Raw genomic sequence first — 72,089 nt, forward strand, 5'->3', positions numbered from 1 at the left:
TCCTTAATATTTTTTTTGTTGCAAAATAAGTAATTTTTGGTTTTGTACTCAGTCAACACTTATAAATGATTTCTTTAGGTTTTTCTCACATATTAAGTAGGATAACCATATGGTGGTGAGATAGATTGATGTGGCCCTTCTATATGTTGTAGGCGAAGATACCTGGTGTGGATCGGTTGTAAGCTGCAGGCATGGAGGCTCGAGAAGAGCAGTTGCGTTAAGGCGATATTCCGATAACCTGTGGGTATTCTAGTCCGATGACTGATTGGACCTGTTGTGTGTTGGCATTGCAGTCGGATGACTGATTGAGCCAAGGTATTCCAATCTGATGAGTGTGGGTTCGTTATGTATGATAATACGTTTGTTGTATCGGGTATTTTGTGGGAAACTTACTAAACCTTATGCTTACCTAGTTGTTTATGTTTTCAGACTCTATCATTGATCATGAGAATGCAAAGGCATGACTGTACAGACTCATCAACAATATTAAGGATTCCGCGTTTCTTATATTATTCTGATTTTCGATAAATTTTGGAATAAACGTTTTTTCTTAATAATGGATTATAGTTAGGGAGTTTTTCCTTATTTAAAAATAAAATTTTTTGGTTGTGAAAATGAGACGTTACACATAAACATCAACAGTTGCACACACTTCATTAACGATTGTCCCACGTAAGATGTCGTGAGAAAAATCTAAAGAAATCATTCATAACTACTGAGTACAAAAACAAAAAGGCCTTCTTTTTAAACAAAAAAATATTAAGGATTAAATGTGTACAAAAATATTAAAGCTAAATGTGTACAAAATGAAGAATATATATATATATATATATATATATATATATATATATATATATATATATATATATATATATATATATATATTACCTTATTAAGTCATTTTCTCACTTAACCTGAAGTAACCAGTCATAAGGACTGAATGCGTATAATTTAATAAGTTGAAGTGGTAAATATCGACGAAAAAAAATCAGTGACTAAATATGTAAAAATCAAAAAATATATTATTTTTTTAAATCATTATCTCTAAAAAAAATATCATAACACTTTGTAGGAATATCATCAGTTTGATGAAGAGACTCAACTTTAACAATTTTAATTACCCTTTTTAAAACTTTAACCCAAATTATATGTTTAGTTCTCTCATATAAAATATGATTTCCAAAAATTAAAATAGCTAATGCATTATTACAAAACATATTAAGAGGTAGTTTATATTGCAAACCTAAATCTTTCAAAAAAAATTAAAACCCATTTTCACAAGTTGTAAACTTGTAATTACAAGTGCACATTACTTCGCATCTATAGAAGACCTTGAAATAATAGACTGATTCTCAAGTATTTTTCCACGAAATCAATGAATTTTAAGAAAAAAAAGAAAAACAATATCCAGTTACAGACCATCTAGAAGTAACACATATGCCCCGGTCAACATATGTCAATGCTCACAAGTAAAGACAGTCACTTTAAGAATTCAAAACACTATTTCATGGACATAATTTTAGATAACGCAAAACCCTAATTCATGTTATAGATTAGGACTTTCAAGGACATTACATAAACTAGCTAAGAGTCTGAAAAAAATGTTTGGATCATGTATTAGTCAAATATAAAAGTTTTCCCATTAGTTTTTGACGTTTAGTTATATTTACCAAAACATAATCATTTTTTCCTCACCTTCGCTACTAAGTACAACATTTAAATCAATGGCTGAATTAATAGGTTTTAAGGACAAGAGACCGTATTTAAACAATAACTCCAATTAATATTTCATTGACAAATCATAAACCATTTAATGTATCAAGAATTTCTATGACTAAAAACTATTTTAAGATACCCAAATCTTTTATTAGAAATTCTGCTTTCAAATATAACTTTACGTTTTTTATTTCGAAAATACTATTTTCAGTTAAAGTTATCTCTTCTACATATATAAGTAATATTAAAAACACGCTTTCACATTTTAAAATATAAAGAGAAAAAAAAATCTACTTTGCTGGAAACCTCATTCTTCAAGGGATTTAGTTAATTTTTCATTTTATTTTCTTGGTGATTGTCTATGTCCATAAAGTGACTTTAATAAGCCGGCATACTTTATTATCATTTTTGTAAAATACCTTTGACGAAGAGACATATACATTTCTTCTTCAATGGAACCATAAAGAAAAACATTACTAATATCCATTTGATATAATTTCTAGTTCACATTCATATCTATCTTTAACACACCTTTTTTTAACATCAAAATTGTGTATAAAAACTAGTGAAAAGCTAAGGATTAAAGAGCATTGCATTATTCAGACTTAGTATTACAATATCATTAATTTGTCCCGGTCTATAAACAAACCTCTCTTCTCTTTCTTTGGTCATAGAACATCCAATAAACAAATGGTCTTCCGTTTTAGGGCTAGTATGCAAAGAGGTCAGAGGACTGAATTGATGTTTAGTCCAAATTTTTGAAGATTTATCTGGATGGCAAGTTTTTATTGTCTTGTTCTCTACATAAGAATATTTGCTTTTCCTTGGGATATACTATTCCAAAAAGTTTGTTGTGGGCTACTAAGTAAAAACTTATCACTAATTGTCTTTCGTAAGGAAGAGACACTATAACACCCCTCATCATTTGCATTCCATCCAAGTATAATATCATAACAAGTGAAAAGGAAGTTTAGATCGATATTATACTTGTTGAGCTCTACATGAATGTAAGTAATTGTACCCAAAGTGTTTTCCCGATAATAGATCGATCTACTAGGGCCAATACCATCATCTGTACCATGAAGCGATTGTACAAAATCCTTCCATAGAGTCTCATTCTCATTTTTAATCCTCCACCACCATTTATCAAGTAAAGCAAGGTTCAAATAACGAAGACTTCCAATGCCTAGGCCTCCATTTTTCTTGTTGTTTATGGTCTTTTTTTTCAAGCTATCCATGTGACTTTATTGTTCCCCACACCACCACCCTAAAAGGAGTTATGTATACTGTCGAGTCTCTTGGTAATGGTCTTAGGAGATTCATAAAGAGAGAATAAATAAATCCCGAGGCTACCAAGGACAACTTTGTAACACCTAAGTTTCCCACTATACGACAAACAGTCTACTTTGAAAATTTTCAATAAGAGGTGTCTAATTACTCGTCTCGGTCATCCTAGCTCCCATTAGGATGCCAAGATAACTGCACAGGAAGGATCCTTGACTATAATTCAAATAACATTCCATACTTGCAATTTCCTCGTCACCCACTCCAACACCAAACACCTTGCTCTTGGTAAGGTTGACTTTGAGACCAGAAGCAAAAGAGAGTCATCTATGCACTCTCATGAGATTTATTACGTTCTCTTTAGACCAATGCTCAATAAATGTAACATCATCCGCATACTGGAATATAGAAAGTTTTGGGCCATTATTAGGAAGATCCATACCTTTGTAAATATTTTTGTCAATAGCTTCCACTATTGTAGCCCTAGGGTCTTCTGTGTCAATAATGAAAAGGAAGGATGAGAGAGTGTCTCCTCGATGAACACCTCTCCCAAGATGAAACTCTTTGTAGCATTACCATTAACTAGGATATACTTTAGCTGAAAATATGCAAGCATTGATCCAAGAAGTCCAATTTTCGCAAAAACCCGTCAACCACATTGTATTCATTAAGAAAGACAAACATAGGCCATCAAAGGCCTTATTGAAATCTACTTTGAAGATAATAATTTTTTTTCTTTCTTTTCTTCGCCCATGAAATACGTTTGTTCACTACAAGTGGGGTATCAACGATGTTTCTCCCCTGTAAACATGCAGATTGCTCCTTTCTTATTACGAGCCCAATAGTTTTTTTTCAATCGTTCCACAAGCAACTTGGAAATAATTTTATAGACGCAACCAATAAGGTTGACCGGTCTGGAGTCAACAAGATTGATCGGGTCTTTCACTTTCAGAAGCAATATGTTGAAAGATGCATTGGAATCAATATTAATATAGGAGTGATCTTGAACGAAATTCAGCGCATTACAACTATCACAACTAATCGTGCCTAGTGCAAAGGTGAAACCATCGGGTCGTAGGGCTTTTTCATTGCCACAAGCTCACACTGTCGGTTCGATCTCCTTAATATCAAACTTATCAATTAGGAAATTATTGTCGTCCTCCGATATTTTTCAATGCTTTTCACTTGAGAAGGAAGGCATGTTTTCAGTTAGTTCTTTGAATTTATTTTTAAACAATAGGTAAATCTCATTTTTTACTCAATTGGGACAGTCCACCCACGAATTGATGCGTAGGTGGGTGAGAATTGGATAAAAGAAAATGGATAGGACAAGTAACCTGATTAAATCAAGGATTAGTATGTAAACACCACCAAGATTAATGAAATTAGAAAATGTTTATGTTAATTTTTGATAGAACAATAACACCACACTAACAACAATCAAGACTAAACTCCTTTTGTGAATGAACACTAAAAATCAGACTTATAAGACATTATTGTTTTTTATTATTCAAAAGATGCTTTCCTGCTACAACTTAGAGCTCCTTATATAGGGCTCGAAAACTAAAAGAAACATAACTCTAGGAAAATGAGAAGTCTATAAAAAGACAAGAAGTTGGATTACAATTAAAAGACACATAAAGAAGCATTAAAAACATTAATATGGATGATTAGGAAGAATCTTCAATTTTATTGGGCTATAAGAAAATTACACTTCTCCTTTTAACTATTTTGAACCCAAAATAAGAATTTGATTCAAGCCCAAGGTGAGTTGGAGACATGAAATGGGTTGCTCTAGAATTAGCTGAAAAATGATGTGGATACCTCTATATCAACCATAAACTTTCTTTTGTTGAGTTTGCATATAATCAATGTCTAACATATGCCAGTGGATGCACACCATTAAAAGTGAACTATGGAGTGAATCCTCTCACCCCTAATGGTCTAATAGAACTACCTAAGGGTAGTGAAGTTCACTTTGATGCAACCAATTGAACCAAAGAAATGTAGAAAATTCATGAACAAGTCAACAAAAAGATTAAGCATCTGAATGAACTGTACAAAAAAAAAAAGGCAAGAGCACATTCCAATAAGTCTCTTTTTGAACCTGGAGATCTCATATGGTTGCATTTATGGAAGGAAAGATTTCCTTCAATGAGGAAGAATAAGTTAATGACAATACGAGATGGACCATTTAAGGTGCAAAAAAGGATTGGAGATAAATCTAACAAACTGGAGGAACTGAGGGACACAAATATATCGACAACTTTCAATGTTGGGGGATCTTTCTTCATATCTTGAAGATTGTCCATTGGAAAATTTTAGGAAAAATCCTTCCCAACCAAAGGAGGTTGATGCGTAGGTATCCTTGCCATTTTCATCAAAATCTAGAGCAACTTGTTTCATGTCTCCAACTCACCTTTAGCTTGAATCAAATTCTTATTTTGGGTTCAAAACAGTTAAAGGGGTGCAATAATAGTGCTGAAATTCTTGACAAACCATCTGTAAAATGAAGCAAGTCCATGAAAACTCCTTACCTCTTTTGGATTCATGGGTACTAGCCATGATTTAATTGTTGCCACATTTGATTCATCCACCAACGTTTTATCTTTCGATACAAAATAACCCAGAGATATCACCTTAAAAGAAAACAAATCACACTTCTCAAACTACCCATACAGTTTATGACTTCTCAACACTTCAAATACTCTTTTCAGATGATGATTGTGATCTCAACACCTTTGATGTAAAAAGGTATATCAACAAAGTATGCAACAACAAATTCACAAAGAAAAGGTCAAAGAACCTCATTCATCAACAACATAAAAGTATTAGGAGCATTGAAATTCCAAATGGAATTACCAAAAATTCATATAACCATATTTTGTTTTAATATGGTTTTCCATTCATCTCCTTCATGCATTCTGATATGGTGATATCCACTTTGAAGATCAATTTTAGAGAACAATTGGCGCCATGAAGTTCATTTAGCATATCATCTAATCTTTTAATAGGATTAAGATATTTGAATGTGATGTTATTGATGGATCTACTATCAACACACATTATCACGGACCTATCTTTTTTTGGAACCAACAAAATGGGGATATGACAAGGACTCATACTTTCATGCATGTATCCATGTTCAATAAGTTCTTGGACTTAACGTTGTAGTTCTCAAGTCTTTTTAGGGTCACATCGTTAAGACATTTTGTTAGGAAGTAGTGCTCCTCGGATTAGGTCGATATAATTCTCAATACCTGTTAGTGTGGGTAATTCTTGAGGTAAATTAGAAGGAAATACATCTTTGAACTCTTCCAGATGTTGACAGACAAAAACATAGAAAGGAACATCATCAAATATTTTTCAACTAGAAACAAAACATAAACATATTTACATTTGTAAATATATCTCTCCATTAGTGCTTCATTGATAACTAAATTCTTCTCCACTGGAGTTACCAGTCCCAGTTCTTTCTTTTGCAGCAAGGTAGATGGTAGCGGTTTGAGGATTACCTTTTCTTTTTCATGAAAAAAGACTAGGTCATGCCAAAAATGTATATCATATTTCCAAGGCCCCCAAGAAAAATATGGCATGCATCGATAGGTATAATATCACAAAGAATATAATCTTGATATGACTTACCAATAGAATATGAGAGTACGACCTGTTTGGTTTCCTTCACGTCAGTTCCCTGATTTAACCATTGAAGCTTGTATGGATTAAGGTGAGATGCAGTTTGAATGTTTAGTTCATTGATAAGAACTATGGATGCAACATTAGTACAACTACAACTATCAATAATAAGGTTGCATACCTTCTCCTTGACCATGCACCTTGAATGGAATATTTTCTCTTTTTGTTCATCATTAGGATCCACCTCTTTTGCATGGAGAGCTCTATGTATCACAACAATCTCCCATTGATTAGGTTTAGCTCTCTCTTCAATGTAACATTCCTCATCATAGATTGGCATCTCGTATTCTCCCTCTTCGATAATTTTAACCTCTTCAACCTCTTTCAATGTTATGACTCATCGATTAGGACATTCAACTTGAAAGTGTCCTAAACCCTAACATTTGAAGCACTTTTTCTTTGGTGCATCAACGAAACCTTTACCGTTTTCTTGCATTGATATTTCACCTTCTGAAAGGTTTTCTTTGTAGAAAGGATTCTAGAAAGAACGATTATACCTTGGAAATGACTTGGGGGCTTCCCTTTCTATCTTCTTATTCTTGGCACGATTCTCAATCCTAGAAGCTAACTTACAAACCTCCTCACCAGAAAGGTTTCAATTCATGTTTTTCAACAATATCATGGTTTAGTCCTCCAACATAACGAGCCATAGTTTGTTCTGGTTTCTCATGAATTCCACTTCATAACACAAGTTGTTCAAATTCAATAGTGTAATCATCAATACCAAGATTACCTTGTTTAAAGTTGGTCATCTTCACGTAGAGATCGTGCTTGTAATAATTTGGAAGGAATCTCTCCTTAGTAGTTTCTAGAGCTTTCCCCAAGACCAGATCTTAGACTTTCCACTTTGTTCTCATTTAACTTTTAAGTTCTCCCACTAAAACAAGGTATACTTCTTAAGTTTCAAAACAACAACTTTGAAGGTTTTTTTCATCAAAATACCGCTTGACATCGAAAAGGTTCTCGATATCATTCAACCGTATCATTTCGGTTTGATCCTCCATGGAATACCGAAGCATCTACATTGAAATCCCTAAGATCACCTCTAAAACTTCTTCTATAATTGGAAGTTTGACCATATTCATCTGAAATAGAATCATCATGGCCGACTGAGTCACCACTTGCATAATCATCTTGATGCTTCTGATTGACTTTTCTTTGGTTTTCATCCAACGATATTGCAAGCTGTTAAGTTATAATTTTGGTAGTCCTTTGGAGTTCTTCAAGCAGTCTATCGTGTTTCATATTCGTAGCTTCTTTTACACTAATACCATGAGGTAGTGCCATTGTAACACCTATAAAAATCATGAAAAATTTAAACTTTTCAAACCAAACCAAAACCATAAATTGTTAACAACATAGTTTTCGAGCATGTTCCATATCAAAGTTTCCAAAAATCATAAAATCAAAACACAAGGGTGTGTACGGTCACGCCTTTGACTTCTCGCGTGAAGTACCTGAAACATAACCCAAAACTGTAAGCCCAAAGCTTAATGAGATCCCTAAAGTACCAACACATAAAAAGATGAACAAATACAATAACAACATACTATGGGTCCAATCAACAATCAGGTTGGAATACCCCATGCCCCTCAATCATCGGGATGGAATGCCAATACACTATGGGTCCAATCATCCTCAGGATGGAATACCCTTGGACCCATTCAACCAGTTAAACAGATCTATATATCACTAAAGCATAACAACATACCAACAATCTAAGGAATGCATAACTATATGAACCCAGAGGTGAGATGGACACCTGAACAGACAATCCTAATCTCAAGCCACATCCAAACAAGGAAAAGGAATGAAACCTAGATCAAGTATCCTCAGTCTATCCTACATGATTACATATAGTCCCTAAGGCATCCCTCTACTAACAAAATTATACATGCATAACAGGATATCAATCCAATGTGCTAGCCTTGGTGCCTTCGACCCATAAGTATAGTGAGGAAAACTCCCCTCGCAAACTAAACCGAAGCCGATAAGCTCCCGACTCCGAATTCTAGCTCTCTAATCACGCTTACTCTCACCCAATGACTAATTCCATCAAAATCCCAAAATACTCTCAACGTCAAACTTGGTTAAAGTCAAAGTCAATTGGTCAAACCCACTAAGTTAACTGAGTCAACCCAGCTGAGTCAACACAACAAGGCTGACCCATTGCAAGTATGCAGGGCGTACTCTAGACTTACGAATAGCGTACATGAAGCCTCGTAGCTGACCACCATCGAGGTGGTTGACAGGGTACGTAGGTACCCTCACAACCTTCAAAATCCATTAAGAGCTTAATGCATTAAGCACTTAAGTCCATATTTCAGATCTAAGGTCCAAATACATGCTGGAGTCATAAAGTTTCCAACTTTATGACTTTACAAGTCCAAAGTGCTTAAGTCAAGGTCATAATCCATTAAGACCTTCTACAAGATGCATGAAGCAATTCTAACAAATGGGACCTGGTTTTTATGGCTTAGGACCCCTCCTAGGGTTTGAAAGGACAACTTAAATTGACAAGAACAAATCATTCAGAAGATGAGACTTTTAGGACCAAAAAGTAACATAAAAATAAAAATGAGATCTAGCAAACAAGTCATCAAGGTATGAACTTTATACCTTGAAATGACGAAGAATGGTGCAAAACTTCCAGATCCAAGATGCTTCACTCCTCCAAGTTGAGCTTAACCTTCTTCCTTCTTTTAATCACGAAAGAGAAGGTGGAGGTTGTTAAGGTGAAGAGAAATGAGGCCATAAGGATGCTTAAATACCACCCAATCCCTAAAAATTAGGGTTTCCTTCTTTAGCTAGTATGCTGCGCATACATAAGTGTATGCCTAGCATACTAGGGCGTACCCTATTACGCTCTGCATACACACTTGTACGCATGGCATACTTCTCTTTCTGAATTTAAGAGAATGCCACTCGGGGTTCAAAGCATATTCTATTGGACTTAGGGTCCAAAATCTCATATAATAAAATTATAGGGATGAATTCCGAAGTACCTTAACATTGGGATGTTACAGTCATGATGTTTGGGAGGAGAGAAGCCAATAAATTGATAAGAACAAAACCACGGATAACGTAGGTTTGCTCTGATAACCATTGATGTGTAAGTGGGTAAGGATTGGATAAAAAATGATAGGACAAGCAATCTAATTAGATCAAGGATAAACTACTTAAAAACCATCAAGATTAACCACTTTGGTGAAGGTTGATGTTAATTAGTGATAAAGCAACAACACTATACTAACGACAATCAAGAATCAACGCCTTTCATGAATGAACACTCAAAATCAGCCGCACAAGCTATTGCGGTTTTTTTTATTATTCAAAAGATGCTTTCCTTCTAAAAGTCAGAGCTCCTTATATATGCATGTAAAACTAAAAGAAACATAACTCTAGAAAAATGAAAAGTTTAGAGAACACCAAAAGTTGGAATGCAATTAAAAGGCAAATAAAGAAGCATTAAAAACATTAATGTGGATGATTAGGAAGACTCTTCAGTTTTATTAGGGTACGGAGAAAATTATACTTCTCTATTTAACTGTTTTGGACCCAAAATAAGAAATTGATTCAAGCCCAATGTGAGTTAGAGACACGAAATCGGCTGCTCTAGAATTAGCTAAAAATGACATGGATGCCCGTATATCATGAACCATTGACATTAATGCCATTTATTATGGAGTTCCTTAAGTTGGAGTTAAGGATCCAATGAAAAAAATTTGAATCTAGATTTCTCTAATATCCATCGATGCCATGATTTGTGTTTGAGATTGAGAATGTGGGTAACATCATATTATTGTAATTTAATTAAGTAGTTCTCTCTGTCAGCAAGCATATGGTCATCCATCTGTTTTAATTCACCCAAATTATCTATTTCAACAATCTTGGTTTTCAGGCCTTCATTCTTGGCTCGTTTTTCTAATTTTTTTTTTTTGTTTTTCCAGATCTTGATCGCAACTTTAATACGCCTTAATTTCCTATACAAAATTTCAATTTCACAAAGATTGTCCTCGCCATCCAAAGGTTTCAACCATTCGTTTCTCACCAATGATTCAAGATCACTCTCACAAAGCCATGAGTTAAAGAATCTAAATGGAATAAGTCCATATTCATGGTTGTTTGTGTTAAAAAGCGAAGGACAGTGATCCGAATAAAGCTTAGCCATGGTAATGAAATTCGAGTTTGGCCAAAGACTCAAGAAATTAACAAACAAGATAAATTTGTCTAACTTGCTAAAATTTGAAACATCCGGACTCATTTATATGTATCTCTCCCCACAAATGTTGAGGTCGATCAGTCCAGTGAAATCAATGAATTTTTTTTAAAAGAAGTGACCTTCTAGCGTTAAAGGTATAACCTTTCTTTTCATCAGAATTTTTGACTTCGTTGAAGTCCCCGCTCACTAGCTATGCTTTTTCAGAATCGGAAGAAATCAATTCACGAGTATTGTTCCACAACTCCGATTTGTGATAGAGATCTTGTGGAGCGTATATATTCATGAAACCATATTTTTGTTTGCTCGTTTTCCATGTTCCCATAACAACAATATAGTTCCTATCTATCTTGACATCCTCCAACTCGAAACAATTTGGGTCCCAAATAGTGCCCAGACCACCAAACTTGCCAACACCATCAGAGGTGGTGTAATTACATCCCCTATTCCTCCAACATGAATGAACAAATATTTATTTCAAGTTACCAGTTCTAGATTCATGTACACACAAAACATTCGCATGATTTTTTAGCACCATCACTTTGATCCACTATCGTTTGTAGTTTTTTCCCTAACCCATTGATATTGACATAAAGACATTTTAATGTTGATTGATTAGTTCTCCTTCTCTGGATACCACCTCTTCTACAAGATTCCTATGTTCCTCTAGGTTGAATCCAATGTTAGTTCCAATTTGGACTGTGTATTTCACTTCGAGTGAAGATGATGATGTGTCATTGGAGAACATGCTGCAGCTTCAGTGAATTGTGTTGATTTCATCCTGGAATTTAACCTTATAATTTTAGTTTCAAAAGCAGATCTCCCTTTTCCATCATGTCGTACAACAATTGAACATTCCTTAATGTTCCCGGACATCAAATCGTGTCGACATGGTTTTCCTTTCTTCTTATTTTTCGTATACTTGCAAGGGCTATGGATCCCTTTCATCTTAAGAATGCTTTTTTTTTTCTTTATTCTACTACCTTGGATTTTCAGATCATAACTACTGCATAGTATCATTCTTCATCTTTCTCAGATGTGTAATCTTCAAATGTATGATGGTCATCTCCAATTTCTACTCAATCAATATCATCACCATTGCTCACCATAAGTTGATTTCGAACAAAATCTTTTTCCTTGTTCAAATTAGGGAAAGTAAATCCGTTTGTAACCTCCCAAAAATCACGGTAAAATTTTCATTTTTAAAATAGAATAAACACCCATTTTTATTAAAGTTATATTCAAGTAAAATCACTTTTTTATAAACCAAAATCAGAGTTATAAGAAGACAATGCAGAATCTTGAATCATAAAACAGTTGAAGCGTGTGTACAGTCATGCCTTCATAATCCAATAGCACCTGAAAAACATTTTAATCTACAACTGTAAACACAAAACTTTGTGAGTTCACCAAAACACCAAACACAACACACACACACACACACACACACACATATATATATATATATATATATATATATATATATATATATATATATATATATATATATATATATATATATATATAACAACACGTAGTTGTATGCAGATCCATAACAACCCCGTGTCCGTATCAAACCCGAGTCCATATTGACTACAAGTACAGATCGACCCCATCGGGTACGTATCAACCACGAGTCCGTAATAACTCTGAGCCCAAATCGGTTCCACGCATACAACATACAAGCATATCACCAAGAGTCACAAAGGTAACATGCACAATTGACACGTAGTGTCCTATAATATAATGAGAAGACTCACCTCGAAGATAGCAGCAAAACACAACCGCTCTCATACAGTTCAGACTGATACAGACTGATATTGTGTAATAATTAATCAGCAATAAAGAAGTACCCACTCAGTCGACAACCTAAAACCTCTAGATTGACCGAACGTGCACCATGGTTAAAGTCAACGGTCAAAGTCAACATCAACCGATCATCATATCGGGGCCACCCATTGGGCATGTCGTGCCAATGGTAAGACAAAACATTCACGAAGCTGCCTTGTAACATCTCAAACATGATAACAATTTAAAACTTTCAAAAACAACCCATAGTTATAAAAATGTTTACAAAATTAATGTTTTACAATTGTTTATAGAATATCAAAGTATCCTAAAAATCACAATGTCATAAAACAGAAGGATTTGTACAGTCATGTCTTCGCCTTTGGACGATCTTCAAAAGTACCTAAAACCATAAACTAAAACCGTGAGCTAAAGCTTAGTGAGTTCCCCCAAAGTATCAAATCACAAAAAGATAACATATACAACAGCATGTCGAGTCCAATCAACCATTGGGTTAGAATACCCCAGGCCTAGTCATTCTCGGGATGGAATACCCCTGGTTGAAATGCTAATATATAACAGGTCTAGTCATCCTTGGGTAGAATACCATCGGGCCAATCAACCGTCGGGTTGGAATTCCCCTCATCTAATGGCTCATGCACAAAGAAGTAAAGCCTCAACCACAACTCAAAATATGTCGACATATACACTACAAATAAACATATAATCAGCCAACAGAAAAACAGGCAGATCTAAAGATCACTACCGCATAGCAACACCCTAGAAACTAGGATATAGATCTAACAGTTAACTACCACATAGCAACATGTGGTAAGTCAGGATATCAATCCAATGGGCCGGCCTTGGTGATTTCGATGAATAGAACACATCTCCGAATGCAGATCAATGAAATATATTCATCAAATAATGACCACTCTAAAAAAACAGCTCAAAATACCCAAAATACCCCTAGGTCAAACTTAGTCAAATCCTCGTTATGGTGAAAGTCAAAACGAACCCAACCCCTCATGTTGTGTTTTGAAAAAGTCCAAGGGTCACGTCGTGATATGAAAAAGTCCAAATTAGTCGATGATCGGCATCCTCATGTCATGACACCCCAACCCCTCACGTTGTGAAGACGCCCAGATCAGAAGTTCTTAATGAAACTCTGGATCCTTTAAGACAAGCAACAAAGCCTTCCATATAGTCTTGTTCACTCCAAAATATCATAAAAATCATGGCTTCTTGGACATACATGTCCAATACATGTCCCAACACCAACTAGGGCATAAATTGGGAAATATGACATCAAATCTCATGTAAGAGTCATAAAACTCCACCAAACTATAGATCTAGCAACTAGAACACTCAAGGGACCCAGGAGATCCATAAAATTGGCAAACTTATGGATTCCAGTCACTACATAAACTTGAATATAGAGAAATAAGCACAAAAACCTAGATCTAAGCTTAAGGACTCATAAAGCAAGGAACTTGGAACTCACAACAGGTCTAGAAGGTGCCAAAGTGGATGATGGTGAGGCTTGAATGCAAGAATGATAAACTAGATGTTCTTCCTTTTCTTCTTCTTCTTGGATGAAAACACCACAAATGAGCTCAAAGACTAACAATAGATGCTAGGGTTTCAAAAGGCAAGGTAAGGAGGTGATGGGGTTGAGGGTGTGCTAACCCTAACCCTCACTTCCTTTAAATACATAGTGAAACCCTCAAAAGTAGGGTTTTCCACACAGAGAAACCTCACATCATGAGCTATCCATGGCTCACGTCGTGAGCATTGAAATGGAATACACAATCAATTAATTACACATACACATGACTCGACAAGAAACCTCATGTCATGAGAGGAGTTAGAATTCAAATTTCAACTTCATCAAAATAATAAAATGTGTACCTCAGCCGAGAGTTAAAATTCTCCCCTACTTGAATTAGACTTCATCCTCGAATTCCACTGCAGTGAATAACCCAGGATAATGCTCCCATATCTCAACATCTATCTACCAGGTCCACTCGGAGCCTCTCCGATGTTTCTACTAAATCTATACCAAAGGTATCTCCTTGTTACGCTAGACCTTCATCTTTCTTTCCAAAATAGCCACCGGTCTCTCGATATAATTCAGTCACTCATCAACCTGAATATCATCCAAAGAAACCACCATCTCACCGTCCAACACACACTTTTACAACTGTGAGACTTGAAAAGTGTTGTGGATCTGACTGATCTCACTTGGGAAATCTAACCTTTAAGCCACCCTGACTACCTTGGCGATTACACAGAAAGGTCCAATATATCGGGGACCCAATATCCCCCTCTTCCTGAAGTGTATCACACCATTCTCGGGCAAGACCTTGATGAGCACCATATTGCCGACCTAAAACTTTAACTTTGATCGGTGTCGGTTGGTATAACTCTTCTGCTGACTCTGAGTGGTTTGTAGTCTCTGCCCTATCTGTTGTATAAGCTCCATGGTTGGAAGGACTACTTCGGTCCTTCCCATGACTGTATAACCAACCTATCCCCAACATATCGGGGTATGACATCTCCGACCATACAAAAGCTTAAAAGATGGGGCACCAATGATAGAGTGATAACTGTTGTTGTAGGAAAACTTTGCCAGAGGTAGGTACGAATCCCAACTCCCAACGAAATTAATAACATAGGCCCGTAACATATCCTCAAGGGTCTGGATGGTCCACTCACTCCAATCATCGGTATGCGGATGATAATCAGTGCTGAAATGTAACCTTGTGCCCAGTTCCTCGTGGAACTTCTACAAGAACGGGGAAGTGAACCGAACATCTCGGTGTAAAGTCCAAAAATTCGAGTCTAAAAATTTTGTAACAGCCCGAAATTTCCAAGTATTTATTATTGGTGTATTTTTGGAAAAATTGTGAGTGGACTCGGCGAGTTGGAGCTCAAACTCGCCAAGTAGGATCGCGATTCTTGATGCGGGTTCGCGTCTGTGTAATGAAACCCTAATTCCCAGGGTTTGAGACCTATTTAAAGGGGCTTATGGCCATCATTTGCGGCCACCAACCCCTAGAGAGAAACCCTAAAGAGATTTGAGCGTTTTGGGAGAGAAAAGAGGCCATTATTGACCTTTGGAGCTTGGTTTGGCAAGGCAAAGGAGATTCTAGCTAAGAAGAGGCAAGGGAAGTGGACATTCTGCGATTTTGGAGCTCAGAGCATCATCTTGGAGGTATATCTTGGCTTCCTTTTTCGTTTTTATGATGAATATGGGGGTTTAGGGTTTCTTGACCCCTTTGTTGGCTAGATTTGATGTCCATTTCGTCCCTAATCATGATAAAGCTTGAGAGGAGATCCATAGAGGTCAAGAAGAGCTGTATTCCTTAAGCTTTATGAGTGTTCATGAGAGTATTGGCCTAGAGTTATGAGATATGGGGCTAAACATCATTTATGAGCAAATAGTTGTTCTTTGAGCCCCAAGGTTTGGACTTTACGTGATTATCATGCTTAGGGAGGCCAGATCTATGAATGTATGGAACAGATCTGACCTCAGGAGTGAGTATGAGTCATTGCATGGCATGGACTCGCCGAGTCCGAAGAACAGACTCGGCGAGTAACATGAAGATTGCCCAGCACCACTCAGCGAGTGGTCTTGCCGAGTTGAGGGATTGACTCAGTGAGTCAGGGAGAGTCAGAGTGGGTTGACAGATGGACTGAGTCAAGCTGGGTCTCGCTGAGTTGTTCTTGAGACTCGATAAGTTGAGTCGTGGAGGTCCCAGAACTCATGCTAGGTGGAACTCGTCGAGCTAGGAGAATACTCGTCGTGTCAAGAGAGGATCCCAGGGAAATCAGTGTATGCGCATAGACTCACCGAGTCGCTATAGTGCACTCGCCGAGTTCGGTCAAAGTTGACCGTTGACCATTGACCAGTGTTGACCTATGTTGACTTGTTAAGGGATAGTCAACCTTAGTTGTGAAGTGTTATTTAGAGATGTATTGTATTATAGGAGGACTATAGATCGGGAGATCGAGCACGAGTGATTTCAGGGACTTGCGAGTTACCGAGATACGTGAGGTGAGTCTTCTCACTATACATACCTTAAGTGGGTAACTTGAGTTATGTGATACAGTGCTTGTATGCTATATTTGTGTTATGTGTTGCGCTGCATTATTCTTTGTGATTTATGTTGTGCATGTTTACAGAGTTAGAATCTGAGGGTTCACAGAGTTTGGGTGCACGGGCCCACATAGTTATAACCTCGAGTGGCTAATATGTGTTATATGTGGTATTTTAGGGAACTCACTAAGCTTTGTGCTTACAATGTTTGGTGTTATTTGTTTCAGGTAGTAGTGACGACCGTGGGAAGGCGCCGGCTTGATCAGTACACACGCATGGGATTTATGATTTTGAGATCTTGGGATTTTTGTATTACTTGGATTGAATTTCAATATGGTTGTTTTATGAATATTAAGTGAATTATGTTTTATAAAATTTGAAAATTTTGTTTTGAAATTTACGGTGTTACAAGTTGGTATCAGAGCCTTGGTTTGAGGGATTCGAGTACAATTTCGGGAGTATTTGAACTCAAACTGAGGATTTGGAAAATATTAAAAAACAAAAACAAAAAAGAAACAAATTTTCTAAAAGTATAAGATTTCTAGAGAAATTCAGAGGAGAAACGTGTGTACGATCAGTCAGCGCCCGACCGGTGATTTCCCAAAATACCCTTATATTATATGTTTATGAGATTGTTATGATGTATTCTCTTGCTAAAGTAGGCTAGGTATTCCTATTAGGACTAGAGTGCCCTGATTTGTGATGCCTTAGCCTAGGGAGAGGTGAGCTGCTATGAGATGCTTGAGAGTGAATAGGTAGCAGCAAGGAGATTATGAGAGATATGTTAGAAAGTGATAGAGTACTTGGAAATTGGGATTCGAAGAGGAGGACTTGGGGTGTATACTGAAACGGTGTGGACAGTAGTATTGGGCCCGTACTACTGAAAGCACCGGGGCGGTGTACGGTCCGAGTAAGAATCTTCGGAATGCCAAGGATCAAGGAAGGGATGAGTTGTCGAGTGTGAGTATGCTCGAACGGATTCTAATTTATCATATGTTGTATTTCAGAGGTTGATCATGGTGAGGACACGTCATATGCCGGAGGGTGTCGGGGCTAGTGATGAGGAGATCCGTCAGATCATTCACGAGGAGGTGGCTGCGGTCATCAGGGCAGAGATACCAGAGATGTTCAGGTCTATTAAGACTGCACTGATTGAGACTTTCGATGAGCGTTATGATGCTCTTTCTGAGGCTGCTGTTGCGGCGGCTACCGTAGCTGTTGCTGCTGCAAGGCCGTAGGGTGGTGATGCGTTGTTGTTCCGGGAGTTCAGCAACACGAAACCACTAGAGTTTGATGGGACCCATGACCTGGTGGTGGCTATGAGATGGATTTCTGACATGGAGGGGTGTTTCTTCACTTGCTCATCTCCTGAGCATTTGAGAGTACGGTTCGCGCTGAACCAGCTTCGCTTGGGAGCGAAGGACTGGTGGAAGTTTGTGACAACGCACTTTTCGCCTGCTGAGCTTGCGGCGGTGACCTGGGAGAGGTTCACTGCCATGTTATGAGATGAGTACGTTCCCCAGGTGGAGAGGGAGCGATTGGCCCAGGAGTTTCTGACCCTCAAGCAGGGCACTGAGTCTGTTACGGTGATTACCAGGATGTTCCACGAGAGGCTGATGTTCTGCCCTGAGCACGTGTCCACTGAGCAGGCACGTATGAGTTGGTATTTGAGTATCTTGAGGCGAGACATTCGGGAGTTCGTGTCGAACTCCTCATACCGGACATTTGCTGAGCTTCAAGCAAATGCCTGGAAGAGGGAGATTGAGCTGGAGACTCAAGTTAGGGAGGAGGCTGAGTCTCAGGGGGAGGGATCGGCGACCGGCACAATTCCAGACGGCAGCCAAGCGGGCCAAGCCCATTGATCCCAAATTAGGGAGCCAAAAGGGCCTCACTTTTGGAAAGTGCGGTAAAGGTCATGATGGAGTATGTAGAGCTGGATCTTGCTACAAATGTGGCAAGGAGGGGCATATGGCTAAGGACTGCCCCAAGGGGTTTGCAGTGTGTCTTCACTGCAACCAGACCGGACACCGGAAGGCGGAATGTCCGCAGTTGTGGGGATCAGCTCAGGGAGCACTTCAGGGATCTACCCGTGCCGCCATCAGAGCTACCGAGAGTCGGCTAGTGAAGGCCGAGGCGCCAAGGGCATGTGGGAGAGCGTTTCAGTTGACCGCGGAGGAGGTCCACGCAGCGCCTGATGTCGTGGCTGGTATGTATTCTTTCATGTATTTATTGTAATGTTGAGATATTATGCTTATATTATGTTATGCGTAGGTACTTTTCTTGTGAATTCTGTACTTGCCTTGGTATTATTTGACTCGGGTGCAAGTCGGTCTTTTGTATCTTTAGCTTTTAGTCAGCACATCAGTGTTAGTCGCGAGGCGCTGAGTCGGCCTCTGAGAGTTTCCATAGCTGACGAGAAGGTGATATATGCCACGGAGGTGGTCCGTGGGTGCGTACTCGAGATTTTCGGTGTTGAGTTCCCAATTGATTTGGTTCCTATTTCCATGGGGGATGTCTGTGTCATTGTGGGCATGGACTGGTTGAGCAGGTTTGGTGCGGTTATCGACTGCGAGCGACAGCTAGTGACCATAAGAGACCCTAGTGGGGGAGTTCTTACAGTGTACGGCGAGGGTACCCGTTCTAGATCAGCATTTTGTTCGGCCGCTAGGGTGAGGCAGTGTCTACAGCAGGCCTGTAAGGGTTTTGTGGCATACATGTCGGATATGGGGGTTGATTCCATGAGGTCGAGGTCGGTGGAGGAGGTTCCTGTAGTGCGTGAGTTGCTGGATGTCATTCCACAGGAGTTGCCGGGTGTGCCTCCCGTGAGACAAGTAGAGTTCGGTATTGATTTGGTCCCGAGGGTCGCGCCTATTGCTAAGGTGCCTTATCGTCTTGCACCTCCAGAGATGCAAGAGTTATCCTCGCAGCTTCAGGAGCTGCTGGGGAAAGGGTTTATTCGGCCGAGCAGCTCGCTGTGGGGAGCGCCTATTCTGTTTGTCAAGAAGAAGGATGGTTCACATCGGATGTGCATTGATTACCGGGAGTTGAACAAGCTTACGGTCAAGAACCGTTACCCGTTACCGAGGATCGACGATTTGCTCGACCAGTTGCAGGGAGCATCTTGGTTCTCCAAGATCGATTTAAGGTCTGGATACCATCAGGTGAGGGTGCGAGATGAGGACGTCCAGAAGACAGCGTTTAGGACGCGTTATGGGCATTATGAGTTTGTGGTGATGCCTTTCGGACTCATCAATACCCCGGTAGTGTTCATGGATCTCATGAATCGGGTGTGCAGGCCGATGTTGGATCGGTTTGTGATTGTATTCATTGATGACATTTTGGTATATTCGAGATCTAGAGAGCAGCATGAGGAGCATTTGAGGGAGATCCTCGGAGTTCTGAGATCGGAGAGGCTTTATGCCAAATTCTCCAAGTGTGATTTCTGGTTGCGAGAGATCCACTTCCTAGGACATCTTGTTAACCAGGAAGGGATATTGGTTGATCCGGCCAATGTTGAGGCGGTGATGAGTTGGGAGGTGCCGAGGTCACCCTCCGAGATCAAGAGTTTTCTAGGGTTGTCCGGTTATTATCGAAGATTTATCAAGGATTTCTCTAAGATCGCAGTGCCACTCACTAGGATGACCCGGAAGGGTGTCGCTTTTTCATGGGGCCCCGAGCAGCAGGCCTTCTTTGAGACGCTTCGCCAAAGGTTATGCGAGGCCCCGGTGTTAGCCCTCCCGGAGGGAATGGAGGACTTTGTTGTATACTGTGATGCATCGATCTTGGGGTTGGGAGCGGTGCTGATGCAAAGAGGGCATGTGATAGCATATGCATCGAGGCAGTTAAAGCCTCATGAGACGAGGTATCCCACCCATGACCTAGAGTTGGGGGCAGTAGTGTTCGCCCTCAAGATTTGGCGCCACTATTTGTATGGGGTTCGGTGTATGATATACACGGACCATAAGAGTCTGAAGTATTTACCGGATCAGCCCAACCTAAATATGCGGCAGAGGAGGTGGTTGGATGTGGTTAAGGATTACGATTGTGAGATCCTGTACCATCCGGGCAAGGCTAATGTGGTAGCCAACGCCCTGAGTCGCAGGGCGGAGAGCGCCCCGTTGCGAGATGTATGTTTGCGATTGACCGTGATGACTCCGGTGTTGGACACCATTCAAGGAGCACAGGCAGAGGCAGTGAGGTCGGAAAACCAGAAGAGAGAGCGAGTTGTTGGGTTGGTATCGGAGTTCGTTACCAATGGTCGGGGGCTTATGACTTTTCAGGGGCATATTTGGGTACCGTTTGTGGGAGGAACGCGTACCATTTTGATGGAAGAGGCTCATCGGTCGAAATTCTCGATCCATCCTAGGGCCACTAAGATGTATTTGGATTTGAGGAGGGAGTATTGGTGGCCCTGTATGAAGAGGGATGTTGTGTGGTTTGTTGAGAGGTGCTTAACCTGCCGTAGGGTTAAGGCCAAAGACTAGAGACCGCATGGTAAGTTGCAACCGTTGGAGGTTCTTGAATGGAAGTGGGAATAGATCACCATGGATTTCATCACCAAATTGCCAAGGACTGCTCGGGGAGTTGATGCAATTTGGGTGATTGTGGACAGGTTGACGAAGAGCGCTCACTTCCATGCTATCAGTGAGAGTTCTTCCGCAGAGAAGTTAGCAAAGATGTATGTGAGGGAAGTGGTATCTCGGCATGGGGTGCCGATCTCGATTGTCTCAGACCGGGATGTACGTTTCACTTCCAGATTCTGGAAGAAGTTTCATGAGGAGCTGGGTACTAGGCTGCATTTTAGTACCGCATATCACCCCAGACAGACGGACAGAGTGAGCGGACAATTCAGTCGCTCGAGGACATGCTCCGAGCATTTGTATTGGATTTCGGGGGATGTTGGGATACGTATTTTCCCTTGGCCGAGTTTTCTTACAACAACAGCCATCATTCGAGCATCGGTATGCCACCCTTTGAGCTGTTGTATGGGAGGAGGTGTCGGACCCCAATTTGCTGGGGAGAAGTCGGACAACGCGTTATGGGAAACACTGAGATCGTACTTCAGACGACAAAGCAGATCCAGCAGGTTAGACAGAGGTTACTGACTGCTCAGAGTCGACAGAAGAGTTATGCGGACAGACGCCGGTCCGAACTTGAGTTCCAGGTCGGCGACTTTGTGCTCCTGAAGGTCTCTCCTTGGAATGGAGTGATTCAATTCAGGAAGAGGGGCAAGTTGGGGCCCTGATATATTGGACCATTTCGGGTAGTCGCGGGGGTAGGCAGGGTAGCCTATCGTTTGGATTTATCAGCAGAGTTGGGGCAGATTCATGACACTTTCCATGTGTCGCAATTGCGGAAGTGTATAGCCGATGAGTCGGCAGTGGTTCCATTAGAGGATATTCAAGTGGATGCGAGCTTGAATTATGCTGAGAGACCAGTGGCAATCAGAGATCGGAAAATCAAAGTTCTGAGGAACAAGGAGGTACCTTTGGTTTTGGTTCAGTGGAAGCATCGGAAGGGGTCCGAGATGACTTGGGAACCGGAGCATGAGATGCGCGAGCAGCATCTGAAGTTATTTACAGAGTGAGACTTCGAGGGTGAAGTCTAGTTTTAGTGGGGGAGAATTGTAACAGCCCAGAATTCCCAGGTATTTATTATTGGTGTATTTTTGGAAAAATTGTGAGTGGACTCGGCGAGTTGGAGCTCAAACTCGCCGAGTAGGATCGCGATTCTTGATGCGGGTTCGCGTCTGGACTCGGCGAGTCCACGCTGTGTAATGAAACCCTAATTCCCAGGGTTTGAGACCTATTTAAAGGGGCTTATGTCCATCATTTGCGGCTACCAACCCCTAGAGAGAAACCCTAAAGAGATTTGAGCGTTTTGGGAGAGAAAAGAGGCCATTATTGACCTTTGGAGCTTGGTTTGGCAAGGCAAAGGAGATTCTAGCTAAGAAAAGGCAAGGGAAGTGGACATTCTGCGATTTTGGAGCTCAGAGCATCATCTTGGAGATATATCTTGGCTTCCTTTTTCGTTTTTATGATGAACATGGGGGTTTAGGGTTTCTTGACCCCTTTGTTGGCTAGATTTGATGTTCATTTCATCCCTAATCATGATAAGGCTTGAGATGAGATCCATAGAGGTCCAGAAGAGCTATATTCCTTAAGCTTTATGAGTGTTCATGAGAGTATTGGCCTAGAGTTATGAGATATGGGGCTAAAACATCATTTATGAGCAAATAGTTGTTGTTTGAGCCCTAAGGTTTGGACTTTACATGATTATCATGCTTGGGGAGGCCAGATCTATGAATGTATGGAACAGATCTGACCTCAGGAGTGAGTTTGAGTCGTTGCATGGCATGGACTCGCCGAGTCCGAAGAACAGACTCGACGAGTAGCATGAAGATTGCCCAGCACCACTCAGCGAGTGGTCTTGCCGAGTTGAGGGATTAACTCAGTGAGTCAGGGAGAGTTAGAGTGGGTTGACAGGTGGACTGAGTCAATCTGGGACTCGCCGAGTTGTTCTTGAGACTCGGCGAGTTGAGTCGTGGAGGCCCCACAACTCATGCCAGGTGGAACTCGTCGAGCTAGGAGAATACTCGTCGTGTCAAGAGAGGATCCTAGGGAAATCAATGTATGCGCATAGACTCGCCGAGTCGCTATAGTGCACTCCCTGAGTTCGGTCAAGGTTGACCGTTGACCATTGACCAGTGTTAACCTATCTTGACTTGTTAAGGGATAGTCAACCTTAGTTCTGAAGTGTTATTTTGATATGTATTGTATTATAGGAGGACTATAGATCGGGAGATCGAGCATGAGTGATTTCAGGGACTTGCGAGTTACCGAGATACGCGAGGTGAGTCTTCTCACTATACATACCTTGAGTAGGTAACTAGAGTTATGTGATACAGTGCTTGTATGCTATATTTGTGTTATGTGTGGCGCTGCATTATTCTTTGTGATTTATGCTGTGCATGTTTACAGAGTTAGAACCTGAGGGTTTACAAAGTTTGGGTGCACGGACCGACAGAGTTATAGCCTCGAGTGGCTAATATGTGTTATATGTGGTATTTTGGAGAACTCACTAAGATTTGTGCTTACAGTGTTTGGTGTTATTTTTTTCAGGTAGTAGTGACGACCGTGGGAAGGCGCCGACTTGATCAGTACACACGCATGGGATTTATGATTTTGAGATCTTGGGATTTTTTATTACTTGGATTGAATTTCAATATGGTTGTTTTATGAATATTAAGTGAATTATGTTTTATAAAATTTGAAAATTTTGTTTTGAAATTTACGGTGTTACAAATTTCATTTTAATTAACTGGTTATAAAAACATTCATGTAAGAATATATCATTTCGTAAATCAATATATCATGTTGGAAAACCCAAATCATAATATAGTAACATGTCAAAGTACAATCCCAGAATATCTCAAGTGCGGAAAACCAATGTGTGTGTGTATGATGTGGTGCTACCGCGCCGGCTCCTTCCCCTTCGCTGAAGTGGTACCTGAAACCAAAACTGCAAACTGTAAGCACGAAGCTTAGTGAGTTCCCCCATCGTACCACATACCATACAATCACATAATATACATATATTGTCAGGCATATCTAGGTGCCCGACCTACCCCTTCGGTCCTGTCGACCGGATAATGCGTAGCATATCTGGGTGTTGGCCTCCCCTTCAGTCCTATCGACCGGATACTGCCTAGCATATTTGGGTGTTGGCCTCCCCTTCGGTCCTATCGACCGGATACTGCCTAACATATCTGGGTGCTGGCCTCCCCTTCGGTCTTGTCGACCGGTAACCGGGGAATATTTCACCCCTACTACTACCACATAATATCATATCACATATATCACAATTTAGCTAGCATGGATGGGTACTAAACTACCCCTTCAGTCCTATCGACCGGTAACCGGGGACTATTTCACCCCTACTACCACTATCACATAACATCATAACATGCTAGCACATAAAACATAACAGGTAGCAGAAAACCTAGATTAATATCACAAAGACAATCATCTATCATACAATCCTACTAGTCGGTCGACATTGTGGCCGTAGACCCACTGCTACTGGAATGTAACTCACCTCATATGAGTAGCTGCTGATAATCTGTGCAGGAAATCTATGTCTGCTGCTGCTCTGGAAATCCTCCGGATCTAATCCCCACAAAACACTCAGTCAGAATCTAATATCTATTCTTACGGTAAAATGACTATTTTACCCCTGACCAAGTCAAAGTGAATGTCAACTTCCAGTTGACCCGACTCACCGAGTTGGGCTGCCAACTCGTCGAGTTTGGCAACGACTCGATGAGTTCTCCTGCTAAAATAACTCCGAATGAACCTTCATCCGACTCGCTGAGTTGTATGAACAACTCGTCGCGTTTACCTTCAACTGACGAACACGTCCTAACCTTGACTCACCGAGCTGTATGAGCAACTCGTCAAGTTCATCTTTGTCATATGAACCAGTCCTGTCCTCGACTCGCTGAGTTATATGAACAACTCGTCAAGTTCATCTTCATGAGTTGGAAGATTGCTTTAGACTTGTCAAAACCCAAGAACAACTCGTCGAGTCGCTACTGTCCAAGTCCTAATCCTCCATTTCTGGTGTACAACTCGTGTCCAAATGATAGATCTAGGCTCCAAGGATCAATCTAGCACGTAAAGTTAAAAACTTTACGTGCATGCAAGGGAGAATGAGCTCAAATGGCTTAAAAAGGGGGCATCTAATATGCATAGGGCTTTCAATGGGTTCAAAGACAACTACTTTATGCCTTAGGGTCCCTTAATGACCTTGGATCTGAAGCCTTAGCCTCCAAAGATGCTTGCAATCATGGTTGGTTGCCAAGAATGACTCCCAAAAACCCTAATTTCCTCCAAGAAGAGATCTAGCTTAGTAATGGACAAGGTATGAGCCTTATACCTTAGAAGGATTGTGAATGATGCTCAAGCTCGAATTCCTTTGGCCTCTTCTTGTTTCCTCAAGCCTTCCCTTCCTTCCTTTGATCACAAACTACCAAGCTCACTCAAAAGCCTTTAGATCTTCACACACACACAACTAGGGTCGGTATGGAAGGTTATGGAAGCAATAGGAATGAAAGGTGGCTGAATGAGAAATTTAAATAGGTTGTAAACCCCTTAAATTAGGGTTTTGTCCAGACAGTGTGGACTCATCGAGTCCGGGCGCCGACTCGTCGAGTCGCTCACTTAACTCCCGTTTCCAATCCACTTCTACTCGAAGATTTGGGCCACCAATTCGCCGAGTCCCAGGTTAAAATGAGAAATATACTTGAATAAAATACATACCAGGAATCGGGTGCTACATTTGGTGTAAAACACTGGAGAACGGAACCCCATGATGAGCAACGATCTCCTGGACACAAACATTGGCTAACTTTTCAGCAGAGTATCTCTCCCGGATGGCCAAAAAGTGGGCACTCTTGGTCAAGCGATCCACGATGACCCATATAGAATCAAGAACCTTGGTTGTCTTTGGTATCTTATTGATAAAATCCATGGTGATCTGTTCCCACTTCCACATGAGAACCTCCAAAGGCTGCTGCTTTCCATGCGGCCTCTGATGCTCAACCTTGACCATCCTACAGGTCAAGAACCTCTCGACATACCAGGCTATCTCCCACTTCATACACGACCACCAGTAACTCAATCTCAAATCTTGGTACATCGTGGTGGCTCCCGGGTGTATAGAAAAGTGAGACTTATGAGCCTTCTCCAACATTATCTGTCCGATCCCACCAAAAACTGGAACCCAAAATCGATCGCACTGTGTCAACAACACTCGACTATCGGCGACTTACATGTCGATCTTTCCCCTAATTCTCTTTTGCTTCCAGTTCTCCTTGTGAACTCCCTCCGCCCGAGCCTCCTTGATCAATCTCAAAAGCAGAGAATCAACGGATATCTTTATACACATCTCCCCAACTAAAGACCCAACCAACTTGTGGCCCAATGCATCTGCTACCACATTCGCTTTACCCAGATGGTAATGGATCTTACAGTCATAGTCCTTGACCACTTCCAGCCACCTACACTGGCTCACGGTCAGGTTCAGCTGATCCATAAGATATTTCAAACTCTTGTGATCTGTGTAAACAGTACGATGGACCTCATAAAGATAATGTCTCAAAATCTTGAGGGCAAGCACCACTACGCCCAACTCCAAGTCATGAGTAGGATATCACATCTCATGTGGCTCCATCTTCCGCAAAACATAATCAATCACTCATCCACTCTGCATAAGGAACGCCTCTAAACTGGTGATAGATGCATCACAAAATACCACAAAATCCTCGACTCCCTCTGGAAGGGTCAATGTTGTAGCCTCATATAACCTCCTTTGAAGAGTCTCAAATGTCAACTACTACTCAGGGCCCCATCAGAAATCAACTCCCATCCTTGTCAAATGAGTGAGGGATACCACAATCTTGGAGAAATCAAAAATAAATCTCCGATAGTATCCACCAAATCCGAGAAACTCCTGATCTCGTAGGGAGATTTTGGAACCTTCCACTGCATCACGACCTCTATCTTGGTCGTGTTGAACAAAATACTGTCTTGAATAACGAGATGTCCCCGGAACTAGACCTCTCGCAACCAAAACTCACACTTCAAGAACTTGACATAAAGCCATTCCCACCTCAATGCTCCCAAAATCTCTCAAAGATGCCCCTCGTACTGCTCTATGGCCTTGGAATACGCTAAGATATCATCAATGAACACTATAACAGATCAGTCAAGCATCGACCTGCACACCCGATTCATCAAATTTATAAACACTGCAAGCACATTGGTGAGCCTAAATGGCATCACCACGAATTCGTAATGCCCACAACAAGTCTGAAACGCGGTCTTCTCCACGACCTCCTCTCTCATTCTCACCTGATGATAATCGGACCTCAAATCAAACTTGGAGAACTAAGATGCACCCTGCAACTGAGTAAAGATGTCATCAATCTATGAAAGGGATAACGGTTCTTCACCATTAACTTGTTGAACTCCAGGTAATCAATGCACATATGGCGTGAACCATCCTTCTTCTTGACAAACAATATCAACTCTCCCTATGAAAAACTGCTCGGTATAATGAACTGCTTGCCTAATATATCCTGAAACTAAGAGGACAACTCTTGCATCTTAGGAGGAGCCAAGCAGTATGACGCCTTGGAAATCAAAGCCGCACCTGGCACTAGATTAATCCTGAACTCAACCGGCCTCTCAGGAGGCACACCGGGTAACTCCTCTGGGAAAACATCGGCAAAGTCCCTGACAACTGGTACTTCTGAAACTGAAATCTGCTCTCCAACTCGAGTCTCTACTACATAAGCCAGATAACCCGCACACCCATGTTGAATATACTATTGAGCCTTGCCTGCCAAACAAAATCCTGGACCAACCATCATAACCTCACCATAGATAACCAGTTCACTTAGGGTTCGAACTACTACCCGCTGGCCCTCGCAATAGATCATGGCACCAAACTTGCTCACTCAATCCATCCCCACGATCACGCACACATCCCCCATGGGGATACATATCAAATCAATCAGATAGGGCACCACAAAGATTGCCAATACACCACTTTGATGTATAATTGATGCAGAAACCCCATGTTCCTTGGCAGTACAAGCCTACAACGGACACTACAAATCATAAAGAGTCACACCAAAATCCTTACTGAAAGACCGCGATACGAAAGACCGACTCGAGCCCGAGTCAAATAACACTAGAGAAGGAAAAGGGTTCACTAAGAGCGTACCTATTAGAAGCATAAACATAAGCATACCATAAAAATAATTAACAAAATAAAAGATAGAAACATATTGGTCACAACGTGTGGCACTGCTCTGGCCTCCTTGACAATAAGCTGAAAAGCGCAACCGCGAACCCTCAGGGGTTCTGCCTAGCCTTGGCTCCCATTTGTGATCCTCAGAGCAGCCGGTGCTGGAGCCTGCGTTGGTCTAAGAGCAAGCAAGGGGAATTGGTACTTTATGTGTCCCACCTAATCACAATGATAGAAAATCCTGATGTTGGATAATGGAGCCTGCTGTCGACAGTCCCTCGCATTGTAGCCTTGATTGACACATTTGTGGCACCCCAAAGAAGATCGAAAAGCTCCATCATGAACATTGCTGCACTTCCCAAAAGTGTGCCCCCTATGACACCCAGATCTAACATTAACAACCTTGAATTACTTTGGAGCAGGCTGCAAATGCGTCGAGGCCTGCCGCTCCTGCTTTGCTTGGAGCGCTATCTTAATCTCACGCTGCCTAGCATCCTCCTGCAAATCAACCAATGAACCATAGCGTTGTATGGATACAAACGTTCAGATGTCCATATTCAGCATGTTCAAGTACTAGGTCATCTGAGCTTGCTTAGATGCAACAAATTTAGGGTAAAACATAGCTCTCTCTGTAAACATCTTCGTGATCTTCGTCACTGACTCGGTCTATTGCCTCAAATCCAAGTACACCTAGGCTAACCTCTTTCTGTCCACCATTGGAACAAATCTAGAACAAAACATCTCAAAGATATGCTCCCAAGTCACGATGTGACATCCCCAAAATCACATCCAGAAAAGACCGGTTTAATTTATGCTTTTAAAATAATTTCAGAGTAATCCTTTGATTAAAAGAGTTGCGGAATTTGTTCCCAAAATGAAATATGATAAAAATAAGATTTACCAAAGCATTTCTTAGAAAAATGTATTTTCATTGTATAACAAAACTAGAGATGTCATGTTCCGATAAACAGACCAAAAGCATAAACATTACATTACAGACCTTACAACAGTTATATAATACAATAGGTCTATAATCCAAAAATAACTTGACAAGTCATCCATCTTATGCCCTCGTGCCACTACCTGTAATACAAATAAAATGAGTGGGTTAGGCTTGGGAGCCTAGTGAGCATATAGGGTTTTTAACCTGCAATAAATAATTATATTTAATTTCACCAACCAACAATAACCCGATTACCCATTCCCGTTATCCACACCTTACGTCCCTAAAACAACATCTTTCTCAAGGGACCTAATCTAGGATTTTCATCGGGACGAACATTACTGCAAAGGGGTTTCCTCAACGGTAGATGTCCTAAAGGCAACCATGAGGGGGATAGAGTACACTGGTGAACACATCGTTCATAATACCTACATGTTATGAATTTGCTAGCGTTCCACAGGACTGTCTAGAAAGAGTCTATGGTCGTTATCCATACTCCACTGAATAACTAGATCAACAACAACAACATCGACGCCTCTGATCTGTTTATCACACATCAGCTATCTACCCATGTTCTACCCAACATATTAGTAGATAAAAACATATATTTTTATACATAGTTTAAAACCTGTATAACATTCTCATTCAATACATATTCCAATCAACAGATGAGACACACACACATAACACGTATTTCATAGAAAATAAATCATATCAATGAGATAGAAGAAAGTGAATATACATTCACACATATATCAACAAAATATACACATAACACATATTTTGCATAAAATACTTCATAATTATGGGTTAGAAGAAAGTAACTACACACTCACCAGATCAGAAGATGATCGGACATCACTACGGCTCTAAGAGTAGATTTCTTCGGTGAAACTGGTTACACTTCACTCACTGGGCTTCTTACGGGTAGAGATTCAGAACGGAAACTCTTCTCTTCGCAGGATCTTCAAGCTTCGGGACTTGATTTGGGTCTCGGGATGATACTAGGGCTTAGGGGGTACTTCTTTGCACGTAAATCGAGTTAATATGAGTGAGAGGAGAGAATCTGAGCAGGCAAACTCGGCTAGCACTTCAAATCTATTTATAAGGAAAAAATTTCCTTTGCCATGTCGTGGTACGGTTTACCATGTCGTGGTGGCTGGGTCGTCACTGCATGCATCATTGTAAGTGGGTCTGACTGACTCCAGAGCTCCTGCCACGTCGTGGCACTTTTACCACGTCGTGGTGGCTGACAATTTTGGGGTTTCGTACCCCGAACTTCAGAAATTCATAACATTCACATACAAACTCTGTTTTCGACGTTCTTTATATCGACACGAAGGTGAGAGTATGCTCTATAACTCTCGTTTAGACTCCATTGGCTAATTTTTAATTTATTTTTTATATATTATAAATATATTACTTTTATATTATTTTTAGTAGGCCGGGTCAGGAAAACTCGGTTATAAATTCATGACTTCTTCATCTGACGTCCGTTTTTGCCTAACTTTTTATCGTTTCACTACTATTAACGAGATCTTCAATTCTCATTTGGATTGTTTCGGCTAAAAATCACTCGATCTCAAATCGAGGATTCGGACTGCATACTGGTAATTCGAAACTTTGGAAAAATCATAACTTCCTCATACGAAGTCAGATTTGGTCGTTCTTTTTATGAGCACTTTTGGTTTAATGGATTCTATGACTTTCTTTTAGATTACTAAGGCTAGATATCGCTCCGTATTAAATTTGTATTTTATTTCATTCCGTGTCGTGCCGGTTCTGTCGCGAAACTTCGACATGTCATAACTTCTTCGTTATAACTCGGGTTTTGGCATTATTTATATATTCGGAAACCTAGTTACGACCACAACCACATCCTTTATAGATATCGGGATAATCAAACAATTTATTTTGATGCTTATTTTTATCCTTAATTTATCTAAGTCACACGGTTAAGCACAAAACACATAATACTCAAATAATAGACTTCTATTATTTCAAAACGGGTTACAAAGGTTAACCTAGAGTATTATATCAAAATTAATGACAAGCCCAGAAACACAGGCGTTACAATTCTCTCCACCTTAGAATGATTCTGTCCCCGGAGTCACACATCAACAAATAAATGCGGGTAGCGACTCATCATGTCACTCTCCATCTCCCAGGTGAGATTTGGCCCATTTGTGTGTTTCCATCGGACAAGCACTAACTCAACCATCTTGCATCGCAACTGTTTAGTCTTTTTGTCAACGATTGCCTCTGGTTCTTCAATCAACCTTTTGTTCTCACCGATTCTCAACTCCGAAAGTGGAATCATGTCGGGAACTTCTCCCGTGAATTTCCTCAAGTAACACACATGAAAAGTGTTATGAATTCCATTCAGTTCTTCGGGTAATTCGAGCTTGTAAGCCTGGTTCCCAATATTTTGAAGAACTTTAAATGGTCCAAAAAACCTTGTACTTAACTTTCCACTTTTTCCAAATCTTATAAGTCCCTTCCACGGCGAGACTTTAAGCAAAACCGAATCTCCAACATCAAAAGTCATCGGTCTTCGCTTGTTGTTGTCATAGGTCTTTTGATGATCCTGAGCTACTAACATTCTCTCCCTAATTATTTCAACTTTTCAGTAGTTTGATGGACTATCTTTGGTCCCATAACTGCTTTTCCCCAACCTCAAGCCAACAAGACAGCTTACGACACTTATGTCCGTATAAAGCTTGATAAGGTGCCATCTTAATGCTTGAGTGGAAACTATTATTGTAGCAAAATTCTACCAAAGGTAAATGTTCATCCCAATTACCTTGGAATTCCAGGGTACATGCTATCAGCATATCTTCAAGTGTTTGTATTGTTCTTTCGCTCTGACCATCAGTCTGGTGAAACGCCTATCACAATCCGATAGAATCGTTAACGGAACACCGTGAAGCCTCACAATTTCCTTCACGTAAGAATTCATAAGCTTATCCATAGGCCATTTCTCCTTGGCTTCTATGAAATGCGCACTCTTAATGAATCGATCAACGACCACCCAAATCATGTCGTGACCATTCTTTGTTCTAGGTAGTTTAGTGACAAAATCCATAGCAATGTCTTCCCATTTACCCATGGGCACAGGTAAAGGTTCTAAACTACCATATGGTTTCTAATGTTGTGTCTTGACTCTCGTACAAGTCACACACTCAGCCACATACTTTGTAGTATCAAGCTTCATCGTCGGCCATCAGTAATAGGGTTTCAGGTCCCTATACATATTAGTGCTGTCAGGATGAATTGAGTACATGGTTTTGTGAACTTCTTCCATCAAAATTTCTCTGAATTCTCCTGTCTTAGGTATCCAAATCTGATCCTGGAACACCTTCAGTCCATGACTGTTTACACCGAATACCAATGTTTTGCCCAAACGTTCTTCTTTTCGGTCATTCTTCTCAGAAGCTTTCTTTATACTTTCCACTATTGTCGAGACAACTTCAATTCTCAACGCTCTTGGCCTCTTCCTTTCAAGATTGACTTTCCGACTGAGAGCATTAGCAACAACATTTGCTTTACCGGGGTGGTAAAGTATCTCACATTCGTAGTCCTTAAGTAACTCTAGCCAGCGTCGTTGCCTCATATTCAAGTCCTTTTGATTAAAAAGATACTGGAGACTCTTATGATCAGTGAAAATTTTGCACTTCGTGCCATAGAAGTAATGCCTCCATATTTTCAGAGCGAAAACTACCGCTGCCAACTCCAAATCATGAGTCAGGTAGTTCTTTTCATGCTCTTCCAGCTGTCGAGATGCATATACGATCACCTTATCTCTTTGGGTCAACACACAACCCAATCCAACACTAGACGCATCCCTATAAATAGCGAAGTCTTCAATTCCAGCAGGTAGAGAAAGTATCAGAACCTCGCATAGCTTCTTCTTTATCTTCTCGAATGCTTCTTTATGCTTATCACTCCAAGCATAAGTAGCTCCTTTGTGGGTCAAAGTTGTTAATGGAGTAGCAATCGAAGAAAAGCCTTGGATAAACCTTCGGTAATATCCAGCTAAACCCAAAAAGCTTCGGATCTCCGTGGGCTTTTCAGTTGTTCCCACTTAATTACAGCTTCAATCTTTGCTAGATCAACCATTATCCCTTCTTGGTTGACCATGTGACCTAAGAATTGGAGTTCTCGAATCCAGAAATCACATTTGGAGAACTTATCATACAACTTCTCCTTCTTCAAGACTTCTAGCACTTCTCGCAAGTGTCTGCCATGCTCCTCTTGGCTTTTCGAATAAAACAAACTGTCATCCATGAACACTATCACATATTTATCTAGGAACAGATTACAAACCCTATTCATTAAATTCATGAATGCTGCTGGAGCATTGGTTAGTCCAAATGACATAACCAAAAACTCGTAGTGTACATATTGTGTTCTGAATGCAGTCTTCTCTATATCCTGCTCTCTTACCTTCAGCTAATGATATCCTGACCTTAGGTCGATCTTTAAAAAATAACTTGAACCTTTTAGCTGATGGAACAGGTCATCAATCCTTGGCAATGGATATCTATTCTCTATTGTTGCCTTGTTCAACTCTCTGTAATCAATGCACATTCTCATCCTTCCATCTTTCTTCTTTACGAATAACACCGGTGCTCCCCAGGTTGATGATCGAGTTCTAATGAAACCTTTGTCCAATAACTCTTGAAGTTGCATCATCAGCTCCTTCACCTCCATCGGTGCTAATTAGTAATGTGCTTTTGCTATTGGCGTCGTCCATGGTAACAAGTCTATTCTAAACTCTACTTGTCTATCATGCGGGAATCCGGGAAGATCTTCGGGAAATACTTCTGGATAATCACACACGACAGGAATGCTCCGCGTCTCCTTCTTCTCCTTCTTAGCATCGATCACGAATGCTAGATACGATGTACATCCTTTGGCCAACACTTTCTGGCTTTCATCAATGAAATGATTCCGGAATTTACTCTATGTTTATCTCCATACACCATAAACGACTCTTTCCCAGGCGGGTTTACTTTGACTATCTTCTTCTTGCACAATATCTCGGTGTCATTGGCGCTAAGCCAATCCATTCCAAGCACGATGTCGAAATCGTTAAGTTCGATAGGCAATAATTTCTCGTGAAACTTGTTCCCATTCAAATCAATTAAGATGTTTTTCATACGATAGCTAACAGGTACAAACTTGCCACTAGCAACTTCGACTATTAAAGCATTATCTAGTCTATCGACAGGAAAAGCTAGTTTTCTACCAAATTCATGCGACATAAAGTAGTAGTTGACTCCAGAATCAAATTAAATTTGGGCATGCAATTCGGTAACGAGAAAGGTACCTGAAGCGACATCAGCTTCATCTTTAGCAGCTTCCAGTGTCATCTGGAAGGTTCTTGCCTTCAGCTTTGGTGGAATATTGGGTCTTGCTGCCTCCTTCTATTTCGGGCACTCCCTAGACATGTGTCCCTCCTCACCACAACCATAGCAAAATTTCTTGGTGGGAGTGAATTCATTGGCATAGTACCCTGGCTTTCCACATTTAAAACATGTGGCCACTACCACACATTTTCCATGATGCTTCTTCTTACACTTGTCGCACCATTTCGCTTCGCCTCCTCCTCCTCTCGAACTAGACTTCGAGAACTTGTTTTTCTTTTTAGACACTAAAGGTCCATTGAACTTCCTTTTCTCACCAACATCTATCCTTTCTAGACCCTTTTCCTTCTGCTGGGCCTCCACATTCTTAGATGCTCGAACAACTGTTTTCAGAGTGGTTGCCATCTTTACTGTCGGGCCAAAGTTAGCAGGCAGTTCATTAGCGAACCTCTCAATCTTGGAGAGTTCCGTTGGCACTAGGTATAGAAATAAATTCATTTTCTCATTGAATGTAGTAGCATAGTCATCTATGTTCATCCTCCCCTTCTTCAAGTTTTAGAACTCATTGTTCAGATCAATCAGATCTATCTCTGAACAGTACTGCACCCTTAGTTGTTCCAAGAACTCCTCCCATGACATTTTAAGGGCTTCTCCTCATGGCTTAGTAACTCAAGACTCCAGTCTTCAATTGTCTAACTTCAAATACAGTCTTCTGTTTGTTGCTACAGTCGCAACTTTAAAATACCATCTCCATTTTGGAGATCCAATCCATAATCTCAACAGGCTTTGGGCTCCCAGAAGACTTGGCGGCTTTGGGCTCCCAGAAGACTTGGCGGCTTGGGTCATTCCTTCGTTCTCCTTAAGTCCTAACTTGACTCATAATGTGACTATTGTTTCCTTCCTCCAATTGTTTGGGAGTCAGTTCGGGTTCCTCAATAGGTATGATTGGTTCGTCCCTATATTCATGTAACATCTGTCGCATTTCTTCCCTTTGTTCTTCTAACATAGCCCGAACCATGACTTGCACCCCAACGACTGTTATTGGTTATGGTGTTGCTGCTACAATAGGGATTTGCTCAATTACTCATGGCCGATTCCTGTTTTCATCCGCGTTTCCATCGCCACTCCTGGTTCTTACCCTTTTTTTATCTACACACCGAATAAGTTGAAATTAGATCCTCATCCATCATAGATAATTTAATCATCCTTATCACTCCGAAACGTTTACATGTTAGTTCTAATAACGTATACGTACGCTTAAAATCCTACCCATATAAGGTTTCCAGATCCAGTCTGTAACAGACCATAGATCTGAACAAATAATATCATATATAACAACATATAACATTTAGCACATAAAAGCATTTTAGGCAACTTCCTAAAATATACTAGTGCTCGTGTCTATAATATAACAAACACACATCTCACAATCTCCACTTAGCATTCTAAGTTTAAGTCAAGAAATCCTACAAATTCCTAGTTTGCTTAAACTAATGCTCTGATACCAACTGTGACATCCCCAAAATCACGGCCAGAAAAGACCGGTTTAATTTATGCTTTTAAAAAAATTTCAAAGTAATCCTTTCATTAAAAGAGTTGCGGAATTTGTTCCCGAAACGAAATATGATAAAAATAAGATTTACCAAAGCATTTCTTAAATAAATGTATTTTCATTGTATAATAAAACTTGGGATGTCATGTTCCGATAAACAAACCAAAAGCATAAACATTACATTACAGACCTTACAACAGTTATATAAAACAACCAGTCTATAATCCATAAATAACTTGACAAGTCATCCATCTTATGCCCTTGCGCTACTACCTATAATACAAATAAACTGGGTGGGTCACGCTTGGGAGCCTAGTGTAACAACGTAAATTTTAAAACAAAATTTTCATTTTTGTAAACATGAAAAACCATCATTTAATATTCCAAATTCAAACGTGAACAATGTTATCATAACAAAATACATCCCAATGATCATAAAATAGTTTCCCCGAAAATGTGTACGATCACGCCGGCGCCTTCACACGGTCCTCGCTATTACCTGAAACACATTACAGAACAACTGTAAGCATAAATGCTTAGTGAGTTCCCTAAAATACAACTTACGCACATACGCCTTTCCAGGCCCTGACCATCCGGTCCATGTGTCTCAGGGGACTTCCGTCCCGACTCGGTAAACCTTCCGGTCCTACCCACGTCAACCTTACGGTCCACATCACAACGCCTTCCGGCCCATAACATATTCGCCTTCCGGCCCATAACATAATGCCTTCCGGTCCATATCAAGCATATCGTACATGGCACATATAAGCGATTAACTTATCACATACAATGCATATATCTGATAACATATCCGACCTTCTGGTCACACAATAAAACCCTTCCGGGTACAGTATAGTGAGAAAACTCACCTCATGGAAAGTCTCAAATCTCGCGTACTCGCTATCTCCAAATCCCAACGACGACTCTACCTCGCCTAATCATAAAAATATCATTTTAATAATCAAAGACTTCCACAATTAAACTCTACCCCTTATCATCATTCCTTAGAGGGTAAAAGACCATTTTACCCTTCCTTGACCCAAAGTCTTCATTTTGACCAAAACCCTAAAAGTCAACCAAAAGTCAACCCTAAGAGTACACGGGGCGTACTGCTTGATGTACGCGGGGCGTACATCGCCAGCCCATGGATCGGGGTCTCCACCCAGTACGCTGCGTGTACTGGGAGTTACGCCCAGCGTAACCATCAGATTCCAACATACTTCATTTCTGGTCTTAATCGGTTAAGCCATTGCTCCAACTTATAGATCTGACTCTGTTTAGGCGTCTAAACCCATAATGTCGAGACCTTTAAGCCTTGGCATGGCTGTAAAGGCTCCAACACTTCTTATCATCATTCTAATCCAACTCAAGGACCTAGATCTCATGTATGGTGCAACATTCACGTCCAAGATATCATTTTTATGAGTCTACAACTCCAATAGGCCAGAAGTATGATGGATCCAAGCTTATGGAGACCATTTGCACAAAAAGTCTCCACATTTGGGACTAAAACCTTAGAAAATGGTACTTGAAGCATATAACATGAGCCAAGTGACAAGATCCGAACTTTTTACCTGATATTGAAGCTTCAACCCTTGCAAAGCTCAGATCTACACTTGAGCACCACTTCTAGCCTTCCAAATGAGCTCTTCTTCTCCTTTGCTACCTTGGAATGGCACCACAAAGCTTAGAATACTCACAAAATGGCCTAAGAACGAATGCACACACTCTTTAGGGTTTCTCTCTGAGCGATGGTGGCTGAGAAGTCCAGCCACACATTCCTTTTATATCCCTTGAAAGGAATTAGGGTTTTTAGGTCTGGACCGGTTACGCCCAACGTAACTGAGGGTGAACGCGTCCAAATGAGGTGCGCGAGTACACGCAACGTACACCTTGTACGCCCAGCGTACTCGCCTATCATGAAAACCCTAAAATGACAACAGAACCAAGATGCAAGGCCAAATAGAAGAATACCTGGATTTTGAGCTGTTACACCTGGTGAGCATATAGGGTTTTTAACCCGCAATAAATAATTATATTTAATTTCACCAACCAACAATAACCCGATTACCTATTCCCGTTATCCACACTTTACGTCCCTAAAAAACATCTTTCTCAAGGGACCTAATCTAGGATTTTCATCGGGACGAACATTACTGCAAAGGGGTTTCCTTAACGGTAGATGTCCTAAAGGCAACCATGAGGGGGATAGAGTACACCGGTGAACACATCATTCATAATACCTACAGGTTATGAACCTGCTAGCATTCCACAGGACTGTCTAGAAAGAGTCTGTGGTCGTTATCCATACTCCGCTGAATAACTAGATCAACAACAACAACATCGAGGCCTCTCATCTGTTTATCACACATCAACTATCTACCCATGTTCTACCCAACATATTAGTAGATAAAAACATATATTTTTATACATATTTTAAAACCTGTATAACATTCTCATTCAATACATATTCCAATCAACAGATGAGACACATATGAGATAGAAGAAAGTGAATATACATTCACACATATATCAACAAAATATACACATAACACATATTTTGCATAAAATACTTCATAATTATGCGTTAGAAGAAAGTAACTACACACTCACCTGATCAGAAGATGATCGGACAACACTACGGCTCTAAGAGTAGTATTCTTCGTTGAAATTGGGTTCATTTCACTCACCAGGCTTCTTACGGGCAGAGCTTCGACATAGAAACTCTTTTCTTCGTGGGATCTTTGAGCTTGGGGACTTGCTTCGGGTCTCGGGATGATACTAGGGCTTCGGGGGTATTTTTTTGCATGTAAATCGAGGTAATATGAGTGAGAGGAGAGAATTTGAGCAAACAAAACTCAGCTGGCCCTTCAAATCTATTTATAGGGAAAATTTTGTATTTTCCTCGTCGTGGTACGGTTTACCCCATCGTGGTGGCTGGGTCGTCACTGCATGCGTCATTTCAAGTGGGTCTGACAGACTCCAGAGCTCCTGCCACGTCGTGGTGGCTGACAGTTTCGGGGTTTCGCGCCCCGAACTTCATAAATTCATAACTTTTGCATACGAACTCCTTTTTTGACATTCTTTATATCAACGCGAAGGTGAGAATACGCTCTACAACTCTCGTTTAGACTCCGTAGGCCAATTTTGAATTTATTTTTAATATATTATAAATATATTACTCTTATATTATTTTTAGTAGGCCGGGTCAGGAAAAACTCAGTTATAAATTCATACCTTCTTCATCTGATGTCTGTTTTCGCCTATCTTTTTATTATTTCACTAATATTAATGAGATCTTCGATTCTCGTTTAGATTGTTTCGGCTAAAAATCACTCGATCTCAAGTCGATGATTCGGGCTGCATACTACTAAGTCGAAACTTCAGAAAAATCATAACTTCCTCATACGAAGTCAGGTTTGGGTGTTCTTTTTATGAGCGCTCTCGGTTTAAAGTATTCTACGAATTTCATCTAGATTACTAAGCGTGGATATCACTCCGTTTTAAATTTGTATTTTACTTCATTCCGTGTCATGCAGGTTCTGTCGTGAAACTTCGACAGGTCATAACTTCTTCGTTATATCTCGGATTTCGGCATTCTTTATATATTTGGAAACCTAGTCACAACCACTACCACATCCTTCATATATATCGAGATTATATAACATTTTATTTTGACACTTATTTTTATCCTTAATTTATTTAAGTCACACAGTTAAGCAAAAAACACAAAATACTCAAATAATACACTTCTATTATTTCAAAACGAGTTACAAAGGTTAACCTAGACTATTATATCAACATGAATTACAAGCCCATAAACACAGGCAAGAGCATGCAAAGAAACATCCCTCAACGTCAGATAGCCACCTCATGGCTATGATCGCATCTTGAACTTCGTCAAACAACGGGGGCTTCGTATTTTCGATGTCCCAATACTGGATAGCCCTCCTAGAACCAAGCCCCGCAACACCAAGGGTTGTAGTGGTTGCAACAGTAGTAGTCTTAGACAATACAACGTATCTGTCATCAAGGTACTCCATCATTGCGGTCTTACTAGACCCAAAGACTCTGGTATCTAACCCCAGATGATAGAAACGACCTCCTCCAAAATGATCTCCCTCTCGATCCCCTGTCAAAGGTAGCCTATCCTAGCCACCCGCTCCTGATCCTGATCCGATCCTGTCTCAAATGACCTCGTAACCGTCATACTAAAAATAAATAAGGGATATATCAGATAAATGCACATAATACCATAGGGACCAATTCGCAATAAACCATAGGGGTTTTGACTTCCCTGCTATGCGTACGGGTCCTGTGCTTCTAGTAGTACATGCCCATACTACCTTCCATACCTACCCGTATTTGTCTAAGAGGATCATCACAACAGTCCTAAAAATACTCACTAGAATACGCATACACCCTATTCTCACTTCCTAGAGGAAGGCTAAACATTATGCAACTGGTCGGCTGACCCCACACAACTCATCAATGGAAGTTCCACCAACCCTGCAGCACTCGTGTATGCTAATCATACATAACACTGATCTTGATCCGATCATGTCTCAAATCACCTCGTAACTGCCATACTGAAAATAAACAAGGGATATATCAAATAAATGCACATAATACCATCAGGACCAATTCACAATAAAACCCTAGGGGTTGTGATTTTCCTGCTACGCGTACGGGTCCTGTGCTTCTGGTAGAATAGTCCCATACTACCTTCCACACCTACCCGTATTTATCTCTGAAGATCATCACAACATTCCTAAAAATACTCACTAGGATAAGAATACACCCTATTCTCACTTCCTAGAGGAAGTCTAAACATTACACAACTGGCCGGCTGACCCCACACAACTCATCCATGAAATTTCCACCAACCCTGCAAAACTTGTGTACGCTAATAATATATAACACTGGATCCTATAGACAATTGAATACTTGATTCTATCCTAATCCTACAACCAAACATGCAACCGGAAATAAGGCTAAACCAATCATTTCCAGGCTATAATATCTTAGTTATATATAATTTTCATGCGTACACTAAGCAACTATAGTAATGATGTCAATTTCATATATGGAAAACCCAAGGCTATCAGGAATCATATAATCAGGCAATTATATCATGCGATTCCTGAAGATCCCAAGCCTATCACTCGCATGCTATTCTAACATGTCACGATATCAAATAAAGTGTAGTAATTTGGAGACTACTTACTAGCTCCGGATGATCCACATCACATTCTCTCTTGATTATTCTGAAAACAATTTCAAAAATCATTTTTTTTAATTTTTTTTATATTTCCTTAGTATGAGATTGGATTCACATGGGTGCTCCTCCAATTCACTCAAACCAAGGCTCTAATACCAACTTGTAACATCCTAAAAATCACAACTTAAAATTCTAAAAAACAACCCATAATTAATTTTTTTCACAAAACCAATGTTTTTAAATTGTTTATCGGATATCAGAGAATCCAAAAATCATAATGTCATCAAACATGAGGATGTATATGGTCATGCCTTCAACTTCCTGCGGTCATCAGAAGTACTTGAGACCATAAACTAAGACCGTAAGCCAAAGCTTAGTGAGTTTCCCCCAAAGTACCCACACATAAACTGATAAGATTTACAACAACATGTCGGGTCTAATCAACCATTGGGTTGGAATACTCCAGGCTTAGTCAACCTTCTGGTCCAGTCATCGTCGGGATTGTATACCCCATGTTAGAATGCCAATTTACAATGGGCCCAGTCATCCCCGGGATGAAATACCCTCGGGACTAATCAACTACTGGGTTGGAATGCCCCCAGACTATAGGCAAAAGCACACAAAGCAGTAAAGCCTTAACCACAACTCAAAATATGTCGACATATATGTAAATATAAGTATATAATCAGACAACAAACAAACACGTCGATCTACAGATCACTATCGCATAGTAACACCGTAGAAACTAGGATACAGATCTAACATATCACTATAGCATAACAACATATGGTAAAACAAGATATCAATCCAATGGGCCAGCCTTGGTGCCTTCGACCCATAAATACGGTGAGGAATACTCGCCTCTCAGTGTGAGCAAGATCGATGAACAAAACACCACTCTGAATACAGCTCAACAAAATGTACTCATCAAATAATGACCAGTCTCAAATACAGCTCAAAACACCCAAAATACCCCTACGTTAAACTTTGTCAAATGCTGGTCAAGGTCAAAGTCAAATCGAACCCAAAAGCCTCACAACCAGGGGTCACGTCGTGGCCCCTCTATTGCTTACTGATGGATTTTGAGCATTCTAACACTCCTAAGGTGTGGATGCAATCCTAGAAACGTTGGATCTATGTTTTCTCAATTATACACACGAACTTTCTTTTTTCCAAGGTTTCATCCTAACTAGCATATGATTAGGGTATATGTAATATAAAACTAGTAGAATGACATACCTTTCTTGTAGCTTGGATTCCTTAATATTTTGTGAGCCTAGCACTCTAAATGTGATGCCTCATATTCTTCACACAACACCACCAACAATTGGAATAACTTGAGAGAAGATTACTATGCACCAAAATTGGGTAGCCCTCACTAGTATCTCTTAAGTGCCGATTTTACAAGTATGAGGCTTCTTTATATACTGTGCATATTAGGGTTACATCATGTAACTCATGCCTTTCCACATTCCTCACGCTCCATGGGTTTTAGCCTCCATGGAGTATCCATGGGTAACTACATTAGTTTAGCCCATCATGAAGAACTATGGATCATAAGCCCACTATATAAGAATGAATGATTTACCTAATCAATTCCCATATATTTAATTAGTCTCGTTTGATCACAAAATTAATTCCAAACTAATTCTTGATCAATACAAATTAAATAATTCATATTAATATACTGGAACTTATAATATATTAATAAACCATAAATATCCTTTTCTCACAAAAGTCTATCCAAACTGTTTTGATGCCATGCAACCCAAATGGACCATGCCAAATCGGTTCAAGTACATACCAAATATAGTTATGGACTTAGACACCTTATCCAACAGCCTCGCACTTGGATAAGTCTAATAACTATAGCTGCAAGTACGACTTCAGGATCCGACGAGCAATCATAGCTCTTAAAAGTCTCGTGGAACTAAGTTGTGCCATGTTAGAAAGTGATTATATAATCCTCTGTTCAAGATATTAGCCGGACAAATACATGGAACAACGTCTTACTTATTGTCCAATAGTTCATTTCCCGATTTCCGATTTGTTTGACATAGAACTTCATCGAACACATCAATTAAGTTCTGACTGGGCCAGACACATAAGTCAAAACAAAATCATCGAGGGGCCTAATATATCGCTTTTAATCCTCCAAGGACTAAAAGGAATAGATAAACTTTGACTCATATGCTTGTACTAACTAATCATCAAATTGTACACAACAACACATTTTATAACATCAAGTTACTGATGTGTTTTCATACTATCAATGTACAACCAACTCATAGTTAATCACTCATATCTCTTGGTTTGAAGACTTATATGATATTACCGTCTCACGATCACTCGAGATAAATTCCATGAAGTGATACAAGTGAGTGTGGGTTGAATCCAATACTCAGAACATATGAGCACTCATTAATGTTACAACAACAATTGCTATGTCTAATACAATTCATACAAATCTACAAACCCAATTCATGACAGTATTATTTCAATACCTACTTCTAAATTGTGATTGACTGTGGATAGTTTGAATAATATAATTATTCTGGAAGTCAAAACATGCAAACTGAAACAATAGTAAATGATTGACACAAGACAGTACCATACTAGTACATAAAAACACCTTTTCTTTAAACATCAAATGTCAATTACATTTCAACTATTACATGTTCCGAAAGCTATCTAATTACTAAAACTAATATCATCCTTCAGCCCAATGTGCCTCGTATGCTGTAAATGCTTAACCCTACATAGTCCCTTCGTGATGGGATCTGATGGGTTCTCATCCGATGATACCCTCTTTTCCATGATGAGTCCTTTTTCTTTTCGATGTATAATGAAGCGATATTTTCTTTCGATGTGCGTGGATCTGCCGTGATCCCTTAGTTACTTGGCTATGGCAACTGCGCTCTCGTTATCACAAAAAATCTCCATAGGCTCCTTTATAGATGGTACTACTCCAAGGTATCCAATAAAGTTCTTCAACCATATTGCCTTCTTTGTCGCCTCGCTTGCTGCTATATACTATGATTCGCAAGTTGAATCAGCTACAGTCTCCTACTTGGAAGTTTTCCAAGTAATTGCTCTCCATTTAAGGTAAAGACTCAGCCTGACTGAGAGCAGAAATTATCCATGTCTGTCTGAAAGCTGGCATCAATATACCCTACTACTCTCAAGTCATCACTCCCACCAAGGGTAAGGACCCAGTCCTTAGTCCTACGCAGGTACTTGAGAATGTTCTTCACCACAGTCCAGTGAGCCTTGCCAGAGTTCCCTTGATATCTGTTGACCATGCTCAAAGAAAAGGCAACGTCAGGATGAGTGCACATCATTACGTAGTTGATCGAGCCTACAGCAGAAGCATATGGTATGACTCATCTTAGCTATCTCAGCCTTTGTACTCGGGCCTTGAGTCTTACTTAGTTTGGCATTACTATGGATCTGTAAGTCACTTTCTTGGAATCCTATAGGTTGAATCTTTTCAACACCTTATCTAAGTAGGTACTTCGACTAAGCCTAATTATTATATTACTCATGTCTCTTAATATCCTTATCCCTAGGATATAGGCAGCTTCTCCAAGGTCCTTCATAGCACAACACTTTCCAAGCCATGACTTAACGTCCTGCATGGTTGGGATGTCATTTCCTATGAGTAGTATGTTATCCACATACAATACCAAAAAGGTAACTATACTCCCACTAGACTTAACATATACACATGACTCATCCTCGCTCCTTGAAAAGCCAAACTCTTTGACTTTCTCATCGAAACAAAGATTCCATCTGCGAGATGCTTGTTTTAATCTATAGATGGATTTCTCAAGCTTACACACTCTATTAGGGTACTTTGCATCAACAAAACCCTCTCACTGACTCATGTAAACATCCTTAGGCAACTTTCCATTAAGGAAAACGGTTTTGACATCCATTTGCCATATTTCATAATCATGAAATGCAACAATGGCTAGTATAATGCTAATAGAATTAATCTTCGCTACTGGTGAGAAGGTCTCATCATAGTCGACCCCTGGAGTTTGAGTAAATCCCTTCGCAACCAGTTGCACCTTATAAGTGTGTACCTTCCCATCCATGTTGGTCTTCCTCTTGAAGATCCATTTGCACCCGATTGTCTTACGACCCAGTACATTGTCGACCAAGTTCCAAACTTGATTGTCATACATGGACTGAATCTCGCTGTCCATAGCCTCTTTCTGTTTGGTAGACTTAGGGCCTGCCATGGCTTCCTTAAGGTTGTTAGGTTCATCCACATTTACCAGTGTACTATCATTGATAAATGCATCACCTTTTGTAGTAATATGAAAACCATAATAAAAATTAGGTGTGCTCCTAACTCTTGTGGAATGCCTCAAAGGTACGGACTAATCAATCGACTCAATAGGAGTTTCCTCCTCAGGTTGATTGCTAGTGTTTGAGGTTCCTTCACCTCTTGACTCTTGAAGTTCTTCAAGATCAATTTGTGTCTCACTGTTTCCTTGGCTTATGAATTCTCTCTCACGAAAGACTCCTCTCCTCGCCACGAAGACAACATTGTTATGAGTCTCACGCCTCACAAAATCCTCGCAACCCCAAATCTTGATGTGGTCTAAATTGGAACTTTCCCACTCCACATCTTATGAGGTGTTTTGGCAACCTTCTTGGTAGGGACTATATAAAGTATATGGGCGGCAGTATCTAAGGCATAACCCTAGAATGAGGTTGGTAATGAAGCTGAACTTATCATGGAATGAACCATGTCTAACAAGGTTTGATTGCGCTTCTCAGCCACACCATTCAACTGTGGTGTCCTAGGAGGTTTCAATTATGAAACAATTCCACATTCCTTAAGATAGTCAAGGAACTCAATACTAAGATACTCATCACCTCGATCAGCTCGGAGCATCTTTATCTTCTTACTAAACAGATTCTCCACTTCTCGTTTAGAATCTTTGAATCTTTCAAAGGATTCCAACTTATGCTTGATTAATGTAACACCTACGGATTCGGGATAGTCAATTAAGAGACAATAAGTGTAAAAAATAACTTTTTTTTATATACGATTATGTAGAATAAATAATCTTGACCAAGTTATAGTATATGTTACAAGGGTTCCGTACATATAAAGAACGCTGAAATCCGAGTTATAACAAAGAAGTTATGACCTGTGAAAGTTTTACGGCAAAACCGACACAACACCCAGAATCGTAAAAAGTGAATTTACGATAAAATACTTTCTAGCCTTAGCGATATAAACAAAAGTATTAGTATATGTTAAACTGAGGGTGTGCGTGCATAAAAAAACATCCAAATCTGACTTTGTATGAGGAAGTTACGATTTTTCTAAGATTTAGCATAACAGTGCACAACCCGAAAATTCGAATTTTAGATCGGCCGAGTTTTAGCCAAAATAATCTAAAAGGGAAATGAATATATCGTTAATAGGAGTAAAATGATAAAAGTACGAAAAAAAACGGAGCTCGTATGCGAAAGATATGGACGAAGGTTAGTCTCTACTCTTCAAGTGCGACGAATTTGATACAGTTTTGTAAATCTGAGACGTAGTGAGAACTAGCCGACGGGATCTAAATGAAAGTTTTAGTACTTGTAAATACCAAGGCATGGATATAAAGAATGTCGATAATAGAGCTCGTATGTTAAAGATAGTATGAAACTTAGTCTCTACTCTTCAAGCGAGAATAATTCGAATACAATTTTGTAAATCAGAGATAGAATGAGAATTAGCCGATGGGGTCTAAATGAAATTTACAGTACTCATAAATACCAATGTGTGGATATAAATAACGTAGAAAACGGAGTTCGTATGCGGAAGATACTGATGAAAGTTAGGGCCAAGTCTACAATAAAACCCCTATAAATAAGAGATGAACTCTTCATATTTTCTTCACACCATAAGCCTTTCTTTCTCTATCTAACTTCACTCTAGACTACCTAACCCCCCTAAATCCTAGGAAAGTTGCCTAGCGCTAGAAGAAAACCCCGGAGCGCACGAAGGCTCCGAGAAAAAGAGCTTTTTGGCTTAGAAGCTCTGCTCCAGCGGAGCCCGATTTTTAATAAAACCTGTTGTAAGTGAAATAAGCCTACCGTACTTTAAATATAGCTTATATTTAAATATAATATCATTATTATTAACCTATAGATAAGATTTGTCAGCGAATCAAAGTCGTTATACTAATTGATCTACTTACGAAGATGATGTCTAGGCTGTGATTTAGTGAGGTGTGTAAAGTGGGATTTCCAAATAGTATACTTCGCATACCAAAAGGATCATACCTCCAATATGAGCCTACCTGGTTGTTCCTTACTTGATAGATAATGAAACTAGACTTTGAGTTAATGATGAATCCAGACTAATAATTAGTCTCAATAAAGATTAGACTAAAACTTAGCGATAATAATGGTAGGTTTCGTCGAAGGAAAATAGAATCGTTAAAAGCTAAGCGCTGCCCGAGTTTGGAATCATCACTTTAACAAGTAAGTGTATAGTTACTTTCATCTTACACATAGATATGAAGTATTTTATATAAATTACGTGCTAAGTGTGCATATTGTCGAAATACTTGTTGTCTATGTTGGATGAACAATTTTTTACATGTTTTGAATGATTTAAACCGTATGTGTATTTTATATCTACAAAGTATGTTGGGTAAAACATGGGTAGATGAAATATGACTTGGATGATGAGATGAGAGGTGATATAGACCATGACATAAGGATGAGAGGTGAACAATGAGAGAAGCCTTTTACCCAAGCGTTATCCTCGTCATCTAGCAGAGTATGGATGACAACCACGGTCTATTCTAGACAATCCAGTGGAATACTAGTAGGCTCGTAACCTGTAGGTGTTGTCAACGATGTGTTCACCCGGTGTACTCTAAAAACCCATTGACATGTGTTGCGAGTGGACTCTCGAAAATAGTATTCTCAATAAATGAGGTAAACCCTGGCGACTATGCAGACTTAGTTCCTAAACCTTGGTGACTATGTAGACTTAGTGCCTAAACCCTTGCAACTATGCAGACTTAGTGCCTAAACCCTGGTGACTATGGACTTAGTGCCCGTTGTATAAACCCTGGCGAGTATGCAAAGTTAGTGCCTAAACCTTGGTAACTATGGACTTAGTTCCTGTTGGATAAATCGTGGCAAGGATGGACTTCGTGCTGATTCTTTAGGATAATCCTTAGGTAAGAATGAAAGAGGAATAGGTGATTCTTAGGGTAAATACTTAAGAGTAAAGAAGATAATAGGGATGGGTAATTGGGTTAATTGTTTGATGATTAAACTTAATAATTATATTATTGTAGGTTGAAAACCCTATGTACTCACCAGGTTTCCCAACCTGACTCACTCAGTTTATTTATATCATAGGTGTTGATATGAGGTCACATTACACTAAGAGATTAAGGAGATATAAATCATTAGTGATAATGAATGTAAGTTTTGTTTATGCTTATGTTTCTGTGTTGACGATGACATCCCAAATGTTTTAAAATGAATAAAAATATTTTACTTCGGAAATGCTTTGATAACATATTTATCATGTTTTATTGGGAAAAAAAATTGCAACATTTTTAATAAAAGAGGTACTTTGGTTTTTATAAAGCATAAATAAAATCAGTCTTTTTTGGCCCTGAAAATGGGGATGTCACAATTAAGTAGACATAACAATATCTACTATAATCATCAGTAAAAGCCACATAGAAGCAGTTAGGATCCCTTGTGGTGATTCTGAAGGGCCCACACACATCGGTGTGTATGAAATCCATCAAACCTTCACCCCTAACACAAGTATCAGTGAAGGGTGACTTGTTCATTTTTCCAAGTAAACAAGATTCGCAACTATCATCTGACTTTAACTCAAATGACTCCAACACTCCAGCCTTTTGGAGTTGGCCTATATGCTTCTTGTTAACATGTACAAGATGAAAATGCCACAAGGATGTCGGATGCCTTATCCAAACTCGTGTAAGAATCAATATGTAATACATTATTTCCTAAGTTGTCTACAACCAACACAATTTCATATACACCATCACAAGGTAATGCTTTAAAATAAAAAAACACCATTATAAAAAGCATTAATAGCACCACATTCGTTGTCAAATGAAAAAGTAAATCCTTGTTTGTACAAACCATGAAAGGAAATAATATTTCTCGTCATTTCAGACAAGTAACCGCATTTATTCAAATCTAATATTAACCCACTACTAAGCAATAAAGAATAAACTCCAATCTTGGTGACATGTGAAGCTTTCCTATTCCCCATGGTCTAATTTATCGTCCTGTGGTCCACATTCTCACTTCTTTTTAGGCCCTACAAATCAGAAAAAATGTGAATTCCACACCCTGTGTTAAGGACCCAAGAATTAGTATGTAGTGAGTTATTAGAGAATATAGTGTAAATACCTACATGGGTGGGTTTAACTTTCCCATCCTTAACATCCTGCAAGTACTTGGGGCAGCTTCGCTTCCAGTGCCTCTTTTCCTGACAATAGAATCATTGTGCATCCTTCGGGTTAGAAGAGGGAGTGGCAGAACCACCTTTGGTTCCACTTGAAGAGGAGAAATCAAGAGACTTTACCTTGGTACCCTTCGAAGGGGTCTTCCTATTTTTCCCTTTACCTTTCCCTATTTCCAGAACAAGGGCTGTAGTTGGAGTGGTAACAACATTCTTACCTTTGAGACTACTTTCAACAGTCCTCAAAAGTCCTTGAAGTTTGCTAAGTGTGACCTCCTCATTGTTCATATTAAAGGTCATGCGGAAGTGATCATAACAGGAGGGTAAGGAGTGTAGAATGATATCTATTGCTAACTTGTCATCAAACTTCACATTTAACTTTAGCAAACGGTCCACGAATCTTTGCATTTTCTACAGGTGGCCTATGATAGACTCTTCATCCTTCATTTTTATTGTTATCATGGAGTTGATGATTTCATACCTTTCCTGACGAGCACTTTGATGGTATCTTTCCATCAGGTCCTGGTGCATCTCATAAGGGTAGAAATCTTCATAGGATTTCTGGAGTTCTGTTGCCATGGTAGCCAACATGATACAAGATACCTTAGTGGCATCCTTCTCATGGCTAGTGTACTCAACAATCTCATCGGGAGTAGCAAAATACCATCCTTATGTTCCAAATCCAATCATTAAAATTAGTTCCACCAAAGATGAATCTCCCACAAAGTTTCATGAGAGAGAAGGAGCCGGTAGGGTTTGAGCCAGAAGCAATATTGTTGGAAGACATCTGAAAAGGAAGAAATACAAGTTTAGATTAGATATAGAATCCTTAATAAGACACCCAAATGAAATATTAAGGCTAGGACCCAACACAATATTTTATAACTAGAAAGAGGGATGTTGTAATCCAAGCTACAAAATATTTGAAGTAAATGACGGTTTACCAATTTCCTCCATGAAAAACGAAATAGATTATTCGGATTTAATTAGATTGAAACTCCTAGATCTTTTGAGATTCATTAAACACTTCAATGGCATGTATAAATCTCGATTATGCCCTTCAAGTTTGTGACTGGGATACCGTGGATCACAAACAAGGTGTGAATAACCATACAAATTAACTTGATACTCTTAGTTTTATCACATAATCGATGTGCTGGTTAACCATACACGCTCCACCGATCTATGATAAACCTTAAGCCACCCTTTACTACCCTTGTTAAGTCCAAGTTAGTGTGCTGGTTAACCTTACACGCTCCACTAACGACTTTAGCAAGGTGCAAAGTGTAATTTCATGGGTTAGCATCAATTTCACATTTTCATAAAGTAACTAAGATTGGGAATTTATAAAAGGTTTAGTTACTTTATATTTATCATTATACTTTTAATGAGAATTATAGTCTTCTTCCTACACGTTCGGCTAACGACCCTCTACCAGTCAAGGAAGTGGTGGGTGAGAGTGGACACTCATTAAGTTGCCATTTTATAGGCAACAACCTTATACCCCCTTATACACCGACTTCGTGAATGAGGCCTACTAACGGTAAGACATACTTGATCTTATATATATATATATATATATATATATATATATACATATATATATATATATATATATATATATATATATATATATATATATATATATATATATATATATATATATTATTAACTTATAATATTATAAAGTATAAGGGTTGAATTTTAAACTTTTAAAATTCTATGTTTTAGAACTAAAGTTTTCTACAGTGACTTTACAAATTCCAAATCTTGAGGGCTAGTTTTGAAACTATTCAAAAACTTTCATTTCTATAACTTATGAGTTTTAATGATTTTAATGAAAAGACTCTTGGAATTCCATAACTTGAGGACAAGTTATGGAGTCCATTAAAATGCATTTAGATCAACAATTAAACTAACAAGCATGCCAAATAATTTCTATGATCTAACAAAACTTGTAAGAGTGCATAATTCATATCAATAATTTTCAATACTCATATGCACTTAATATAAAACATGAAACTTTGTCAATTATCATTGAAATTGGATAAGCACAATCATTACCACATCCAAAACAGGTTTAATAATCTAAAAATAGTTTAGGGTAATGTTCCTAGTCCAATTCCAGCATTAAAACTCGAAATTCTGCACTCAGGCCCTCCAACTCATCGAGTGCAAGAACCAACTCAACAACTTGGATGAATTTTCACATGGACTCATCGAGTCCCCACCAATGGACTTGTCAAGTTCACTAAACCATGAGTAGAAAATTGATTTTTTCAGCAATTTACATCAATTATAATTGAAAACCAGCCTAGGCTCTGATACCACTGATGAGTTTTGAGCATTATAACACTCCTAAGGTATGCATGCAACCCTAGAAACCTTGGATCTATGTTTTCTCTATTAGACATGCAAACTTTCTTTTTTCCAAGGTTTCATCCTAACTTGCATATGATTAGGGTATATGTAATATAAAACTAGTAGAATGACATACATTTCTTGTAGCTTCGATTCCTTAAGACTTTGTGAGCCCAGCACCCCAAATGTGATTCCTCAAATGCTTCACACAACACCACCAATAATTGGTTAGCCCTCACTAGTATCTCTTAAGTGCCGATTTTACAAGTATGAGGTTTCTTTATATACTGTTCATATTAGGGTTACACCATGTAACTCATGCCTTTCCACATTCCTCATGCTCCATGGGTTTTAACCTCCATGGAGTATCCATGGGTAACCACATGGGTTTAGCCCATCATAAATAACTATGGATCATAAGCCCGCTATATAAGAATGAATGATTTACCTAATCAATCCCCATTTATTTAATTATTCTCTTTTGATCACAAAGTAGATTTCAAACTAATTCTTGATCAATACTAATTAAATAACTCATATTAATATATTAGAACATATAATATATTTATAAACCATAAATATCCTCTTCTCACAAAAGTCTATCCAAATTGTTCTGATGCCATGCAACCCAAATAGACCATGCCAAATCGGGTCAAGTACATACCAAATATAATTATGGACTTAGACACCTTATCCAACACTTACCTCATGATACGAAAAAGTACAAAATAGTCGAGGATCGGTACCCTCACGTCGTGACACCCCAAACCCTCACGTCGTGAAGATGGCCAAATCAGAAGTTCTTAATGAAACTATGGATCCTTTAAGAGAAGCAACCAAACCTTCCATACAGTCTTATTCACTCTGAAACATCATAAAATCATGGAGTTTTGGACATGCATGTCCAATACATGTATTAACACCAACTAGGGCAGAAATGAGGAAATATTATATCAAATCTCATGCAAGAGTCTTAAAACTCCACCAAACTACAGATCTAGCAACAATAACAATAAAGGGACCCTGGAGATCCATAAAGTTGGCAACTTTATGGATTCTAATCGCTACATAAACTTGAATATATAGAGAAATAAGCACAAAAAAACTAGATCTAAGCTTAAGGACTCATAAAGCAAGGAACTTGGAACTCAGAATAGGTCCAGAAGGTGCCAAAATGGATGATGGTGAGGGTTGAACGCAGGAATAATGAACTAAATGCTCTTCCTCTTCTTCTTCTTCGCTAAAAAGACCAGAAATGAGCTCAAAGACCAAAAATGGATGCTAGGCTTTCAAAAGGCAATGTAAGGATATTGATCGAGGCTAAGGATAGGCCAACCCTAGTCCTCATTTCCTTTAAATATGGAGTGAAACCCTCAAAACTAGGGTTTTCCACACAGACTAATCACATGTCTTGAGCTATCCATTGCTCACGCCGTGAGCCTCTAAATGGTATGCGCGATCAATTAATTCCTCACGACGCAACAACAAACCTCACGTCGTTAGAGGGGTCAGAATTGAAATTTCAACTTCATCAAAATAATTTTTTTTACCTTAACCGAGCATTACATGCATGTTGCCACATCATGACCATCAATCTGTCATCTCGTGGGAATACTTTGGGCAACTTAATGCCTTAAGCTCTTAATCCTTCAGTCCAAGAATTCAAACTTTACAGAAGACATTTTTTCATTCCAAAGCACCATCAAAATCATTTCTTTTTAGACATGCATGTCTTGAATACAAGCAAGGTCAAAATGACCAAAATAAGAACCTAACTTCAAGCATGGTGCCCACAAGATCACGAATGATCAGATCCCTGGACCAAAATACTATTGTGACAAGGTGGAATTATAAAGTTGCAAACTTTATCACATGCTACAACACATTCTTCATTTAATTGACAAAAAACAAATTTAGAATTTAGATCTAGCAACTTATAAGTATAAAGGTGGACTCTTGAATCATACTCATGTTCTAAAATATAGTTGGAAGCTAAGATCTTCTTATGCAAGGTTCCAAAACTCCATCTTGAAAGATCTTCCTTCCAAAATCCACCAAGAACTCTAAAAACAGATGAGAGAGGAGAGGGGTAAGCTCAAAGTGGTGAAATGGAGGCTCTGCTTTCTCTCAATAGGCGTTAAATGAGATGGAGGTTCGAAAAACACCCCAAAACACGAAACCATTCTTTAAATACATAGAAAAACCTAAAATTCATGCATTTGGGCTGCCCAGTTTTCACCTCGTGACAGCCTATTTGTCACCTAGTGATGGACCTCACGTCAAGACAACATTCTTGTCGCGTCATGACAATGGGTTTTTACCAAATTCCACTCCAACTTCAAGCAATCATAACTTCTTCGTTTTAATTCTGTTGTTGACGGTCTTTATATGAACGGAAAGGTATTGAAGAGCCCTAAAACGCATCTGAATTACTTTTTGGCTTCATACATGTTGAACTATAACAATAATCCATGAAAGAAGCCCAAAATATAACTTTTCCCATTTTGCGCTTTTGCTTCGAAGCACAATTTGATGGATTTAATCACCTAACCCAACATTAACAGCATATGATAGGCTATAAAATCTATTATCGTGAAGCTCAAGACCTTTTCTCAATTCATTTACGACCTGCTATCCGGATAACAGAAACATCTGAAAACTTGGTGTTATAATTCTCGCCCACTTAAACCGGATTTCGTCCTCGAAATCTGATTCAGGTATTATTTTAACTGCTCTACCACAATCCATATGATACCTCCAACCACTTTATATAATAAACGCATCCATATCGAACTCGAGAGACCATCCAAAACCCAGTTGGTTTCAACAAGCAACCCCGTTACTTGAAACGCTCAACTCCAATATATATATATATATATATATATATATATATATATATATCTTTCTCTCTCTCTCTCTCACTTTCTCCAAACGCTAAGACCCAACTCATAGTGAAGCCACTTAAATAGGAACTACCAAAATTGTATGTACTAATCATCTCCATCAATGTACTATACAAAATCGGGAGCCCAACAGTCTAAACTCTAGAGACATACATAATGGCTGACGATCATCCACTCGTCATTCTTAACCCAAGTACCTGATCAGGAACACCACTAAATTGTGCATAACTACACTCAAAACATTTCGATCAAGGATTCCAACGCATCCTAAATTCGCAAATCGCCTAAAAGCTCTCAAATACAGACTTGAATTCCTGAAAAGTTATGACAAACTAGCTGTTCCCACAAGCATAAACATCGTCAACACAAACTTTCGCGTAACACTCAATCCCCGATTACAACTCAGGTGCACAACCATATGCCAAAACATCCATGAAACTTACAACCACCGATATCACAGGTAACTTAACTCACATGAAACCTTATCATAAAGAAAACACATATCGAAAAGGAAGAAAACCAATTTTGAACTACTAATATCCAATTGTGACCTTTCCAACAAGTCAATGTCCTACAACCGCCCAACTTAACTTGCCAGTCACTGAGCCACCAGTTAGAACACTATATTGAAAAAACACTCGTCTATGCCAAAAAAAACTAACAAACCAACACACAGGTCTCCACCACACAACTATGGGCACCACATACATAAGTGAAATCCATGATTGCTCATGACACATCATGACGCCATCAAAAAATTGGGATGAGAAGCTCACAATTCCTCAACGTTCTTGCCATCACCCAACCACATACATGAAACCTATCAACAAGAACCCAGTGGGCCTACAGGAACATTGCCATCATACCATCGACCTGTAGGAACCCAGTCAATAACCTATTCAACACTTGCCAAAACCAAAGAGCCATACCATTCTACAACACATAGCTCTTCCATAGTCTAAACTGCCACTGACGTATCATTAGACAAAACACGACCGCATACAACCAGAAACATGATAGAAATTTGAACACTTGCTCCAACTTGAGAACACAACATTGCACATTCCCTCAGAGAAACCATAATGCTCCTCAGGCCGACTGTATTTCTTCTATAACATAAACTTACCCGAAGAGTGATGTACCAACAAATCGAACGAAATGGCGAACCTCAACCGCTAATATACACATTCTTCTATCAACCAAAAGAAGATCCCACACCTTAATGAAGCCGAACATATCCCACCAATGCGCAAATAGACCAATAAAACTTCAATTTTCGAAGAATAAATCCAAAACTAACCAAAAAGGTTGCCAAAACCCTATTGACTGCCAAAAACTGAACTTTGAGTGACCATGATAATTCCTAAAAAACCGAACAACTTTTCTCCGTTATTCGAACTTCAAATAACTAAGGAAAACTGCCAACTCAAACCCACTAGGAATAACAACTTCACAACCATGTAATCGAGAGAACACCTACACAGAGACCAAAGTATATACTTCACGAAATTTGATGAAGGGTTGATGCATCAATTACATCTTCAGTTGATATAGATTGAAGCCTTTGAATATCCTTAACTGGTGATGAAGAACGAAATAACGAACAATCAGAATTGGATCGAAAGTTAAACCAGTCGATCCCACACATATTGAACAAAGCCCACATGAAAATACTCTTACTGAACTCTAAGACCGATTAACAATTTACCCATCTTAACTAAACATAACTAACTCATATTGTAGGCTAACCATGATCCCTAAATCCGATGCAAAACTCGAGTGACTCTACGCTCCTCTATCAAGATCCCTCGGGCGTATGAAAAGAACTATTGATTACAACAAGATCTTTACACATCAACTTCCTGCTACATGGATGACACATGCATCCTTGAAGGTATAAACATGATGACAACTTGCTCTGCACCTGCAATCTAACCAATCTTTAAATTTTCCGCAACGAAGGAGGATTCTAATGGATCCCTTGACTAATTCAATAATAAACTTCCTAACCACAAATACTTTGATGGTAGCCTACTTTCCTAGTTTTATACGATATTAAAGCTAAACCAAAATCTAGCATACCTGAACCATAGATTCCTTTGAACCATTATTCTAAAACCATAAAAAATTGGGTATATAGATGATCGTCCAAGTAGAATATCTAGTTCTCCCCTACTTAGGGTTTGAATCATCATCAACTAACGTCTACAAGATTAAAGTCTCAGACTGGCTCAACCTGATACATAGCAAACTCGACTCTCATAATGCAACATAGCATAAGAAGATTCCTTCGGATAATAACAAAACAAGCATAAAGAAACCGTGAATCTCATATGGAGACCTCAAAAACTCATCTATACATTGCCACCTCAAGCTTAGTGAAGTCGAGCAGAATACCATTGGATTGACGAGGCACATTACGAAATGTACTTATGCATAGAGAATCTTGCATTTGGAGAATAAATCCACAATCTCATCCTCCCCTTGAAGCTTCAAGAATGCCTTACAGATGCTCAAAACATAGCTTCGACAAACTCAACACAAATACGAAACTCTCCTACCCATAATAGGAACAACTCGATGCCTCCTCAGATAAACTTGATACTCTCGACTCTGTATTACATACTCCACTTTCATCATGGCCTTAACATTGGCCATCAAGCAACAAGAACAATCTAGTTTCGAACATTCACTTGCTACAAAATAAAGATGATTTACTACGAACAAAACTTCACCTAGCTAGCAAACACGAAGAGGAGAACATGATCTTCTTGCTTAACTATTATTTGATACACTCCTAATCTCTCCTCCCTTAAGCACCCCGATGTAGAAAATAACATCCCTAGCCATCGGCTAGCAACTCAAAATTATGTTGAAATCCTCGAGCCGATCATCACAACTGCTTCCTTCCAGTAGTACGGGCCCAATATTACCTTCCAAACATATCCGTAGTTTCCTTAAGAATCATTTAAGATCCTCTAATTATCATTCATATGGTAATTCACATACACCCTTGTGCCAAACAGCTTACTAAGTCACTTCCTAGCCCCCTAGGATTCTTCTCACATGTGTGCATGTACTAGAATACCTTCACACTTTTCTAGGAACTCTATAATTGTGAGGTGTACAAGCACACCCATATACTTATAAAAGCCTTCATAATCTGCCTAGATTCCCAATGTGGTTTTTCCTCATATGCAAGTACTCACACTAGCAAACTCTAGCACTCTTCCAAGTTCACTAGGAACACTCAGCCCACATTGCTATCATCTGTGAAGGAAACTTCTACTAGTGTTAATTAAATATTTGATGAATATAATTACATGCAACAAGGATCAAATAGTCATGCGAATGAAAGATCATGCACTACAATGGTTGGACTTAAACGAGAGTTGCGCAATACGGCCAAATCAAACATTCTAAAATTATTTAATCTCCATGGCATACAACTTAACGTGTTCGCTTAATAGTTGACCAACATTAATATTGGTATCACACAACACAAATCAAACAACATTCAAGCAGAAAAAGCAACATGAAATGAGGCATCATATAGATCAGACAATCCTAACACACAACTCCTTAAAATCCTTATCATGAATAGTATCATGCATCTCTAACAGCTCACGTATCACACACATAAATCCATCTCTCCCAAGCATGAACTCTAGCATGTAACCCTGAGTGGACCCTTAGATTAACTTATAGCATGCACATCATACTATAACACATATAACAACAACTGACACTACAAACTAAATGACTTTTAGTGGCACAACGTTTTAGTGGAATATTTTATTTGTACCACTAAATGGTGTTTTTAGTGGCACTTTCGAAAATACCACCATAGAAATAGTGGTTTTAGCGGTACTTAATGTTTCATGCCACTAAAAATCATATTTATTAGTGAGACAATAATTCAAATTGCACTACATATTTTATTTTAATTTAATCATTTTTTTGTGCCACTAAAGCTATTAAGCTATTATTTTTGTTTCCCTTTTTGTTTTCCCACAAGTTATTTTTCATTTTTAGTGTTCCCTTTTGTATATCGATATGTTTTTCGACTAGTTATTTTTCATTTTTCGTGTTCCCTCTTTTATATCGATATCAATTATTCTCCTGCTAAAAATCCTCGCATTGCGTTTCTGTAGACCAATGTCGTAGGCTGCATCTCACACCGAAGAATATCCGACTCCTACAGGTTACGAGCCTTCTAGATTTCCACTCGACTATTTAGAATAGTCTGTGGTTGTTATCTATACTCTACTAGATAACTGGGCTATCGCTTGGGTCAAGGCTTCTCATCATCTTTCACCTCTCATCCTCTATAGCATCTTTCATCTACCCATCACAATTATAGGTATAAAATACGTATACACTTTAAATCGAATAAAACAACTATAATTTGTTCATCCAACATAGATATCAAGAACAAAGATAATATGCACACATAGCACGTAATTTATATTAAATATTTCATATCTATGTGTAAGATGAAAGTAACAATGCACTCACTTGTTAAAGTGATGACTCCAAACTTGGACAACGCTACGCTTCAAAAAATTGTCTTTTCATTCGACAAAACCTAGCTTTATTATTGCTAAGTTTTAGGCAAATATTTATTGCGACTAATTAACTCAAGGTCTACGAGCGATATTGTTTTATAACTGATAAAGAGTATTTTTTAACTACTCTGTACAGACAGGGTCCAGACATGAAACACCAGAGGGCAGGACCAATTTGGCATTTAAGTTGTTCTGAAATCCAACATAAGTTATACTTAAAGAAGGGTAAACATAACTCACTTAAAATTGAGTTTAGCGAAGAACCTGGCTCTGTGTGGGCAGGACTTCCGAGCCGAAAGCTCTTCTTCTCGGAGCCTTCTAGCACTCCGGGACTCACCTCTAGAACTTAAGAAGTACTAAGGAACGGGAGGGATAGTTTTGGAGTATTGAGAGAGAAAGAAGGGTTGAGGTGTGAAGAAATGAGAGTGCTCTCCCATTTATTTATAGCTGAACACCTCAGACTACGTTGGGCGTAGCTTCGGAGTACGCAACACGTACTCAGTGTACTACACGTATGAGGGGCTACGCTACGTGTACGAGGGCTAGTTGTCGATATCCGAATGCGAGACCATGGGGAGAAAGTAATGTATGAGATTAAGCTACATGTCCCCCTTCACATCAGCCTATTCATGACATCTAAATTTTGTAACTTTCACATACAAGCTCCGATTTTAACGTTCTTTATATCCACGTGTAGATGGCAACGTATTGTAAGACTTTCGTTTAGACTCTGTCGGCTAATTTTGAATTTCTTTTTAAACTTATATTTTAACAGGATTAGACATATAAACTCCATTAAAAATTCATGACTTTGACATCCGACGTCCGTTTTCTTCTGTCTTTATTTCGTTGAGCTCCAGTTAACGACATCTTCGATTCTCATTTAGGTTGTGTTAGCTAAAAAACTGATCGATCAAAATTCAAATTGTGGGCTGCATACTGCTATGTCAAATATTAGAAAAATCATAACTTCCTTATACGAAGTCAGATTTGGATGTTCATTTTATGCACGCTCTTAGTTTAACATATAATACGATTTTTGTTTAGATCTCTAAGACTAAAAAGTAATTTATCAAAAATTTACTTTTTACGTTACGCGGTGTCGTGCCGGTTTAGCCGTAAACCTTCGACGAGTCATAACATTTTTTGTTATAACTCGGATCTCAACGTTCTTTGTATATAAGGAACCCTTGTGACATATACTATAAATTCTTTAAAATTATTTATTCTAAATAATATTTTATCAAAAGTCATTTTTGATTCTTATTGTCTCTAAATTGAGTATCCCAAATCTACGGGCGTTACAATTATCTCCCCTTAGGATGATTACATCCCGGAATTATCAACGAAACAAGGCTTGTATAATGACTCCATACGTTATATTTTCATCCTAGGTAATAACTGTAACTCTTATATCCTTTCTAATGACTTTCTAACTCTTGGACTTCTTTACTGTTGTCGGTGCTCAATCTTGTACCCGCTCTTTATCCTATGTTGGACTTTCAATTGTAACCTTTGAGTTACAAAATCAATCCTCATTGGAGACTCCTACTTAACTTAAAATAGGTTCGTTACTTTGATTATCGTAACAGACCGATGGGGTCATATTTTAATGACCACTCATCGTATGATGCAATGCTTGGACTCGGGTCTTTTAGAGTCGAATTCTAGAATGGAATATACCCTCCTTTATGTTCTAACGTAATAAAATCACATGCTATGAAGATATTCTATCTACAAGATTCTACTTTAACAATGATCGTGATACTTCTACTTATCGCTTCGATTATCTTTGACCTCAATCATTTGGCTTAAGTTGAATACTACATCGAACTTGATTCTCTAAACCACGTAACATACTCATCTTATTCAGACTCGATTTGAAATGACCACTAGGGTTGGAGTAATAATCATCTCCTTAGTTATTGCCTAAACGATGGTAATGACATACATGAATAAAACGAAATCAATTACTAGAGCCTTGGTAACCTTGTGACTTTCCCTTATCCACGTGTGATTCATGTGCTTCCAGTAGTATAGTTCTCTACTACCTTTCACACATACTCACACTTTTCCAAAGTATTGTCTCGCAGTTCTCCAAGTCACCATACAAGTATTTCACATAGACATTTAACACATCGGATGACAAAACTAAGGTTTCTATTATTTCCCAAAATGATTACATGAATGTTCAAGTTCACCTTACACAAGGCCTCTTATATTAGGCTACACCACATGATACTATCTATATGGCTACTTCATATCCCGATCTTTAGATATATAGATCCTCACTCCTGATCCCTTGCATTATCACCTACTTCCTTAATGATCATTTGGAATGCTCTTGCCTTCGGACTTGGTGGTGCATTTGGTCTTGTTGCTTCATTTTACTTCAGGAAATATTTTGACATATGCTCCTTTTCTATGCATCAACATACCTTATCATGATTGGCTCGGGTGTAGCTGCTACCTCTAGTGCACGCTCAATCACAGGCTGCTGATTAGCATTAGCATTTCCATTAGCGTTTCGGAATCCACTTCAAGTTCCCACCATGTCGATCTATACACCAAATTTAATGTTCTGTGTGTAGTGACGAGAATTTGGATAGGAAAGCTTTATTTACGATAGACATATAAATCTCCTTATCACTCTAAAAAGAAATATGTGAGTTCTAATATTGTATTTAAACGTTTAGAAATCTGAACACATAAAGTTTCCAGATCCGGTTGGCAACAGGCCATAGATCCGATTAAACGATAGCATCATAAAGCATCACAAATCATTTAGCACATAAAAGCAATTTACACATCTTCCTTAAATAAGATAGTGCTTGCGTTTATTTAGGCATACATCCTAAATATAGCAGACACTCATCTCATAATCATCTAAGAATTCTAAGTTTAAGGGGTTGTTTGGCAGGATCTGAATTATTAAGATCTGAATTTTTAAGAGGTTTGAATTTCTAAGAGGGTCTGAATTTTAAGATCTTAATTTTTAGCATGTTGTTTGGTTGGAACATCTGAATTGTTGTCTGAATCATAAAAATGACCATTTTACCCTTCTGTATTTTTTTTTCCGAATTCAATGTTTCTTTTTATAAAATAAACGGACCACTTATTGAGTAATTATAAAAATATACATATAAACAATATACAAAATCAAACATAAACAAAAATCAAAATCAAACATAAACAAATGTGACTTTTACACCATGATTGAGTAATCGTTACATAAGCTACATCAGTGGGATTACATGAGCTTGTACTGCATAAGGTATAAGTAATGCATATGGCTTCCCATCTCTATTTTTTTACATATGTTAACCAATTTGCTTTCCCCACCAATAATCAAAAGATCTTCAAATCATTTGTTTTATATTAAGCCACCAGGGTAGGTAGCTGATACCATCAACTTATACAAAACATGAAACCACAAAACATGAAAATGCAGAACAGGGGAAAGAAGAAAAAACACAGATAACATGAAAAAAAAATATTTTTCTTTGATTGAAACCAGAAATCATGAAGAAAAAAAAAACGCAAAGGCAAAAGCAATACATGGGAAAAAGAAAACAAATGCATCCTTGTTCATGTTCTTGTTCTAGTAAGAAATCAACAAACGTTTAGAGATTTACAGATTTTATTCTTCCTGTAGATTTGTATTTTCGGATGATATCTACAATGTTTGGAAGATGATTTAAACTTGAGGAGGATGGATCATTAATCAAATTACCTTGCACCTTTCAAGAAAAACAAAAGAAAAAACTTAGGGCAAAGCATATGATTGCAGATCGATGGCGATTTCAAGCAAACCTGGAGGGTTTGTTGTCAGCGGCGATGATGTTGTTGCCGGTGGAGATGACGTTGCTGCCGAATGCGACGTTGCTGGCGGAGTCGGAGGCAGAGGCGGTGGTCGGATGGTGGTGGATGGGCTGGCCGGTTTACAAATCGGAGATGCAATGGGGATGGAGCGTCATGTGTTGTGAAAGAGAAAAGGGAAAGTAGGGATGCAATATTAAGGGCAAGCGTGTCTATTTTTTTTCAGACTTCATCTCATATCTGAAAAAATAAGAGGTGTATGATAAAATAAGAGGTAAAAATTCAGAAGTTACCAAACACTCTTAATCTGAAAAGTTAAGAGGTTGCCTCTTAATTTGTCAATTAAGAGGCTACCAAACAGCCCCTAAGTCTAGAAATAAATCTTTATTTCTAGTTCGCTTAGACTAATTATCTGATACCAACTGTAACATCCCCAAATTCATGGTCATGTTAAAATTTTATTTATGCTTATTTGAAAATCAGAATATTCATTTTAAAGAATAATATTGCGGAATTTGTTCACAAAAACCATGATAAATATATTATTAAGGCATTTCCGAAGAAAGGTATTTTGTTTATAATAAAACTTTGGGATGTCATCGTCAATACAGAAACATAAACATAAACAGACCTTACATTCATTTACACTAGTGATTTACATATCCTTTAATCTCTTAGTGTAATGTAACTTTCTATCGATACCTGTGATACAAATAAACTGAGTGGGTCAGGTTGGGAAACCAAGAGAGTACGTAGGTTTTTCAACCCACAATAATATTCTTATTATGTTTCATCAGTAAAGAATTAACACAATTACCCATCCCCATTATCTTCTTTATTATTAAGTATCTTCCCTAAGAATAATCTAATCCTCAATATTTATTCCTAATGATTGTCCTAAGATATCGGCATGAAGTCCATCGCTGATAAGGTTTATTTAACAGGCACTAAGTCCATAGCTATCGATGTTATCTATTAAGCACTAAGTCCATAACTGCCAATGTTCATCTATAGGGAACTAAATCCATAGTTGCCAACGTTTATTTGTAAGGAACTAAGTCTATAGCTGCCAACATTTATTTATGAGGCACTAAGTCCTTACCTGCCAGGGATTTTAGAGTACATCTGGAGAATAAATCATTGACAACACCTACAGGTTGCGATCCTGCTAGCGTTCCGTTGGACTGTCTAGAATAGTGTGTGGTTGTCATTTATACTCTGCTAGATGACCGGGCCATCGCTTGGGTCAAGGCTTCTCATCATCTTTCACCTCTCATCCTCTATATCATCTTTCATCCCTCATCGTTCGTCTCATTTTTCATCTTTAATCTACCCATTTTTACCAATCATAATTATAGGTATAAAATATGTATACAGTTTAAATCGAATAAAACATGTATAATTTGTTCATTCAGTATATATATCAAGAACATATATAATATGCACACATAGCACATAATTTATAATAAATACTTCATATCTATATGTAAGATAAAAGTAACTATGCACTCCCTTGTTAAAGTGATAACTCCAAACTCGGACAACGAATGACTTCTAACAATCGTATTTGCTTCGATGAAACCTACCATTATTATTGTTAAGTTTTTGTCTAATATTTATTGCGAATAATTAAATCAAGGTCTACGAACGACATTTTTTTTATAAGTGTTAAAAAATAATTTTCAACTACTATGTACAGACAAGGGCCAAGCATGAAACAACGGAGGGTAGGATTATTTTGGCATTTAAGCTGTTCTGAAATCCAACAACCCCATGCGACCCTTCAAACCAGATTCCCTGTACTGCGAGCAGTTAAAAGGTATTATAATAACACTTTTTTTAATTTATACTTAGCACATATATTTCTTGTAGGTTCATAATAACGATAATAAACATAAGTATAAGTTATAATTCAAGAAGGGTAAGCGTAACTCACTTACAATGGAGTTTAGCGAAGAACCGGGCTCTGCGGGGGCAGAACTTTCGAGTCGAAAGCTCTTCCTCTCAGAACTTAGGAAGTAATAGGTAAGGGGAGGGATAGTTTTGGAGTATTGTGATATAAAGAAGGGTTGAGGTGTGAAGAAAGGAGGGTGCTCTCGCATCTATTTATAGGTGGTCTTCTGGAACTACGTTGGGTGTAGCTTCGGAGTATGCAGTGCTTACTCAGTATGTTACGCATACGAGGGGCTACGCTACACGTATGAGGGCCATATTTTGAGATCTGAATGCGAGACCGTAGGGAGAAAGCAAGGGCCGAGATTAAGCCACATGTCCCCTTTCGCATCAGCCTATTCCCGACTTCTAAATTCCATAACTTTCGCATACGAGCTCCATTTTTTACTTTCTTTATATCCATGCATAGGTAGTGACATAATCTACGAATTCCATTTAGACTCCATCAGCTAATTTTGAATTTATTTATAAAGTTATATGTTAACATGCTTAAGCAGATAAAGTCCGTTAAAAATTCAAAACTTCCTCGTCTGATGTCCATTTTCATCTTTCTTTATATCGTTGAACTCCTATTAATGAGATCTTCGATTCTCGTTTAAGTTGTGTCGGCTAAAATCGATCAATCAAAATTCAAATTCTGGGTTGTATACTTCTATTCCAAATCTTAGAAAAATCATAAGTTCCTCATACGAAGTCAGATTTGGACGTTCTTTTATGCACACTCTCGGTTTAACGCATACTACGATTTTCATTTAGATCCCTAAGGCTAAAAAGTAATTGATAAAAATTCATTTTTTACATTACGTGGTGCAATGCCGATTTAGCTAAAAAAATCATTTATCATTTAAAAGTTTACAATAGTTTTGGTGTACATTAGTACTCTAGAATACAAGTAGTTATCATAAGGATTGTACTGACCTCAAGTACAGGATCGAGCCGGGCGTCACAAATATAAACCTACAAAACAAATCATTATAATAACATGAGCCTTACGACTTGATGAATAACAACTACTAAAACGTAATTAGATAAATCATGTAAATCACATTATAATTTGTTTATCACTTAGGTAATAACTAATTAATGTAATTAAGGGTGTTATCATAACCAACCTCTCAGTTATAATCTAAATCTTATTCAGAATCTACTCCTCAATTAATAATCTATCTATTTGTCATTAATCTACTTCTCACTCGTGATCATTCTCCCAATCAATTATCTCTCCTTTTCTTTCTCTCTCTATTTCTCTCTTTCTCTCTCTCTCTCTCTCTCTCTCCTTCTTTTTCTTTCTTTCTTTCTCTCTCTTTCTCTCTCCCTCTCTCTCTCTTACACACACACACTCTCTCTCTCTCTATCTATCTCTCTTTATATATCTATCTTTCTTTCTTTCTCTCTCTCTCTCTCTCTCTCATGATCTATCTCTCAATTCACAAATTATCTATCAATGTCTATCATTATCATAATTTATCTTTCTCAATATTAAATAAATCTTTCTATTAAGATATATCTCTTTAAATGAAAATTAATATCTTTATTCTAATCTATCACTTGTTCAAGAATAATCTATCTAACATGATCTATCTAATAATCATAATTAATATATCATATATAACGTGTTTCTTGATAATGATTTAACTCATAATAATAAATAATTTCTTAACAATAATCAATTATCTAAATATCTGTGTAATTCATACATCGTTTATCACATATATAAAAAATATTACAAATTAATTACAACAACTACTCAGGCATGATCTATATTTTATTATGCTTTATCTCTCAATCAAGATTAATCATTCAATCAAATATTAATCTATCATAATGATCAATATTTCTAATATCAATCCATTACTCATTATTAATTAATCATTTTAAATGATGTAAAGTATATCGCAGATAACACATCGATGGATGTCAGAGTAGTATTAGTCATTTTCTTAGTCAGCAGACTTATTCTAGTTCTGAGTTCAACCCTTCATTGCCTATCAGCTCGTCATATGGTAGCACCTAATCAATAAATAGTAAGTTTCTCAAAACTTGTCATAACTCACTACTAGTTACCCCAGGTACCTCTTGGCAACATACTAATCAAATCTCATAATATTATAACAATAGGCTTAACCCATCAATCATTATCTAAATCTCTCCTAATGGGTCTTTCACAAATAATAGGGTTTATAACCCTTATAGTCTTGACTAAATCTTTTAAATTGTAAGATTTACTCACTGGTGTTACTAACAAGTTGGTAACAACACTATATCATGGATACCAATAATACACTCAGGTTTATCAAATCCTATAAATAATCTAATATCAAAACTACTAATTAATGGGGTAAAAGATACCTCAACGCATCTCATACTTGGCCTCGTATCGCCCTTACAATAGTATAACATCTCTAGTATAATCTCCCGAGACTGGCTCCCAAGCAGCATCTCTGATCACTTGCCAAAAAAACTCCCCGAATGAAACAAATCACTCATTTTTATATGTGGGGCATCACCATGTCGTGGCTAGTGTGTGCCATGTCGTGGTGATCAAATGTAGCCCGGTTTCTCCACATATCACACTTTCCCGCCATGTGTCTTGGTGACTCTACTTGTGATACGTCGTGATGACTCTGTTACCACATTGTGGGGATCAAATTGCCACATGTTGCTCTCCAATTGACACATGTCATGATGACTCACTTATTGCCATGTCGTGGCAAGTATACCACCATGTCACGGTGATCAAGAGTTAAACTTTGACTTAACTTTCATTGACTTTCGCAAAATAGCAACTAACTTTCATCTAAACTTCAAACGGCCGTAACTTTCTCATACGAACTCCATTTCCAATGATCGTTATATCCACAAAATTCTCTCAACAAGCTTTAAAACATTCCTCAATTATATTTTGCTAAATAACATTTCTTAATTTAAAGTAACTCCACACTCTATTTCTCCTACTCGTCTCATATCATTTTATGTCTACTGAAATGATACTTGGTTATGAACACCCAACAACACAATCTTCATTTAATGGAAAAAAACAAGTTCAGAATCTAGATCTAGCAACTTATAAACATAAAGGTGGAAGCTTGAATCATACCCAAGGTCCAAAAGATAGTTGGAAGCTAAAATCCTCTTATACAAGGCTCCAAAACTCCATCTTGAAAGATCTTCTTTCCGAAATCCACCAAGAACTCCAAAAATGGATGAGACAGGAGAAGGGAAGATCAAAGTGGTAAAAGGGAGGCTAGAGTGTGTCTCAAGAGACCTTAGATGACATGGAGGATGGGAAAATACACCAAAACACAGAACCATTCTTTAAATGCATAGAAAACCCTAAAAATTTATGGGCTTGGGCTGCCCAGTTTTAACCTCATGATAACATGTTTATCACCTCCTGATGGACCTCACGTCGTGACAACATTCTTGTCAGGTCGTGACAACAGGTTTTCACCAAATTCCACTCCAACTTCAAACAATCAAAATTTATTCATTTCAACTCCATTTTGGATGATCTTTATATGCAAGGAAAGGTATTAACGAGCCCCAAAATCCTATCTAATTACTTTTGGCTTAATAAATGTAGAAATAAAACCATAATCCATGCAAGAAGCCTAACATATAACTTTTCGCATTTTACCTTTTTTATTTGAAGCACAATTTGTTGGCTTTAATCACTTAACCCAACATTATCAACATCCGATAGGGTCTAAACTTTATTCCCTTAAAGCTCAAGACCTTTACTCAATCTATTTATGATCCGCTATCCCAATAATAGAAACATCCGAAAATTAGGTATTACACCGTGTATATTTTGTGTGGGTTGTGTGACTTGTGTCTCATAAATGGGCTTAATAGTATTTGATTTTGTATCTTTTACAAGTGATTTGTTGAAATTAATATGGGTTTGGGCCCATTACTCTTATATACAACAGAGTCCACTTTATTTATATTTGATACTTTTCCTTTTATCAAAGACGATTGACTTTCCTAGTCTCGGGACTAAACATCATCTCTCCATCCTCTAATTGAGGAGCATGCGCCATTCTTAACAGTCTCCAATGTACAAATATTATTTTCAGGCACATCATCGTCCACACATTTGTCCGACTTTCTTCACAGTTTTTTCTGAGATCTTGAACCTCCTCCAGACATTTTTGTTCACCAATAAGCTTATTCTATTCATCTTTGGACTCTAATTCTTCATTATCGTCTTCATAAAGCGATCGAATGATGGATTCTAGTTTACACATGTCCTTAACAACCATAACTTCAATTTTGTGCATTTTGATTATCACAGCCATTTTGTGATTGATACACTTGTGGTGCGTTGGTTTAAGGATTAAGTTCTTTCTAACCCTGATTTGCAATTGAGTTCATAGTCTAACTCCTGCATAATATCTACCCAAACCTTAGACACCTCAATGGACACTACTTTGTACCATGCTTGTAGCGACATTCCAATTATGGATATGTAGTGCAACATCTCTTTAATAAAGAAGCATGGTTGCCATACTGATAATTTGGTGGACCAATTCCTCCAAGTACTATGAGCCTTTCCAAGGAACTCTTCTACAAGTTCCTTACTGACCAACTCAATTTCCACAAAAAGACCTTCGATATAGGAAATATCACCATCATTAATCACCTCCATTTCTTTGAATCTTTTGATGTTTTTTAGCATGTCGAATGATCTCACTTCTCCATTTAACATGCATTGAAGGGAGTTTTGCATGGTGTCTAACATTGTGACATTGACCTCATGTATGTCATCTTCTACAATGTTGTTGTTACATACTTCCTTCTTTGTTTCTAATATTTGTCCTGAAAAATGCCCATTAACTGTGTCTACATAAGACTTACCCTGTCGTTAATCTACACTGAATATTACACTTTTATTATATTAGGTTTTGTGAGGACACTGTTTAGCTTACGCTGCTTAAGGATGTCAACGAGACCAAACGAGAGCGGAAATAACTGCCTCCGCCCCCGAAATCAGTTGTTGCCCCCGCTCTCGGTCCCTCCCCCGGATCTGCCGTTTACGTGGCCCCCGATCCTGCCCCCGGTTACCTCCATCGCCCCCGGTCCCGCCCCGTTCCCCCGGTTTATAGGCTTAAAATGTGTGTTTTTTTTTTGCTAAAAAACCGTTTTGTTTTAGGCTAAAAAAAATATTTTTAATAACTTTAAAAGCTTAAAACCTAATCTTTTAGAAACTAAAAATTAAAAATCCAACATTTTGAATCCAACAATACAAAACGACAATTCCAATAATCTTACAAATATAAAATACGACAAATCCAATATTACAAATATAAAATACTTACATATCAAAAAATATATGATCAATTCGTTACATCTTCAACATCCTAATTGGAAACGGAAAAGTAAAACCTACACTAAACCTAAAATTAGAAAATCTATTTTGTATATGTATTTTATATTAAATATATATTTTTTACGTAAATGTACAACCGGGGCCCTCGCGGGAGTACAGGACGGAAAAACCGACTCCTATTTTTTTATTTTTTTTTTAATTTAGTCCCGTACGGTATCGGAGTTCCACTGGAGTGGATTTCTACGAGAGTTTTTGACATCCCTAATGTTGCTTCTTATCCTTTCTTCTCTTTCGACTAAACTATTTTTCCTATTGTACATAGCCTTATTTTCCATGAGCTTAAAATATCCGATCCATATGTTGTTTAACTTCTCCTCAAAGATTCTTATGCTATCAACTGCCAAAAACCTAACGAATCTGAACATCTTCTGCGCAACATTCCTTTTCTTAGCAATGAAGAGGTCCACTATTCTACTTAGCTTCGAGAAAGTCTTCAATAGAATTGCTTCATTGGTTTCTTCAGGGAAATTAGTGAAAAAGAATGTAATTGATTTGCTGTGGAGTGATCTATTGAGCAGAGGCGATAAGAATCTGAACTTTTCTTTTATGAGATTAATAAACATCTAATAGTTACTATTTTTACAATAGTTGAAAAAGTTTCATCAAAATCAAGAAGTTCATGTTGATTATATGCTTTTGCAACTAATCTAGATTTATAACGCTCTATTTCACAAATAGATTCATTTTTAATTTTGTAAACTCATTTACATCCCATGGGTTTTCTCCTATAGGGTAAATCAACAATTTCCCAAGTCCCATTTCAATTAAGAGCCTTTATTTCTTTATTGATGGATTTTATCCAATTGGGATCTTTTGAAACTTCAAAATAAGAAGAAAGATCACATGACTTGCTTAACAAGGAAGTAAAATATTTAGAATCATGATTCAATTTAGCATACCCACCAAA

Source organism: Lactuca saligna, chromosome 7 (assembly GCF_052625555.1).
Source record: "Lactuca saligna cultivar CGN05327 chromosome 7, ASM5262555v1, whole genome shotgun sequence".
Taxonomy (NCBI): Eukaryota; Viridiplantae; Streptophyta; class Magnoliopsida; order Asterales; family Asteraceae; genus Lactuca; species Lactuca saligna.